The sequence below is a fragment of the Taurulus bubalis genome (genome assembly GCF_910589615.1).
Source record: "Taurulus bubalis genome assembly, chromosome: 8".
NCBI lineage: Eukaryota > Metazoa > Chordata > Actinopteri > Perciformes > Cottidae > Taurulus > Taurulus bubalis.
In genome coordinates, this window is record NC_136596.1 from 24,102,785 (window position 1) to 24,174,193 (window position 71,409).

The window sequence follows — 71,409 nt, forward strand, 5'->3', positions numbered from 1 at the left end:
GACACAAACTGTGGGACATTTTACGACTGGAAACTTCGTAAACTTGAATCTAACTAAATAACGATCACGCACAAAAAAAGAAGCACCAACAGTAATGATAACTGCTACTATTTCCACGATCGCCGTTGATATCTAAAAAGCACAAAGTTAAGTGAACGGAGTAAAATATTTTATTGGTCCATTTACTCAGTAGATGATTTGCAAACCTAAACACTCATACATTATTTGTTGATTTCTTGTGGTACATTGCTGTAATGATGGATCTTGGGTGCTCTAAACACTGTTATTTTTTTATTTCCCAATGCATGCGTGTATGTACACATACACGTGATAGCTTGCAACACAGCAGTACCCAAATGTAAACAAATTAAGAAGGCAAGTGCTTATTATGCTTAGCAAGCCCGTCTTTGCGTTTAATCCATGTGCTGCTGCCGTTAGTTCCTCCTAAACATTTCGTGACACGCCTCGCCTCTCCTTCCTTCATGAAAAATAAATGTGGAAGACGAGAGCTGCCTGCTTTCCTGCAACCAGAGGCGTTTTGGATGGAGACTCGCAGGGCTTATTGTTGGACGTTTATTCCCTTTTGAAACTATTGACCAGTGTAGGTTCAAGCAGCAACACTGCTCGAGAAAGCTTCAAGTAGTGTTTGGTGATATGACCCTACATCTAGATAATACAGATGTATGCTCTCTTTTTGTTTAACTTTCACTCAACCAACAAAGTCCCAGCAACTATGAAGAGTTTTGGCCAAGGTAGGGGCATTTAAATGAGCTTTTATTATCTCTGGTTGGGGTAAACCTTTGCTGCAAATCACTGGGAAGAACTACATTTTTGGTAATGTTTGCATTCATTTGATGAAGTTGTCCTAATTTGTCAGGTATTTAAGTTAGTGGAATAGCAAAAAACAGAACACGAAAAAAAGTGAACCTACTATGTCACTATATATATATATGTATGTATGTATATATATATATATATATATATATATATATATATATATAAAAAATGCACAAGGGCCGCAGCAACCATCATTGTCCACTCTTGGCACCATTAACCCCCTCTTGGCTCTGACCTGAGCTTCACTAACAATAGCAGCCTGCGATAAGGAGGGCAAGGTTCAGAGCTCCTGCAACTTTTACAAGGATTGTATGAAAGTAGCGAGAGCGCGAGAGAGAGAGAGCGAGAGAGAGAGCGAGAGAGAGAGAGAGAGAGAGAGAGAGAGAGAGAGAGAGAGAGAGAGAGAGAGAGAGAGAGAGAGAGAGAGAGAGAGAGAGAGAGAGAGAGAGAGAGAGAGAGAGAGAGAGAGAGAGAGAGAGAGAGAGAGAGAGAGAGGCAGAGGCAGACAGATGTGTATTTGTATCTGGGGAAAGTAGACTTTCTCATAAATGATCTACCTTACATTAATTGTGTGTTTCACACTTCTACAGAGCTTACCTGCACAAACACATGAACTCACTTGGCCACTGAGCAGTTTGGATGTCGTGCCTTGCCCACAGGCATCTCAGCAGCACACAGTGTGTAAGGAAAGAAGAGGCTGTCTGTGTGTCATTTATGCCGACTTTCCTGGCTTCGTAAGCAAGTTATCTGGAGTTTCTAACCCTTCAGCGACAGAAAGTTGACCATGCTGGCTGGCGGCATGCTGTGTGCCTCCACAGCAGCTGAATGTGTGGAAGTCTGCAGCTGCAGTATTTCCTCTGTCAGATTCCACTGCCTGTCCATATGCAGCAGCATACAAATCAACAAGGAATGCTCATTGCAGTTTCCGAAAAGGAATGGCGTGGGTTTGGCTGGATGCTGGATGCTGTGGCCTGATGGTATTTGCCGGTATTTTGAAGGAGGCAAGTCAATGGGATGTGCGAATACAGAACATTTCAGCTGGCAGCTGGCATTTCTGTTTTATTTTCTTCTTCACTGCCTCTTTTTATTATTTTATTTTCTCCACCCTTTCCTATTTCTTTTTTCCTCACCGGTGAGTCGTATCCTCTCTCTTTCTCTCTCACTCCTCCACAGTCCACTGCCCTCCTGAGGAGCTCTCTGCTCTCTGCTCTCTTCAGGCGTTTCTTCCTTCTCCGCCTGCTCCCCCCTTCAATCCCCAACTCCCTCACTGCTCCCAGGTAACCTGTGGGCATTACTCAGCACGCTCTGAGCCTCAGGACAGACAGACTGACTGACTCAGGCGCTTAACGCACCAGCTATCATTAGAGTCTCTGTTGGAAAAGGTGAGCGTTTCTTCACACAAAAATGAATGGGGTCTATTTATTCAGCCCCATGTCTGTATGTGGAGCTGCAGGGTGCACTGAAATGAATCGGTTCTCTCTGTGTGTGTCTGTGTGTGAGCACACAGGAGGGGAACATTACAGTTTGAGCTTTGTGGTTTTTATGCGCATGAAAGTTGTGTGTCAGGAATGGAAAAAGTTGGAAGCACGATGCGGTCGGAATGCTAACATACTTTTTTCCCAACCACATTGGCTTATTTGAAATATGAATATGTGTTGTCTGGTGACTGTGTGCTATACTTGTCTGTAGTTGTGTGTAATTGGCAGCTGGGTTTCCTCCTCCTTCCTCCCTGTGCTTTGTGCTAATGGTCTAACAGTGGGCCTTTGAGTGGACTTTGGGTGTTTAATTTGCACTTAGGCTTGTCCCCTCACCTACTGAACAATTTAATATACACATGCCTAAAGTCGATATAATAGGATTGTGCATCAATGTTCTTCAGTACTCTTGTACAGTAATTGTGTCTAGTATTTACAACTGTTGTGTATCAAAAACTTAGCACCAATGCTTGCCTAATAGTAGTTGATCAGATATTGCTTAATTTAAGTCATGATTTTAGTGTTTTATTTATGCAATGTTACTATGTAACTGTATATTTTGAGATGGGTTGAAACACACTTTTTTGTGTTGAAAGTATTTGGGACTTTATGTGTTTTTTTTTGTGGTAGTTTAAGTAAATATTTCTCTTATTCTCTTCCAGACCAACGTCCGCCAGAAGCCATGCTTATCTGGTCCCGTCATGGCCGTGCCAGTATGTCCATCTCCCTCCTCCGGTCCCAGCTGATGTTTGTTCTGGCCCTGGCTGTGCTTCTCTGCCCCTTGGGCCAAGTGACATGTCAGGGGGAAGGTCGGACGCAGTCCCCCACCCAGGTGCTCCAGGACCTGCTGTCCCGCTACGGAGACAACAGCACCATCTCGGTGCCCCAGCTGCGCTCGCTGCTGGCCCTCATCAGCCAGGGTCAGGGTGAAGGTGACAGCGACAGCAGCAACGTGGCCGAGTCACCTACGATAAACACACCTCCCAAATCCAACAGCTCCAAGGTGAGAAAAACACATTCTCTTATCTTGTGTTAGCACTTTGAGTTCAGGCACAAATTGAATCTATGCACGAGAACCCCCCACATTTTGGTAATACATTTTTTTTAAATGTTATATTTTAATGAGGAAACATGATTGAAAAATAGAATAACTTACTGTAGAATTAGCACGCAACTGTTTGAAACCCTCTTAATGATTCAAGCTAATTGGCTTGTAAAATCTCACATATTTTTTTAACCACATTGAGAAAACAGTTTCCAAATTGCTTTTAGAGACAAAATAAAGCCAAAGCAAGTCAATTCAACAACTGAAAGCCTGGCAGTGAGACAAACTCAGGTAAAATTGAAACACTGATATTAACAGTACAATTATAATAAGAATAAATAGTTAGTTTAGAGCCTCGACTTTGGGTCAGCCAGATGTGATGACCACTAGAGGTTCAATGCAAATGTACGACGACCTCTGCAGTCTCCACTGTTGTAAACTATGAGCTTGGTATACTTAAGTCTTTGACCATGAATCACAGCATTATTCGTTGGAGTCCAGCCGGCAGCTGTTGTCAAATTTCACTCCCCAAATCCCTTCATTTTCAAGCAATTAATTTTTCATATTAAAAAAAATGTATTACTGTTACTATCTATAGTATGCCACATGTCGTCTTCACAATCAAGAATTTCTGCCAGTATCTCCTGAACCGTGACGTGTGTTCTCATTGTTATGAGGAGGTGCAGTGTGTGCGCTGTGTCAATACTTTGCTTGGGCAGTGTCACTTGTTCCATAATTGAAGCTGTGTGTCCTTGTAGCGTCTATGACAGTGTCTTGCTCACACTGCTGTGTCCTACTGAGACACGTCTTGCTGTGTTTAAATACTTATAGAATAATAAATGAATAGATACGGTAGGGCTGTGCGGTATACCGGTTTCAAACTTCTGTACGGTATGAATTTTTCATATACCGTTGCTTAGCCGTAACAACTGTTGTCACTTCAGCAGGCAGCAACATTTATTTTTCACAGCTTAACGCTAAGGGCGTAGCGGTCGGAGTTACTTGTATTACGTTTATTGAGGCTGAGTCATGGTTTCTATCTTTATAACAACAATTAATAACCCACAACTAACACTCTTTAACAGGGTAAAACATTACGACACAACAGTTTGTGACACATAAACAATTTGTAACACTAATAATTGTACATTTATAAAATTACACCGCTGAACTGCATGCTGGGTAAAGCTCGCCCACTATCACAACAAGAAGAAATTCCGTCGCAGAAAGACACAGACCCTTCCGGTCTATCTCTTCCTGCTCACCATTCGCAACAGCTTTTCAGTTGGCCGGCGGTCTTTTTCGGCGTCAATGAATGAATGTTTTTACTTATTTAGGTTTTAAATACCGTGATACCGCCAGAATCTTACAAAATACTATGATATGAATTTTTGGCCATACTGCCAAGCCCTAAGATACGGTCTCTCTTGCTGGAGGATGCCGCGGCGGACACCGACACAGTGGGCTTAATGGAGATGATGTGCAGGTGCGGCACACTTTTGTAGTTGGGAGAAGTCCTCTCAAGATAAAGTTGAATGTTTCTTTGCCAAAAAGTCAGGCATATTTACTTTGTCTGGTTTCAGATGGGAGCATTGTGGGGTGATAGTCTTCCCTGCTGTGCTGAATATTACCACATATGTTTTGCTGTGTATCTTGCTATACCCTCTATGCACATTTCCCATTTTTGGCTATCCCATTTTGTACTTTGTTGAGTTAGCAAAAGCACCTGCTATGGTTAGTTGTTGATGTAATGTAGGCTTGTCCTTGGCTGGCTCATCTTTATAATCTGGACTAAACCTGAAATACTCCCAAAACGGGGGCAGCGGCATTCTTTATTTTATTTTACTGTCCTGAAGGCGTAACATTATCCCTATCACTCGTGTCCAATCTTTGTCAGCTCAGCTGCCTTTGCTCCACCAGTAGAGAGGAAGATTGACCTGATGTGGCATTCTGTGCACTTTAATATGTCTATTCAGTTAGTTGAAAGAATAGTGTTTGTATTTCTGATTGTATTGAAAGGTGTATACTGGGATTTCTAAAGGCCGTGGAACACCACCCCAGCCTAGTCGATACCTCAGAGCTCCCCTCAACACGCTGCAGCAGAAGGGGTAAATCCAGCTTTAGTCCTGCCTGGAAGAAGCAGGAGCCACCGGTGCCAGATAGCTGAAATATTTAGCATATTTCCCATGCTTAGTGTCGTGGATGATTGACTCGCTTGCTGATCTGCTTTTGAATAGATTTAACCTGAGTAATGATGGCAAAGTAATAAACTCTTCTGAGAAACGAGATGGAACAAAGAGGTGAAGGTCATGTAGTTCAGACGCTGGAATGTACAGGCAGCATTGTGTGTTGCTGTCTTTGCAAGGAGAAATATGAAAATACAAACAGGAAGCGCCTGTTATTGTCGAGGTGTGAGACCAGAAACTGTCACTGCTCTCCGCAGGCCTCTTGTCGGTAACATGTTCATTCACGTGTCGCCCGCATATGTTGCACACCTTTCACAGACGGCTACTCTGAACAATTTATGTTTCAATATTCTCGGCTGCCTCACTGATTCGTTTCGTAATGCTGAGAACGGGTTTATACAATAATTGACTGGAATATTTACTACATGTCTCCTGTGTCCCAATATAGGAAAGAAATAAATAAAATGGATACTGATTCTCTTGACCTTTTTCAGGTTTGATCTCTTAGATAGACAAATTTCAGAAGTTGACATTATCGTTTGTGGCCTTTTAATAGCTGTTAGGCTATATGTCAAAATCGACATGTTAGTAAACCTTTTAATGTGTTATCTATTTCAATCTTCTGGAAAATACCCTAAAATATGAAAGGATAGGTTGATAAAAGTAAAACGAGGAAGGTTTGTTAATTCCTCATTTTATGTTGATGGAAATGACCTAAATAGTATTCACTGTATTGAGGCACCTGAAGCAGATAACATGAATTAATAAAATAGTCAGGAACTGTTGTAAAGCCTAAAGCGGCGTGTTTATATGTCTTCTTTTTGTCCAACCAACAGTCCAAAATCAAAAGATATTCCACATATACGAGATAAACAGCAAATTATTACATTTGAGAAACTCGAACTAGAGTTGTTTTTTTTTGCTTGAGATATGACTTAAATGATTATTTTCTAAATACTCCAATCTACTTTTTAAAGCTTAATCTAATTCAAATGAAAGATTACTCAAATGTGAGCCTGCACATAAAGCACCCATACCTGTCACTGAATACATACCTGGCTAATTTAATTGTTTCAAGTATAATGGGAACTTCTGTTGGCCAACTGCCTGTTTTCATCTCCACAGTGCCTGCCTGCAGACACGCTGGCGGTTTACAGCATCAGCGAGCAGTCGCGGCTGGACGAGCAGGGTTTACGGGAGCTGTGCCCCACCATGCTGCAGCAGTTGGATGCTGGCACCTGCAGGGCGCAAAAAGAGGAAGAGTTGAGCGTTGAACCCTCACCCAGGCCCACAGGCGCCGAAGGTGAGCACAGATCTGTTACTGATCATTAATATAAAATGTTTAATGCTATTTGTCTATCTTGAGAACACTTAATTTCCTGTAATGAGGTTTAAAGGATACGTCTGGTGACATTTTATTTGATTGAAATCAACAAATCCAATGAAAAGACCAAAGCCAACCAATGAGATGATCCTACTAGAATTATTGTTTGTGTAGCCAAAGCGTGATCGAGCTTATTCCAAAAAGTGTCCATCATTAATTTATTAAAAACACATCGATGAGCCACACTGTCACACTTATCTCCTGCTGCCGTAAATATTCATTAGTGAGGCAGCTTCCTTCTCATCTCTTGTGATAAAATGACAAAGTTTATGAGCGAGTTTTTACATTTTCCTGGAAATGGGAGTTTACTTGGTTGCCGTTAGAGAGGATGTGGGCAAAACTGCAACTATGAATTGTGCAGTTTGCTGGAGGTTTGAAGGAAAGGGCAGATAAAATGTGACAATGAACTTTAGTCTTTGTTGCTATTTGATTATCACTTATAAGTACAAGAATTTGTGTCGGGGCAAGTAAATGTCCTTCAGGCAAGTAGATTTCTAAAAGAAGTTAGGGTGGGGAAGTTAAAGAGATGAACTAAGATATTGTTATTTTTAATCTTTTCATGGGATTTGTTAACAAGTTTCCGCAGATTTATCCTCTAACTGTCTATATTGTATGTCAGAGCAGCATTGAGTGTTGTGTACTTTTTGATATATTGATGTCATTTATGTTTTCTGTTAGTTAAACTTTGCTCTTGGCTGTTTTTTTTGTTGTTCTTTATCCTTCTAATGTATCTTTAAACTGCTTTCCTCCTTAGAGTGAATACATCGTCATTTCTGTCAAGGATTAACCATTACAAGTTGTTTTACCCAATCTTCCTTATTTGTCATCCTAATGCAAAGAGACCTTGGAAAAACATTCCTTCATCTGAGCTCCAAATGTGTGTTTTGTTGCCTAGAGACGTGATGTCCCCGAAGGAGATGAAAGACAAAAAAAGCACGCTCAGTTAGCCAAGGCTCAGATTGTGTTTCTCAGTTTGGCTTAAAAAACTAACACAATCCCCAATCCTGCCTCAGTCAGCATATCCGGGATGTAGCAGGGATCGTGTGCAGGTAAAGACAGTCCCAAAGCATCCCAGCAACAAGCGGCTCTTCTTTGCTTGGCTGCTGACTCACTGTAACTCCATGCAGACTGCCGACCTGGAAGTCCTTTTGGCATCATCCGTCCAACTTAAGCTTTGAGTTCTTATTGAGTGGAAGCCAAACTGGCGTTGCAGTATGTGGCTGGTATAAAAAGCTGGCTGGAGACAGACTTGGTCGACGTGTCGCGTGATGTTCTGCACTCGAGGCTGTAGTAATGTTGTTCGTACTTAATAAGTTTCCACAAAAAGAAAAAGAATCTGAATCTGAATGTGTGGCTTCACACATTTCAGTCCTTACTTTCAACCCAGTTTATCTCATCCATTGACAGGTGGATGAGAAATGGTTTAAAGAGCCCAGAGCTCTGGCTCTATCTCTCCCTCTCCACTGGCAAATTTGTTTTCTCTTATCATTCACTCATATGCCCTTCGCTCGCCTCACACTTGCCCTTGTAGACAGTTTATTTTGGTTTGAGAGCTGTTTTTCTTTGCAAGGGCTGTGAAGATTTGCCAGCAGCAGGGAGGGCGGATGCCATGGAAATTCATCTCTACTGCAAATCTTATTGACTTATAAATCCTGATCTTTTCTAATTAGATTTACTATCAAAAGACATCACTGTTTAAGTTGAAGTCAGACCTCCAAACCCCTTTTTTTTCAACAGTTTTAAAGATATAGATGCAGATGTAGTGTTCTCTTCTCTTAAAGATAGGACAGGCAATTTATTTTAGAAGCATTTTTGTTATTTTGTTGAAATTGTCTTGACAGCAATCAATAAATCATTAAATCAAATGCTCCGACTAAAAACAGAATAGAATCTGTGTCTGTCGCAGGACAGTAATAGTCTGCCTACCCAACTCAACCCTGCAGCAGGAGTCAGGCAGTGCACTCATGTGATTTGGGATCTACTACTACTACTACTCCTCCCTATGCTTCACAAGATATCTTCAGGATCTGTTTTCACTGCTATGCAGATGACACACAGCTCTATGTCTCTACTTCACTTAATTATACAAGGCCAGTCGACAATCTTGTAAATTGTATTTCAAATATTAGTTATTGAATGAATTCCTTCATTGAATTCGGTCAAAATTGAAATTTTGGTCATCCACTCACAGACAGAATTAGGGAGTCTAACAAAGAGGTTTCGGGCATTTTTTTAAATTTCAAGCACACAGCAGTTTGAAATACCTGAGATGCTTAAATTGTAGCTTCATTTCATGAATATATCTGCCTCTGCTTTCCACCAACCCTTGTAATCCAGTTTTTGTTTCATTTTTCAGCATGGAGAAGTTATCTCACAGCTTTGGATGGATCATAAATCTCAATTTAACCTTTCTTTCCCTTTTTAACTTTACAGGTGCTGCAGCCTCTGACAAAAAAGGCAAAAAAAACTTCAACAAATGTCAAAAAAACTTGTTTTCTTTCTCCAGGTGCCAGTTAAAGCCGTGTTGCTAACCTTTTTTGACCAGGGACCCTTAAAAGCAAAGACAAAGTCTACTTGTGATCCATAGTTTATTTTACAGTATTATACAGTATTTTATAACCAAAATGAAAATGAGAGAAAAGTCAGATTATGCTACATAAATAATGTATATTTTTCTATCTAGTTGATCATTTCACCACTTGTCCCAAAGCATAGGCTCCAAAGGCACTTCTGCTACTTTGACCACCTCAACAGACATGAAAATATGTTTTTAACCAACAGAGCTGAGTCAGTGAAATTAACATCCAACATCACGCATCTATTTGTTTCACTGAAATGCAAGAAAGTGCTACAATACATTTGTTTGCATTTTAGTTCAGCTGATGCAGATAAAATGCTGCAAGAGCACAGTTGATTTTAGGTAGCAGAATTTAGCATTGCATTTATTTGATCACAACATGACTGTATTGAACGAATAGATGTTTGATTGATGATGCGGCGCTCAAGCTGCTTTCACAGCTGAAGTACCTCACAATATTATATAGTTATATAATAGTTCTGTTTTTAACGTTCCACCTTCCTCTTCCATCCAACCTTGCCGTCACTCAAACCTCCAGTGTGGGGCTTTTCTTTCCTGAGCGTGACAGTGATCAATACCTTCTCCCTCACCGGAGTCTTCATCACTCCCCTGATGAACACGCGCTATATGAAATACGCGCTCACCTTTTTCATCGCTCTTGCCATCGGCACGCTGTACTCCACTGCCATCCTGCAGCTCCTGCCAGAGGTTTGCCATCCATCCATATTTCTATCTACAGCTTTCATTTTTTCATCTTTGCTCACAAACCCTTTTTTATGCTTTATAAAAAAACACAAAAAACAAAGTTTCTTTAGTTTGCTGTAGTGCCACATGGTGTTTTATAAAAGTAGTGCACCATTAGCCAAGGGCTCTTTTGTCTGTCCTATCTTTTGCTTCTCCTTCCTGCCTTTGTGTTTTCTCTGTGGTTTTCTCGGGCTCTAATAAGCACTCTGGAAGACTATTTGGTTTCACTCTACCTTCACTGCATCACCGATCGTCTGGCAGCGGTTTTCTGTTTGCGTGCTTCAATTTATGAAGTGTTCTTCATAGTCAAAAAAGAAAGCTAAACAGACTTGAAAATAGTGTTTTCACTCACTCTGTCGTTTTGGCTCCGTGATTTATACATTTCCGTTTGTGTAAGACAATCCTGGAGAAATGGGGCGCAGCGTCCTTCAAATTGAAATGTGACAACCTTGTTGGCAATGCTCCTGCTGCTGTTGAGCTATTTGAAGTTAATTTGCCCCCTTTCTTGTCTGTAGTAATAGCTAGTGGGTACCTTGGGGCTAGGACAGTGACACAGATGCACCTGAGTGGACTTGGACAAAAGCATATGTGTTGGTGTGCAAAAGTAAACTGTAATTTTACCCTAATTACTTCCCCTCTCTATTGAAACGCATGGGGTTCGAGGACTGCTTCACAGGACAACAAATGATTTTCTTCCAATACAAACGACTTCTGTTGACCTGTTCTGAATCAATGGACAAATAAGCTTGTTGTCTCTGGTGTCTTTTGAAATGACTTTTTCTTCTTCTCAGGTTGATTTCATTCAATTCTGACCTTTCCTTTTCAGGGAGATAACTGGTTGGTGCTTCTCATTCCTTACCTTTGTGATTAATGTGATAAAATCATTTCTCAACTAACTACTTCTGTCTTATTTATTTTTTTCTTCTTTTTTCTCTCCTTACCGCCCCTTCTGTCCTCTGCCTCCTCTTGTTGATCAGTGTGGGGTTATGGGATCCTATCGGTGACACTGATCTCGCTGTGTTCGCTGGTCGGAGCGTGCGTGGTGCCCTTCATGAAGAAAACCTTTTACAAGCGGTTGCTGCTCTACTTCATAGCCCTGGCCATTGGCACGCTCTACTCCAACGCCCTGTTTCAGCTCATCCCAGAGGTAGTGTTGATGCTGATGTGACTCTCTTAGTTGCAGTGCGAGGTTGCTACGCAGTTTCCAGGAAGAGACTGAGACGGATGAGTACCCTGTAAATTAAGAAGGGCTAATATACGCTAAGTCACATCTAGAGGAGGCTTATCTTCCGTAACCAGTGTGGCTTTAAAATCACAGCACAGCTCAAGCCCTTTGTCTCTTTTCTGTGGACTGGTGAATCGGTGTAAAGAACTGATTACGTGGCGTTAGCGATGCGCTTTCCTACACTGTGACATGAGTGTGCGCATGAAGCATGACGTTTACACATTCAGCGACCTCGCCACCCTGCTTTCATGCTACAGTTACAGAACGTAGACAAGTGACACGTGAACTGCTGGGGTCTGTTTGTTACTTTTAGCCAGACTTTAGTGGGGTTGGTTAGTGATACAAGCTGCCTACATATAGGTCACCTGCTTCTAGATCAGCCAGTAGCAAAACTTTATTTCAATAGCTGGGGTTTCAACCAGTAGACGGTGTCTACTATGCATATTTATAATACAAATGTAAAATACTTTGCACTGAAATGGCAGGAGTAGGACCTGGATCATCAAAACACCAATACATACACATTGTTTTTTAGCTGAACAGAGGGGTTCTGGGGCTTTAGTTACTCTTTAAACTACAGATTGTTGTGCACTAATTGGCAACCATCTTACCACCAGTTACAATCTGCATTTACTAAATTAAGCAACGAGCAAACTCTTCACTATAATGAGAATAAAACAAGGTTAAAATGTTGAAATGGAAAATGCATAGTAATCCTTGTCACTGCAAATTAGGGTTATTTTAGTCCAATTTCTACAGGAGACATTGACCTTGAGATGTACTTGTGTAATAGTTACCCTCATTAATCGATTCAGGTTTCTCATTTAGATTAAGTTTAGCAAGTGGGGTTACTGAAAGAGGCCGATGCTATGTTCACACTACGAGAGACTAAAGCAACAAAACGGCCGAGCGTGGTTAGCTACTTTGTCGGCAAGTCGGTGTTGAAGCTGAGGCGCTTCTTGACGTAGTTATGTTCTCATATAACTTTTGATGTAACCGAACAGAAAACATCATTGGAGAGCTGAAAATGTTGAGACCAGCTGAACTTTGATTTATAGCGCTGCAGCTTGGTGTTGCTAGCTTCTATTGAAAATGACCCGGAAAATGTTGCTTTGTCTCTTGTAGCGTGAACACAACATGAGGCGCATGTCCACAGACTGACTGAAGATCAAAGTCGGAGCTTGTTTTCCGTAACCCACAAACATGATAAATTGTTTATCATGTTTTTAAACGCTGTCTAGACGGTGCCCACACCCGTCATGGCCAGGTGTACAGCTGCTGTCTAATTCATTGCATCAGTTCACCTGAGATGAATGGTAAAGAAGAAAAAAAAATAAGCATTTGTCAGAGCTAAAGTGGTTTGATTTATGGGAGGCTTGTGTCTATTGAAGGGGAGATGATTACATACATAATTCAACCTGTCTCAGATTGGAGGCTGCTGTGAAATATCTCTGCAATATCTTTAAAAGGACGTCGGCTCCAGTTGATGTTCTCGTTCACTTGTCCATCAGCCGACCGCGACAGTGAATATAAATGTGGGAAATTGTTCCTTTTCTTCACTCTTGGCCAGAAATGAAACTTCACTTAGAGTTCAAAACAAAGCAATTCACCAACCTCTCAAAAACCTGCTACATTTCATTTAGTCAGTTGTTTAAAATAAAACCTCATTTCAAAAATACCCACGTCAAGTGAAATAATGTGATAACAGCTACTAAAAGTACTCCTCACAACCTCACACCAGCTTCTCTTTCTGCAATGGTAGGCCTTTGGTTTTGACCCCATGGTGGATTTCTACGTGTCCAAATCTGCGGTGGTGTTTGCAGGCTTTTACCTCTTCTTCTTCACCGAAAAAGTCCTCAGAGTGCTTCTCAAACAGAAAAACAGGGTGAGTACACGATATATGTGTTGTTTTATTGTTAGATACAGGTGGTGGGGGGAAATGGCAAAGATGAAACTAAAAAGGTGGTGGTTAAAACCAAACTGAATCTGCAACAGTCACATTCATTTATCCTTAAAACCACCATTTATGCAAATTAGGTATTAAATCAGTTAATGTATGAATTAGAAATGGGTTTTATGGCATTTTGTTTTATATAAAAAAGTCTTTCCTATGACAAAATGTCTTCAAATGTAATGGTAATGGTGGTAGTCTACTAGTTTAAGCTTTTTTATTATTGTTATCTCTACACATCGTTTTTTTTAAAGATGCTTTAAAAGCATCAAGACAAATGTTGTTTTCAATTGAGTCTGTGAGAGTTATAAGACAAGAAATACTTCACAAAAACTGCCATTATTTGATATATAGAGAGCTACAAGAAACTGCGCTTTAAGCTGAAGTAGACCAGCAAGGCCAGCCTCAGAGCTGGTATTTATGGCGGGTTTAAGAAGCTTGTATCCGAGGTCGACGCACAAAGACACAACACGGTATGACGAGCATGAAACCAGGACCCCGAAGCAAAGGACAAACTTCTGTTGTCTCCTTTAATCAACAAGAGTTGACTCTTAACCCACAGGTTTTACAGATAAAGGAACATTCATGCAACACCAGACCTTTCTTCTTTTTTTTTATTGGATCTGGCAAACGCTGTGCAACTCGGTTGAAGAAGAACATGTTTTCCTAATCCAGTAAATGTTGCTCGTAAAATATTCAAATTAGTGTTTACTGCAAAACTGTTTTCCAATGAAGTCTTCAATATTTCATTTTGAGGGGTTTTAATTACAATTTGCTTTTGAGCATGGAAACATTTTGGACAACCATTTTGTAAAACAATTCTAAAAACAGATTGCATCATTACATTGATATCATTTCTTTAGTGGGTCTTTTTTTAGATGTCTAAAACTTTTTCACAGTAGTGCTTTGCCTTGCTCCATATACTGTCGTAGTACACTGACTATGGAGAAGTACCTCATACTATCCCCGCTTCAAAACATCCAAACTATCCATTGTACATACCAAGCCGTGTTGTCACATTGTACATTTAGACGTTTTCTCAGATTATCTCTTGCTCTGAGCTCCACCGTGATGCACAGCCTTAATGGTTTGATCTGTGGCAGGTTTAAAACCAGTTGGACCACATAAGGCGTCGGGGGCCAGAGGCACCAGTGGTTCAAGTTCAGTGCCTCCAGGAGCTTACTTATCGGGGGTGGATCTGAACATTATGTAACACGGTTTCCTAATGTACACTGTCCTCTACACACACGCACACGCACGCACGCACACACACACACACACACACACACACACACACACACACACACACACACACACACACACACACACACACACACACACACACACACACACACACTGTAGTAGACTGATAAATGCGCCACGTGTTCTCACGTGTCCTCTTACCTTTGTTCAGCTCTGAGGCACCAGGCAAGGATACCTTCTGTTACCTTTGACCTGCTTGTGTTTCAGTTCAGACACATTAGTGCACGAACAACTGAACCATCAATTATGTCATTGTGTGTCACCATAAACCAAAAGTCTGTAGCGTATTAAATGTTTGGTACTTTGGGTTATGGATCATGATTCCGGTCGCCGGTGTGTTGCCTCTCTGGGACTTGATTTGTACGGTTGAAGATCTTCCAGATTGCCACTGGATTTATTTCCTTTTCCTTTTATGATTATTTAGTTTCATATGACTTTTCTAATTGTTTATATGTTTTTTTATGTACAGTGCAATACAACAAATTAATTGTTTAAAAATTGTAATCACTTAAGTTATTTTAATGTTTAAATCAAAGCTGGTGATCAGTGATGAGTCTTTTCAGGCTTTTGGGCCCCCTTGCATATTTTATTATTATTTATTCTGTTTTGTTAAATGCTCCTTTTTATGCGCTACTAAACAAAAGAAAAACATGACAGATTAATCAAACAACTATATAGATTTAAAGGTATTGGATATAATCATTACATGCAACTGTAATCAGACCAACATTAGGTTTACTGGCTGCGACATTTTATGTTTGCTTTTGTGTTTGTTTTCTCCTTGAATCCATGCTGAACTAACTTTTCGTTTTTAGGTTTTGACTTTCTTTCACGGCTACATTTCCTTTCCCCCCCCTTTATGTGTTGGAGTATTGTTTTTAGGGCTGTGATATTATCTGATTAGTCGGCCATGTAAAATGCAGTTTGAACAGGTTCAGTGTGCCTTTTCTTTTTGGGCTTCTTTGCCACTTGGAAACGTTCCTTCTCTACCTATTTGCATGAGAGCAGCAGTAGTGTGCGTGTCAGTTGTTCTGACATACAGATCCATAAGTCACTTTGGGGAACACACAGCAGCGTTTCAAACTTGCAGATTTTCCTCCAAATTAAATTGTGAAACCAGCTTTAGTGAAATTATAAGCTACAGATGTTCAGAGTTTTCCAGTGAGGCTGATTTCATTCACAAAAAGCAGCTGTGAATGTACAGTAAAGGGTTTGATTTCAGGACAGTTGCTCCACCTTGTGGTTACGGTGCTTTGGGTCATGTGGTCCAGCCAATATAATGAATAACTAACACATCAACCTGCTAATTGCAAACAGCTCTTTGACCCATATCTGCTCATACAATGCTGCCGTCAGCTTTTTAGTTTTACTGCCCCCAAAAAGGACAATTAACAGCTCCATATCTGTCGGTGTCAACTTTTAAATGTTTTAAAGGGTACGTGTGAGGAAAGCTTATAATCAATGTCTTTCATGAACATTTCAATAAAAAGTCACACAGAATATCAGACAAACCATTTCTGTGAGTGTTAACATGAGAACAGCTAATTGTTCATGTTCATCTATTTAAAAAAATAATATTTAGACTTGACCTATTATCTATTAAAACTGTTATTCATGGTATTTTTCTTAAATTAGTTTTGCTTTAGGCTAATTCAGTACACATGGAAAAGGTCAAATACATTTTAAAAAAACCTATAAATAAACCGTAACAAACAAACACACAACATAGTAAACACCTTTTTAAAATAATTAACCTAATATAGAATAAGGAAATTAAGTAAAAGTTAAAAACAAATTACTGACATGTTTTAGTTACACAACTGGGAATTAAGAAATGGAGCACTTGTTATTTATTAATTATTATTATTATTAATTTTACAATCGCTTTATATCATTGCAGATCAAAAAGGTCAAATATTTGTTTTAATCATTAATAAACTGAAGGCTACAACATACAAAGTGAGAGCATAACTGCCTCTCTGTTCTTCTCTCATCGAGTTACAAAAAAATCAAGGTTATTTGTAATTCTTTTGTCCGGAAGGAAATATCCAGCAATAGATATTTCATGTATATTATTTATGACTATTATATTCAGTATTGATCGTGATCGTCTGCTTCCTCTCAGGGCCACGGTCACAGCCATTTGCCCAGCAAGGATCGTTACTCGACACCCGACGGGGGCGTGGAGGAGGGCGAGAAGGAGAAGCTGCAGCAGAACGGAGAAGCCAGCAGTCTGGCTCTGGGGAAGGTGGACGAGGGGGAGGGCGAGCTGATGCTCAGTCCTGCGCAGACACCGCCGGTAAAGTTATCATTGTGGTTATTGTTTCATGATTGTTTTTTTTGGGGGGAGGTGGGGGGCTGAATTCTCTGCATTTTTATTTTCTGGAAATTTCATCGAGGAATAAAACTATCATAAAGGCACACAAAAGGTGACATTATTATTATTGTCATCATTGTAATTATTATTTGTATAATAATTGTTATCATTTTGACATAAATCTTTAAAAAAGATATGATAAAAGTGGTTCATCCATAGAATTTAAAAGGTTTAATTGTATGTTAATGTATGATTGTTCAAGAAAATCTATTCTATGGTCATTTAAGACGGTGGAACCCCTCAAAGAGGATTAATGTAAGATGATTAATTGGACAAGAAAGAAGGATAAATGTTAAGATACTGAGATAAAAAAAACTATATCATAGTTTTACCTCTTCTGGACCTCTCCTCTGGTCAAACTGATCACATTTCATCAGCGTATTAAATTTGCTGATGGAACAGCACAAATGTTTGGGACCACTGATTCTGCTTATTTCTGCAAAAATCATATAAATAAATTATAAACAGTACTTCCAGTACATTTAAAGCCTCTCAAAATGATTACAAATTAACACAGTTTAGTTTTCTTTAAGACTAACTGCCATTTCTTGTCTTGTCACCCAGAAAAAGAACATGTACTGTACAGAGCAAACAAACGCAGTGAGCATCTCTTCCCACCTCTGCAGAAGTTTGAGGTCGATGTTAGTTTAGAGACAAAATATTATGTTAATCTCAACATTCTTTTTTTGATTCCTAAATCAATACAAGATGGATTAAGCGCCGTGACGCCATCGGCACAGACTGCTTTTTTTCAATTTTCCAGAACATTTTTCTAGACGTCATAATGACAAACGTCGGGTCGAGTGGTTTTCATAAAATCAAACAGCCGTGAGCTCAGTCTGTAAATCTACCTTAACATTTTGGCTCTGCACACGTACTAACCTCTAGCGGGTGTCCCCTCGCTCCCTTCATCATCCCAGGACTCCCAGAGCCCCGACAGCGGGGGGCGGACCGCCGGCGGCTGCTATTGGCTGAAGGGGGCGACGTACTCCGACATCGGCACGCTGGCCTGGATGATCACGTTGAGCGACGGCCTGCACAACTTCATCGACGGCTTGGCCATCGGCGCCTCCTTCACTTCCTCCGTCTTCCAGGGCATCAGCACCTCCGTGGCCATCCTGTGCGAGGAGTTCCCGCACGAGCTCGGTGAGTTCAGCAGCCGATATCTCCGAAAGGCTGCTGAAAACCAACTTAATTTCCTCCTCTTAATATTCTCCCTTCTGCTTCCAGGAGACTTTGTGATCCTGCTGAACGCTGGCATGAGCATACAGCAGGCCCTGTTCTTTAACTTCCTGTCGGCGTGCTGCTGTTACCTGGGCATGGGCTTTGGCATCCTGGCCGGCAACAGCTTCTCCCCCAACTGGATCTTCGCCCTGGCCGGGGGAATGTTCCTCTACATCGCTCTGGCAGACATGGTCAGTGTCTAGGGGGGCTTCAGTTAGATTGAATGTGTGTAACTAATAACTTAAAGACACTCTCCAGCGCACCTCAGTAAAGTAGTAACATCCGAGTCTTAGGTGAGAAGGAGCTGAGAATCTGTGTGCCGACTAATTTAACTTTTCTCTGACGTTTAAAAAGTTCTTAATTTCTCCGTTGTTTTTTTTTGGTGCTTCTCAGTTCCCAGAGATGAACGAAGTGAGTCGGGAGGAAGAGGACGCCGGCGGCAGCAGCTTCGTCCTCATCTTTGCCATCCAGAACGCCGGCCTGCTGACGGGCTTCGCCATCATGCTGCTCCTCACCATCTACTCTGGACAGATCCAGCTCGGCTAGCGCCGGACACGCCGGCTTCAGGCCAGTGTGGAATTCAAACTGAGATGTTTGTGTGCCGGTTTAAACTGACGCCCAAGAGGAGGGAACCGTTTTTTCTTCTTCTTCTCCTCTTTAGCTTCCTCCCATCCTCGTTTTCGTAGGTGAGTTTGGCTGCTGTGCGGCAGGTACGCACACACCTCCTCGATCAAAAAACATTTGAGTAGCCGCTCATGTGAAGTTCCCTACATGCAGTAGATCCCGTGCCGAGCGGCAACCAGCCTTTCCCCCCCGACAGCTGCGCCCTCTGACGGTCTAGAAATATCACCTGAAGCAGCGCTTGGCCTGCAGAGACGAGTTAAAAACTTTCAAAACTTTTTCTCTATTCTCCACACTGCTGATTGGCCATTTTGGCTTCTTTTTTTTCCTTTCCTTTTCCTTCAGTGGATATCATTGAGCCTCAAGTGAGATTCCCTAGATACAGAGTATTTATATCACTAATCCTCTGTGCCCGCAGCACTTCCTCAGGAGGTGGGAAAAGCACAATCAGGTAACAGCAGCTATAATATTGACATCCTTCCTCTCCAGACTTTAACCTCCTGCCCTTTTCCTTTCCTTCATTACATACCAAAAAACTAATCGTTACGAACCTGAACTGGAATTTTAATTAACTTCAAACTGACTTCCAGCTGGACTTAATTGTTTGTGTGCCGATGTTGTATTTTTTTTATACGTGATAGACATGAACTCTGACTTATGAAGACCAAATGTGGGCAGACCATTGAGAATGGTGAAGGGCTACCAGCGACGTTCGGAGAGGGCGCAATTTGTTTCTCTTCGTCTTCCAGTCAGAAATCCCTCAAGCAGCCTGGATCAGACATAAAGGCCAGGGTTTGATTTTTGTAGTTTCATGCAGATCAAAACCCTGCGTCCACAATCCTCCATGTAGTTTACCATCTGTGCCCTTCATTGATTTATCACTGAAGAGTTTTTTTATTCCTCGTATCCTTGAGCTCAAAATCCAAATCGCTGGTCTCCGCACATCCCGCAGGCTATTTCTCCCAGAATGATCTACTCTTTTACAGCGCAGCAAAGGTTTAAGTAAGATTAATCATTTATATCTAGACACACATCTCACCTACTTTCTGTGACCTTATTTATAATAATCACACTTAATGATAGAAAAATGTTGTTATATACTGTATCTAGTTGGGTTATAACAAACCTTCTGATTCTCTCTTGAGTTGCACAATGTGGCCAAAGGTATGTGGACAAGCTTAAACGCACGTTTATTTTAATTTGTTGTGGGGTTGTTTGTCACGGTTTTCTGTCTGCTGAAATATTTCTAACCTCTTTCCCAGTTTGCAGCACAAACGGCTGCTACGTTTGGGTTCGACTGCTTAGTCCCAGTGAAGAGGAGTCAGCAACAGTTAGTTGATTTATCTATTTAGTCGATCAACGGAAAATTAAACAGCTGCTATTTTGGTAATCGGTAAAACGTTTATGTAATTTCTTTTCAGCACAAATGTAAAAAAACTCACCCTAATGTCAATATTTGCTTTTATCTGCCTGGATATAAAGTAACATAAAGCATTTTTTTTTTTTGGCTTGTTGATCGAACAAAAAAAACAACAAAAAGACTTCTGATGTGTTTTGGATGCGTTTCAACACGACGATCCTCACAGAACCGGACTCCCACGTCTGCTGCGAAGCATCTGCATACTTTTGGCCCGTGAAAAAACGGTTCATGATCTGTAATGGTGATTGTTTATTGGGGCGTTTGGTTAAGAATTGTAAATTACAATCATAGCAAAGCCATCCTTTGTGCTGCTGTCGACGCTGCAAGTCGCTCTCTGTTGATCATATTTACTGATATCAATACAGCTGTATTCCACACAGAACGCACTACATATTTTTCTGTAGATTCAAGATTAGAATTATTTTTAAAGAGCCGTAGGTGATTATTTAATAGAAATAGAAACTGGGAGCCGTGATTGGCTGTCACATTGTAGAGACCTAAATGTTCTCGTTGTTACCCGGATGGAGGCCAGCTATAAAAAACGGGTACCGTGAGGTACAGTATTACTGCTGCTTGATATTTAAGATGTATGGGAGATTATGCATTGTTGTTTGAGCCATAGAATATTTATTTTATGCTTTACACCCACGGTAAAATATTCAGTTTACATCACAAGCCATGAAAGCAGACGAAGAATCAGTCTTTTTGTTTATTGTTTATCTTTGTTTCAGTATTTTATTTTGAAGAAATGGGAGAACTTTTTGCATTGCACTTTTTAACTGTCTGTTTACGAACTGAAGTCAGAGCCTATACACTCAAATAACAGAATTGACGGTATGTTATGAAAACATAAACCTCGTAAAGTTGAGGTCGGACACAAACCAGTAAATCGGTCATGAATTCAGGAGCATACAGACAATAAGACATGAATAAAACAAAACAGAAGTGTCCCTTTTTTTTTCAGCGTCGAACAACCAACCAATGTTTGACTTTTCTGGAGATTTTGCTAATGTATTGATGTGCATTCAGAAAAGCATTGTACCTAATGTAATCTACAGGATTCCTCATCAGCCTTCTCTGTGTCATGGAAATCTTTTTTTATAAACATTCTTTTCCAAGAAAATCGTGTCAAGCGTCATTATTGTCTTGTTTAGTCTTCCTCTTTATGTTCTGTGCAAATGAGCTGTTCTCCCTTTTGTCCTCTCTGAAGGCAACGCTTCAATCAATACACAGGTGTGATATTTTATAAATGTATATAGCAGTTGTACTTTATACCAGCAGCAAGCATTTTGGTTCTTTTTCAAAGATGTGAGCGTGGTTTTTGTTTCGAGTTAAACGGGAATAAAACAATATGAAAACACAAGGTTTTTTCACCTTGTGGACTTGTTTATCCACATTTTTCTTTTTTAATCCGGCTATCTTTTTTTGCTTTAGTGGAAATTAAATGTACAGCTGTAAAAGTAAATGTATGATGCCTGTAAATATATAACTTAAACACAGAAAAGGATTTACTTATTGTTGGTGGGTTCTAAGAAAATGTCTTATGTCTCGGTATGTGATCCAATAAACAAAAGTAGAATATTTCCCTCTGAAGTGTTCCATAGTAGACATATCAAGTAGTAGAATAAGGAAATACTCAAGGAAAGTATAAGCAGTGGAAAATACAATACGGGAAGTACATTTATGCTAGTACTGTATTTAGGTACATGGTATGAGATATTTACATGTTTGATTCCTTATGAATAATAGTGTTGCAAGGTTTTTGCACAAGGATGATTTCTAAATCTGTACGTATGTACCTGAGTATTAAGTAAATGTACTTAATTACTTTCCATCACGACAAGGCAGCAGCTGGATTGGATGCAAATAAAATACTTTTCATGACAGACAAACCCAAAGTTTACAGTTCATGCCGCTACTTTAATTTGTAGTGTGCTGCGCGCTGGTGCCCACCAGGGGGCAGTAAAGACCCTGAATCACCACACATTGTCGTCACTTCCGGGTCCAACACAGGTGATTTAGAATTCCGTCTGGAAACGAAACTGTCGACAGCAGCGAAGACTTCGACGAGATGGCCTTTGAACGAGCTACAAGAGAGTCGCGTTAACAGGTGAACGGATGTATATTTAACTAACTTATTGTAATCAAAATGTCCCGGACGTTACAACCGCGCGTGTCACGAGAGGACTGGGCGCTAAGTCGCCGGCTGGTTCGCCACGTTACATTGACGTTAGCTCCTCTCATTCATTTACCTGCTGTCAGGAGTCTGTTCGTGGCTTTCAAACTGCTGTTGGCTTAGTTAACTAACCTAGCTAACTCCCTTTAGTTAACTAATGGGAGACGCCTAGTTTCTCCCTTTTGATTATATTATATGTATTGTAAATGGCAGTTGATGTACAATTCATGTGCAATTTACCGAGACTACGCAGCCAGAAGGTGCAAAGTCATTTTCCGAATAATGTACAGAATTAAATATAGTGGAATAAACTGTAAGGTGTATAAATACACTAGATAGTGTGGACAGTATGCCCATAGTACGCAGTGCAGATGTTGTAGTACATGACATGCTTCCAGTAGACATTATAGATTAAACAGCTGGAGGTATGATTTTGAATAATGGTAATGTACAGTATAGACGGCAGTTTAAATATGAATACTCCCAAAAACATGTTTGGGTATGTGAGGTTAGATTTAGAGCTGTAAGTAAGTTTAGTGAAGCGTATATTTAGATTGAATTACCTAGGTTTTCTTACACTGTCCAACAACATATGCAGTGGTAGAATGTACATTTACTAAAGTACTTTCCATTGTATGCAACTGCACTTCTACTCCACTACACCTCAGAGGGAAATATTGTACTTTTTACTCCATTACTGGACATTTGATCAAATCTATCACAGTATATATATTTTAAATCACAATAAAATACATGAAAAAAGTATCCTCAGTATTCCCATAAAGCAATTTTACTCAAATCAAAGTTTGTTGTGTTCTGGGACTGAACAGGTACTTAAAAATGTAAAACTATTAGATAAAAAAAAAAAAAGTGAATATACATCATATACCTTTGAACACCTACTAGTACGCTGAAATGACCAATATACAGAAGCAAACATGTATTTTGAATCTCTTTGTGTTGCTGTGATTCAATAGAAGAACTAGAGAGGGAGACGCGATGGCCTGCGCCCGAGTGCCACTGGATGAGCAGCAGGTGACCGAGCCGGGCTCCCTGGGGAAAGAGCAAACGCTGCCGGCACTGGTGAGTCACAGCGCCTCAGTCGGTCCGTGGCTCCAGGAATCACCTGACTTGCCTCTGGCGGAGATCCGTTTTATGAGAGTCAAATGCTGATTTTTTTTTTTTTTTCCTTCTTCACATCAGCACCCGACCAGGAAGGAGGAGCGCTGTTTCGTGCCTTACAAATCCCCGCCGGAAGACGGCTCTCCCGCCGAGGCGGAGGAGTTCCTGGAACATGCCAAATTCATCACGGAGGACCTGGATTGGCTGCTCGCGCTGCCCCACGACAAGTTCTGGTGTCAGGTGAGAGACCGTTAATGTGCAAGTATCTGTCCGAGCCACGAGGGCTGCGAGAAGAGTGTAAAAGAAACGCACTGCCGATTCAAATTGTTCTCTTTCCTCCTCCACCAGGTGGTGTTTGATGAGTCTCTGCAGAAGTGCCTGGACTCGTACCTGAACCACGCTCCTCGCGGCCTCGACCTCGCCGCCCTGCCCTCCTCTCCGCCGGTGGTCGACATGCAGCGCTCTGTCCATAGGGCGGTCTTCTTGACCTTCCTCCGGATGGCCACACACAAAGAGTCCAAGGTCGGAGCAGCATCCAGAAAAATTAACTCTAAGCGAGGGAATAATTGTCTATGAATCAGAAATACCAGTTATTGTTTGATTAGTACAATCAAATGAGTAATCATAGCATCTGCTACGACACACTGTTGAACCCGTTGCTTTGTGCTCCTCTTCCTCAGGAGAACTTCCTCACCCCGGCTGTGTTTGGAGAAATTATCTATGAGAACTTCCTGTTTGACATTCCCAAAATCCTGGATCTGTGTGTGCTCTTTGGGAAGGGCAACAGCCAACTGCTGCACAAGATGATTGGTGAGCTGTTTTTAATCATTATAGACTTATTTTGATGACTTAAATTGAACATTTTGTGACTAAAATATGGAGTGAAGATTGGTAGTTTTTAAACTGTGATGTCAGTCTTTGTTAACTTTCTCATTGATGTCCTATACATTTTAGACAACATCTTTACCCAGCAGCCATCTTACTACATCGACTTGATTGAGACGGTTCCGACTGTGTTACAGGTAAGATCATATTTAAAAACCGTAAATGAAAAGTGTAAGACACAAAGATAAAATGTTGTTTGTTTGTAAGTGTCTTTGTTTAAGACTACAGATAATTTTCCTCCTTTTTTTGCTTCTCGGCCCTCTTCAGGTGTTCGACACCATCCTGAATAAGTGTGGTCTCTTCTGTGAGGGAGCCGCCGCCATGGAGCCGATGAAGCTGAACTCACACAAACAGCCCACTGCCATGACCATGAGCCAGCAGGTCAGAGCGACGCACACCTCTACAAACATAAACATCACGCAGTACTTCACGGGACAGGCTCCTCTGGCGTCTAAATATCTTCTCTGTGAGATAAAACTTTATTGATGACCCGTCTTAAGCTCTTATTTTTAACAAAATGAGGAGGATGACTTGCTGCTTTAAGCCTTGATAAATATATCAGGCCCTCCTTAGAAACGAGGCTGATTAGTTTCTATTTGTAAAAATGTAAAAGGTGAGTATTCCTTGATTTTTAGTCCTACGATGGCAATTTCATCGTTTCTTTAGAAATCAAGTTTGTCCACAAGTTAAGAAAATCTTCAAATCCAGACCCTAAATGGGTTGAGCATTTTGTATTTGATGTCTTTATGTTCAATTTAAATACATATACATAAAATATATTCAAAGATCTGTGGAATTCTTTTTTTTTTCAGGTTTATAGTTACAAGGAAAGGTCTGAAAGTGTTTATTGTGCTGGTGAGAAAATAAAACGGTATCACTGCAACACATAAGTGCGACAGTAACAGATTGATTTTCGAGCTGTGGCAATAAACAGAATAATTAATCGGCATGTTTTTTATGATCCGGTCATATTTCGCAAAACACTTGATGCTTTTTCCTTTTTTTTTTTTCTTTTTTTTTTACATTGTGATATATTAAATATTTTGGGTTTCTGGAGTTAAAAAGGTCTTGAATCAGAGTTGATGAAAACTGGGCAGTTACATTTGGATATTCAGTGATCTGATTTACTAACGGTGACGCTCAGTAGTTTTATTTGGAATAAAACCCACTGCTTCATGTCTTTTCTGTCCCAGGATCTTGTGGATCTTGTTCTATACCTGTGTGACTCCACCACCACCATCCATGCCTTCCTGGACATCTTCCCCACCGCCTGCTCCAGCTTCCACTCCCATGGTTTCCTCAGCAGGTACACGAATGAAGTAACCTGGAAGTATTGCTGCCACACCTTCAAAATATAGCTTCTCGTGATCATGTTTTATTTTTTTTTGTGTCACCTTGCAGACTGACCTCGTTTTATGAGACCGCTGTGCCTGACCTCGAGAAGGCGGTGAGGATGAGAAACTTTGACGAAAAAGGGTGAGTTTCTGATTAATTTAATACTTAAAAAAAAGGCCAAAAGATGGAGACCCACTCGCTGAATACCTAAAGGAATGATAATCTCTCAAACTCTCCTCTAGTCTTCAGGAGGACTTGTGGAAGAGGTTGTCCCACTCCTGTCGTAAGATAGTGGAGATGGCTCACCTGCTGCTGCACCACACCTGCCTACAGCCGATCCTGGAGGGGTGAGACGTCCAGACTCTCAGCGTGCATCTTGCCCTAATTTGCATTACACACACGCAAATTAATTCTGCTGGATTTTGTTGCCTTGCAGGGGAGAAAACATGCAAACTTTTGCAGAGGAGCTCCTACAACATTTCACCTCTTTTTTAACTGAGAAAAGGTAAAAAAAAAAAAATATTACTGGTTGAGGTCACTTCCGAGGCTTAGAAGTGTTTTTTTCTTTTTAAGTGCAATGACAAAGTGCATAAAGGGCTTTGTGTTTTGTTTGTCCTCTCAGGTTCTTGTCAGACTACGATGAGCAGTTCCCCATCGCTGACGACATCAGCCTCCTCCAACAGGCCCTGCCTGTCATGTATCCTGGTCGAGCTCAAAGCAGTAACTTTGTGAAAACCGACTTTATGGTTTAAGGACCAAAATGTGCTGAAAGCATCTGAAGGTTTAAAGTACACCGACGGTTTTATAGGGACGAACATGCAACAAAAGCGTAATGAAAATCGAACTGCTTTGAAGCCCTGGATTTTTATTGTTATTTAGGTATATATTAGGTATTACTATTGTCGCTTTCACTTGTTTAATATATATACACATCTCCGACAATAATGTCTCCTAGTTTTAGTCGTTTCGTTTCCTTAACCGCCTGCTTCCCAAAGTGATGAGACCAGGACGTCCTATCTGCTCCAGGGGGTGGAGAGTGCCTGGGATAGTGTGGGGAGACGGAGGCCACACAACAAGATGCAGCATCGGGGAGCTGCTGCTGCCTCCTCATCTAGCTTTATACTTCAGAAGGCTCCGGATCCAGAAGGAGGTCTAAGGGGAGCAGAGGCCATGATGGATGTTACCCGAAAAGGAAATGATGTGAGTTCTGTGACTATTACAGCTGATTTAATGTTTTTATGAGGGTCATGTCTCCATCAGTGTGTGTGTGTGTATATGTATGTATGTGTGTATATATATATATATATATATATATATATATATATATATATATATATATATATATATATATATATATATATATATATATATATATATATATATATATACGAATGCATGGAGAAATAAATATAAAACAATACAGATAAAAGTGCAGATTCAGCAGAAATATGAAAGCCATGAATAAATGCAGCGGTGTCTTCATCTTCGGCGTCAGGGTGCCGGCTGTGGGGTGAGCGAGGCGGAGCGGGAGTCTCTGCTGACGTGTATCAAGGACCTGCTGCCGGATTTGGGCGAAGGCTTCCTGCTGGCATGCCTGCATGAGTACGACTACAGCTCCGAGCTCGTCATCAACAACATCCTGGAGGACCGCCTGACCCCCAACCTGGACAAACTGGACCGAGCCATGCCAAGGTAAAAACACACACACACTGGAGTTATTTATTTATATATATATATATATTAGTCATCATGATGCACATTTCTAAATTGCGAAAACACTAAATAAGTGGTGATTATTCTTTTTAATTCAACATCACACTCGTCATTACTTTGCAGTTAAACACATTTTAAGAACACCTTGTAGGAACTTGACTCTAGATGTTGGGGGTCAAAGGTCACTGTGGCTTCACAAAACACATTTCTGGCCTTAACTTACAAATCCAGATGCTAATTGTGAAAATTGTACGTGAATGTGTAACAGGATAAAATTATAAAGCGAGACAGTTTGGACAGACATGGAGGAAAACTGCAACATGACTGATATGCGGAGGAAGGGTTCATCTGTCAGGCGGTTATTCTAGTTGCATGTTAGATTATTTACCCCGTTAATTGTTCAACAATATTTGTTCAGACTTTACAATAGAACCGTACCAAATGGTTCAAAGCTTCATCCATAAAGTGGACGTTTGAATTCTAAACCGAAAGTCGAATGCTTCGCTGCTTTTGTCTGTTCTTTCTTTTTAAACACAGTATTTCTGCACAGTTGCAAATAAAGATAAGGTTATGCTAATATTAATTCTATGATCAGGGCTGGCGAGCCGAAATCTAACAGCACCATGAATTACATTTATGTACACAATTACTTAAATTATCTTTTTTTTTAGGGTGATAGTGTTATAAAATATGATGAGACATGAAAAGCTTCATTAAAAAATTTTAAATGTTAAAAATAAATAAAAAATTGCAGCCATACTGTACAAATCTTTAACGAGCTGATGATGCTGACATTATGGGCGAAGCCACAGTCTCTGATCCCATTCTTCTTCTTCTGTCCCTTCAGGCCAGTGAAGGAGGAGCTTCCAGATGTTCTGAACGTCAGATCCAACGTGTTCGACGACGACGAGTTTGACGTTTTCCGCAGAGACCAGGTGGACATGTCTCGCGTCTGGAAGGGCAGGAGGTGAGCGCTACGTTTATGTACCTGCACATTTTACCTGAGTCATGTGCTAAACTGCCAAGTAGGGCATTCAGATCCTCTGGACAGAGAAATACTTTATTTAAAACCATTTCCATCCTGTTCATCACCTTGTATTCAAAGACGGTGACGACCAGGTGAGCTCAGGCTGTAATCGTGTTGTGTTTTCTTCCTCCTGCAGGAAAGGGGAGAGCGCTCGAGAGACACTGAACGACAAGCAGCACATAGCGGAGCAGAAGGCTCGGTATCAGGCGTACGAGACGGTGGTGGACGAGGTCGTCATTCAGCCCGGTGACGACCTGGACGCCTACGACGACGAGTACGACGACACGTACGACATAAGCCAAGTGGGAGCCAACGACCTGGACGGAGACAGTTTACTGAGCAGAAGGTAAAGAATCGGACACCTGTTGTTGAAATGTGTTTTTGCAGTCAGGAAGCGTTTGACCTGAGATTAAGGCCCAGAAGCTAAAAGACATAACTTTTCTGTGGTTAATTATTCTATTATTTACACACATATAAAAACCTTCGTCTTGTAAAATCACATTCTCTAAATCGAAAGAATAACAGTTTTAGATATTGTTTTCTTATATATATATATATATATATATATATATATATATATATATATATATATATATATATATATATATATATATATATATATATATATTCTTAAATATAGTTATTTCCATTTATTACAAACTGCTAACTAATTATTTCACGAAAGGAGCTTGTTATTGATTATAACTACTTATAATAAACTTGACCACTTTCCAGTCCCAATAAAGTAGGTCTACTTTTATTAAAACAAAAATAATAGGGTTTCTTTTGGCTTTATATACTCACACATAGACTGCGAAAATACTTGTTAAAAAGAATACGGAAGAATATTTTTGTTATTTGTTAATCATTTTGACAGATGCTTTTTAAATTTGGAATGTGTTATACTCTTGCTGAACACTAAATATTCAGAGGATTTCTTTTCATTTTCATTTTCCCTTTGTGTGTGTGTCTGGTTTCTTTGCAGGCCTTTCACGATTCCACAGATCCTGAGAAAAGGAAACAAACCAGAATTGGAGGAGGAGGGCGAAGATGAAGAGGAGGAAGAGACACTACAGGTACTGAGATCCAGCATTACAGAGAAAACCCATTTTAAAGCTCTGAGATGAACCAATGTAGCGGTTTACTCCTCCAGGATTATTATGCATGTAGTTTTAAATTGAGACCCGTAGGCCAAAATGATTTGCTTTACATACATTCCAGCCGGCTTTGTAATCCTTTGAGTTCATGGAGTCTTTTTCAAATGAAATGTTTGGTCATTCCTTTTTTCAGGCGTTAACATGCGAGTCAATTGTGTTTCAGAACAATGTAAACCGGGACCAGTTTGTTCAGGACCCGGCTCTGCTGAGGGAGAGGGCTGACGCTAGAAGAGCTGCCATGCATCAAAAGAAAGGGTAAGAAACATCTGCTTTTAGTGTTTGAGCCCAAAGGACATTTCAGCTCTCTGGCCCAAATGATTTTCTTCATTAAGCAGCTTCAAAAGATCAGTTTATTATTAAGATGTTTTGTTGATGTCATCATCAATAAGATAGTCTAATCATAGTCATGCTATGCCCTAAAAATGTAATAAGTATGAAATAAAAAGCAATTATATGCATTAATAAAGCATAGTATAATATGTCATACTATACAATGACTATACATTTTTATGTAATTAAAAATTAAATTTCCTAGTATGTAATACTGTCATTAAAAAAGGCATGATCATAGTATATCATAAAGTCCGCTATAGTAAGTCATGATATAAAATAATGTAAATAAAAGACCATATACTGTCATAAAAAATGTAAATAAGTCACAGTATTTAAGTCATGTCAAAAAATGTTGAATTGTCATTGTACAATATATCAAAGTTAAGTCTTAACAATGTCATAGTTAAGTATGTAAAGAGAAATTATAGGCAAAAAAAAAGATTGTCTGTCAGTGATGGTATGTCATGAAAAATCACACAAGTTCTTTTCCGAGTTCAAACTCTAGTATGTCATCAAATGTGTCATTTCGTTGACTTGCCTCTCAACTCGCTCCCAGTTTCCGACCGGAGCAGCGCCCCAGTAGCGTGGTGGGCCAACCCAAAGGCCAAGGACAAAACCAGGAGACATTCCTGGACCGGCGCAAGAAGGAGGCCAACAAGAGCCGTGGGGCGAACCACAACCGCCGCAACATGGCCGACCGCAAGAGGAACAAAGGGATGATCCCCTCGTGACCTGCGTGACGGCCGGCTGCTCGAAGCGGAAACGGACCGACGGCGGGAAGGAAGGAGGCCGAGGCGTGAGTCTGACGGGAAAGAACAACCGGGGCTCGGGTGGTGGTCTGGTTTAATTTTGGTGGCCGTACTCGTCCACCCACGAAGTCACCGTCTTTGCTTGCTGGAAAAGCCACAGAAGGTTTTGAGTTGTTGATGAAAAGTTGCTTTAGTTTACAGACTTTTGTTGAGATCGGATGTTGCCAAGCAGCTCTACGTATACAAGACTCTGAACATCTGCTTTTAGGGATCGGGCCTGAAGGACGTTCGCCTCTCTGGACGAAATTATTTTCTTTTTATAGCTCATTTAAAAGGTAGTGAGTGAGAGCCAGAGACTCAAGGACAAAGAATAAGACTTTTTTTAATTTTTTTTTGCCAAGTAACAAATCAGTTTAATATTAAGATGTTACTTTGACATCATCATCATAATCAAATAGACAACATAGGAATAAAAGGAAGCAACATCCGGCTGTTTTTGTTTGTTTTTTGAAGGGACTGTGGTTTCTTCTGTAGCTGGAAGAACAATGAACCGACCTGGTGATCAAGTCTGGACATCGGCGGCCGACTGCGTTGCTCTTATGAGTAGCTTGTGTTAAAGCCGCCCGCATGTGACGTTCAAGTGCATCAAGAATATCGTCCGCACGGCTCACCCCGCTGGTGTCCAGCCTTCGTAAAATGAATCAAACTCTTAACGCTGCCGTGGTGTTTGGAAGTGAGGGGCGCCCTCGAGGCCTTTAGAGAGCCGCTGCGGGGGAAACCTCCTACATGTTGCCATGCACAGACTATTTTCTATGAAGAGAACAGATCTATCAGAGCATTTTGTAACAAACAAAAAAAGCCCCCCCTCTCCCCAAAAAGCACATGTAATTGCTTTTATGAGTTGACATTGCAAAAAAGAGAAAACATAAAATAAATACAATAACACTATGTTTTTGACATCCTTTGAGTTTGAGTCGTCACTGACAAAAATGCTTTTTTTCTTTCACAGTACAATTAGTTTGGGACTTCACAAGAGTACGGCTGCACAGTTGGTTACACTAACTGAGATTCCTACAGATTTTTCTGTTTTAAGTCTAATTTGCTTTCTTGTCTAAACGTAAATAAGAAGATATATTGATTGTACATTTATAGGAAGAGGATGTGTTAAAGTTATTACCTGTGCAGCCGTACGTCAGTCGACCACGTTGGTCACATGACGTGTGCGATGACCTTCTAAAAGGAAATGAGCAGATAAATATAATAAAAAAAGGGCCAACTCTTGAAAATGTTTCCGACCTGTTTGACATCTCTATCACAAGGTGTTTATAAACTGTAACTAATTTAGTTACTGAAATGTACACAACTAAAAGTATAAATACGGTGTGTTTGTGGTCTTCACTCTGTAGTGTGTGTATGTATGTTAACAAGTGCAAATGCTCTTTCCACCTGTAGCTCAGTTACTACTGGACTACAACTACTAAACCTCAACAACTAGCATTTAATAGCAAACTATGAGTTTGGTCACGTTTTTAACTCTGTTAATAAGTTGTTTATTGACATCATTTGGACCTAAAGTGACATTTACACTGACCAGTAGATCAACACGCCACTCCTTGAACCATAAAGCTTTGAATGTCCGCGCAGGAACATTTTGACTCTGAGTGCCGGCTCGGTTTCAGCCCATTAACACCTGAAAGTCTCCGCGCTGTTTGCAGGAACAGAGCAGACGTGTTATTGTGAAGGGTTTAAAAACAAGTGTTTAAATAAAGTGTACAGTAACATGATCCCAGGAAGAAGTACTGTTTACACACAACAGTACTTCACAGTATTGCCTGTGAGACTTTCTGCGCCCAGCAGGAGGTCGGAGGTCAAAATCTGACCCGTCCACGTGGCCGACCAGCTGCTTGCGAGGAGCTCGTGTTCGCTTCCAGCTCCCGTTTGCTGCGAGGAGGAAGCGGCGAGGTCAGAAAAAGGTCAGTGTCTGTAGGAGAAACGAGACTTTCCCAGGTACTTGTGCGGCGTCCGAGGCGAGGCGACCGTTAACTGTCTCTGCGAACGCTGCCTGGAGAGCGTGGGAGGAGAAACGCTTGAATTCAGATGAAAACGATAATTCGATTAATTTCCTCATGACTCATTCTTAGTACTTTTTAACATAATGTATGTAAAACATGACAAAAATAAAGTATTCATATAATATGCCATTATAAACATCCAGAGAGTGTTGCGTAACGCAACTCACCGAGGATGCTGCGCTTGCACAGGGGACAGGTGTGATGCAGCAGCAGCCAGGGGTCCACACAGTCTCTGTGGTACTCGTGGAGACACGGCAGCACCCGGAGACACTGAGACGACAACAACGGCTTATGTCACGTCACCGCCTATTGCATTCAACCAGGGAATTGATACAGCCAATATGTGGTAGTGTGGTCTGACCTGGTTGTTGTTGAACGGCTCCAGACAGACGGCACAGTTGTCCGTCTCCACCGGCTGGGACGGGTCACACCACGGTTTGGGCTGCCGATAAGTTTTGGTCTTCAGGGACAACATTCTGTTCAGGACATCCTGTTTGGGAAAGAGCTGAGGAACATCACATGACATGTTATCTCCACGGGGACAGGAGAGAAGTTCTCCTTGGAGAGGAGCGAACAAACAAAGATCGTGTCCCCATCATACGACTTGAACTGCTCGTGAAGCAGAAGTACATCAGAGTAAAACGGTTACTGTAAATGTTTGTACTGGACAGAAGGCTGTCAGCCAATAAAACAGCCGTAGATGAACTTGGGTACCACAATATGAAAATACACTGCTACTGATTTGTAAAAGCAGGCTGTAAAACATGTTTACTTGATTAAAGAACAACTGTATTAGTTTCAAAATAGACTTAAAGTAGTGAATGTAAAAGTACTATATTTGTAGAATGGCCCATTCAGAATAATGTATGTTGTATTATAAGTTTGTGTCAATTTAATGCCGCAGCATATAAACTGCTGGTTGACTTGTTGATTTCATATTATTAATCTGCAAAGTAACTTAATTTATAACAAATGCAGTGGAGTTTACCTCCAAGTCCTCGTTCCGCTGATGGTCCTGGTTCTGCCAGCGAGCCTGAACGATGACCCCCGTGCTGAGGATCAGAGCCACCAGGAGGACCGTGTCCCACAGCTGCTGCAGGTACTTCTACGGACACGCAGAGAAGAGCAGCAGTACTTTATCACCTTTACCGTTACGTCCTCAGTGACAGTGAGGAAATGCAGAAAATGTTGCTGCATATCAAATCAAGCGCATGCTGCAGCAGCAGCAGCCTGTGAAAAACGCCCCCGCAGCCCAGAGTACAAGATTAAGAAACTTAGTACTACAGTTAAACTACATTGATTTATATCTTGATTTTTTTAATAATGTTTCAAACCCTATCTTTTTCACTATAATAATAATACAAATAATAATAATGAATGTTTTGTCTGGTTGCCAGCTTTAGGGAAGTAAAAGTATAAAAGTAGTCGGACAAAGAGTTCCCACTGGGGAACCTTAAAGCAAACACGTAAACAACAATTGTGTTGGTTCGGGCTCCTCCACCTGGACCTGAGAGTTGGTCTCTCCCGTGCAGATGACCCCCTGCCACTCTCCGTAGGGACCTCCTCTCGCCCGGCCGCAGCTGGACCACAGCGTGAGCGTGGCTCCCTGCCCGAACACACAGCAGCATGCGCTCACTGTCAGCTCAGCCTGTCATCTGTTCACTCACCACTGGAGGGTGCTAACATCTGAAACACACGGTCAGCCGATAGATTGAGGCGCTCACCAGGTTGTCCTGCAGGATCGTCTTGTATGTGATTTTTGCTGTGGCTTGAAGGCCCCTGCAGCGAGAGAACCTGTCATTTAGTGCACATCAAGATTCTCCATCACTAAATTTACACAAATAATAACCAGAGTGGATTTTCTAAGCTTGTGTGACAGATTACAGGAAACATTGTATTAGTGCCACAAAGCATTGAAGGCATTTGGTCGTGTTGCTGTTGCCCTACATCGAGGCCGGTCTGTGAGCTTTGTGGCCAATGTGCAGAATCAGTATACCGAAAGAAAAAGTAATCAAAGTGATTAGATTAATGAACAATAATGAAATTGAATCAAGTTAGGATTACTCTGGCTTTTTTAAACAATTGTTTTACTATTAAAGTTTTTTTTGTTGGAAGTTTATGTGTACAATACATATGTATTTAGTTTTAATATAATAATATATGTATTATATTACACTATATTAAAAATATAGCATATGAATATCAATCTTCCTACAAAAAACGTTTCATCACCAGTGATCGAAGCTGTGTTACCTCTAACTATAGCTGGCCATACAAAATGAACTATTTTATCAATTCAAGCAGGAAATATCAGACCAAAGACGGACACAATTCAACGAATAATGAGGTGCAGTACACAGTTGGAGATGAAATATGGCCTTAAACTGGTTATTGTTGAATTACTAGTGTAGAATACTAGCATGCAGTACAGTGAAAGCATTGTTTGATCTGTTGACAGAAATCCTCAATTGAGGAAAGCATGAAAATGTGTATGTGAAAGTTTCTATTTCCATGTTGGCAGTAATAAATAATAACATGTTCTATACCTGAGCAGAGCTCCAATCAGCTTAGTGACATTTTCAGACGTCTGGATCACAATGATGGGCTTGGACAGCACCTGAGACAGATCCATCTACAACAGAAACAGATGTTTAGGTCATAAATACGACCTGGATTAAGTGTCTTTAAAGCTTAACATTTTGATCCAGGTTTCTTTAAAAAAAAAAATGTCCCGGCCAAATTCAATATAATCCACGATCTCTTCTCTTAAAACACTAGGATTAAATGAAGAACGAGAAGAGCTGGTGACTGAGTTTGAGAGGATTTACCTCACTGACAGTGTTTTGGTTGAGAGCCAGAATGATCAGCGCAGACGCTCCGAGGACCAGCGCTCGCTTCATCTTTAACAGAGGAGGATGCAGGTTGAGTGTGTTGTATGAATCCATATGTGAGCAAATTCTGTTCAAGAAGTGAGTTTAACTTCTTACTTTATTGACCATGGCGTCAGCGAAGGACTCCTGGTTTCCAGTGGAGGCTTTGTTGTCGTCCACCTCCAGCGGCACCACCCCGATCCACAGCTCCTGCTCCATGGCGTCGTCTTCTGCCGTTCCTCCTCCGCTCGCCTCCGTCTCCTCCTCCACCTGAACCTTAGGACGGAAACAAAGCTGAACACTTGTGCCGAAAGCTCCTCGGAAACTGTCCTTCATGTCAAAGAAAGAACCAGAAAATAATTCAAAATAACTGTATGCCTTCTGCCAACCATTATGGCAATGGTGAAATTATTAATTATTCTAATGAAAAACTACTATCTATCTATCTATCTATCTATCTATATATATATACATACACAACATGTTAAATGTCACATTCCTGTTTCCTTCTGACCGTCATGATCATACTTTCCACATGCAGAGATATAAATTGACTGTAATATCTGTACGGTTTTCATTTATGGCACGTTTGACATATGTTTGGATATCGCCTTGGTAAAACTTTGGATGAATTGATTATTGGTTTGAAAGAATAGAGGGCATAACTGCGGGCTCTGGTATCTTATGTTGGTCAAATGCATGCCATTTTGTATCTGATATTTAAAGAAATAACAACAAATACAGTATTCATGAGTTTCAGCCCTGGTGCTCTCACAATTCACAGTTTTTAGCCAAAATATGCCTCTTTTTTTTTTTTTTTTAAACCACCCAGAGCAACAATGTGACCTTCCTCTGCCCAACTCACCAGGACCAGCTCTCCCTGCAGCTCTTCCCGGTCATCGGAGCTCCTGCCGGACTCCACCACCTCCCCCTGCAGCAGAGCGCTGACCACGGGCCGCTGCTCCAGGAAAACCTCCACCAGGGCGACCTGCTCCGCCGCCACCAGCAGCCCGGGCCACCGCAGCAGGACGAGCGGCAACGTCACCCAGAGACGGCACCAGCAGCGAGCTAAAGCCATGGCCCGGACACCGACAGAGAGGAAATACAGATAAAAACTGTTACAAATACATAAACATCATAAACTGTTACTCGGCATTTTGAAAAAATAAAAAAGCTGCCAGAATTGTAGTTCTCCAGTTCGCTAGCTGGACCCCGGGTTGGACCCCTCGAAGGATGTAAACAACGGAATACAACTTCCTGTTCCAATCGGAAGCAGCGGGAGGCTCCTCATCTTGTGTGCAAACAGGTAGAGACACGTTACCTGAAATTAAATCCAATAATGTAATAAATCAAATAGAACAAAGTCGTTCTAGCTGACTGTACATCCCACTAAATTATATATAAATATGAACAATTTCCTTCGTTCATTTACAGTACATTTTTGAGCCGTTGATTTTCTACAACCAAAGACGAACATATCAAGTTGAGAGAGTAACCTACCAAACTTCCGTCTTCGATTTATAGCCATACATACCCGCTATGCATCTGTGTATATAACCCTCAGAGCGCTGTTCACATCTATTACAACGAGGAGTACTTCATGTTCATTTTTGTAGTCCGATATTTAAACCAAGCGACTGGTAGTTCTAATTTTGCACCTGCGCATTGTGACAATATGTCACCATATGTCGTCCATTTAGGAAATTTGGCCAAACTGTGAAAACACATTAGTCTTTCAAAGTAGCATTATAACAGATGGGAACAACTTAATCAACAAATAATAATAATAATAAATACAAAAAAAATACCGTTTGTTGTATATGCGCATGTGCGAGATTGTCGGATTATAACCAAAGATCGTCTAATGTCTATAGTTGGAGATGACTCACTCAATTAGCCATCTTTGCCCTAGAGAACCATTCCACGTTAAATATGATTATTTATTTTTTATGTTCAGTGATTTCATACATAACAATATACCATTACAAAAATAACAGTTTCTATCTTATTTAAAATAAGTACTTAAAAAAATTAGACCATTTGTTTAGTCTCCAGTAAGTAAAAGTGTTAAAGTGTGGAATGAAGAAACTGAACTGGTACTTCAGGACTGCTTTGGGAGTACAGACAGGCATGTTTAGAACAGCTGCTCTGAGGGATGACTCTACTGTGGACTTTGTGCCCATAAAGCACTGCAGGCCTGCAGGATTTACCACAATCAAAACCCCTGGATTAACTGTGATGTTCGGACAATGCTACGTTCCCACTCCACTGCATTTGCCTCAGGCAACGCTGAGGACTTCAAGAAGGCCAGATATGACCTGAGTAGATCCATCAGAGCTTCGAGGGCCTCAACACCATGCTTGTGAGCCCACCTGCTTCAAGTCCACCACCATCGTGCCCCTCCCAAAGAAAAACCCTCTGACCTGCCTGAATGACTATTGCCTTGTGGCACTCACCCCACTTGTGAAGAAATGTTTTGAGAGAATAGTCATGACCCACATCAAAAAGATCATTCCAGACACCGTAGACCCGCTGCAGTTTACGTATCGCCAGAACCGGTCCACTGACGATGCAGTCAACAACGTCATCCACACAAACCTCATGCCCTTAGAGGGCAAGGACACCTATGCAAGACTACTCTTTATAGACTTCACCTCAGCGTTCAATACAGTCATATCACACAAACTCTCTGAAAAACTCCTCACTCTTGGTCTCACACCTGCTCTCTGCAACTGGTGAACTTTCTCTTAGGCAGACCCCAATCAGTCAGTCATCAACCGCACATCGGACTCAAGAAGTGTGAGCACCCCCCCCCCCCCCCCCCCCCCCCCCCCCCCCCCATGTTTCCTGCTTTTTGACCCGAGTGAAGCTCCTGTCTCGTTCCTCTATCTTTGGCCGAGTCAGCCGGTTGGACTGGAGAGCGTTGCGAGTGTCGTGTTTACATTTTTTTTTTAATTCTTCCATTCCCATTTCCTGCAGGCGGCTGTCCGCGAGGATAACGAGACACTTGCAGCCCGCGAATGAGCATCAACGTCGAGGACAGAAACCCGCCTGTCTCGGTTACCGGGTCAAGTCTGTTCATTTGACTGTGAAGGAGCTGCGTCTTCACCGCAGACATGAGCGGAAGAGTCGGAGACCTCAGTCCTAAACAGACTGAAGTCCTGGAGCAGGTAGAGTGAGCTACACTAATACACTAATATAGTAATATTAATAATAACTGTGCTGCACACTGTGATATCTCTTGACCATGATGCTCTGTTGTGCAATGCCCTGTCTGGCAGCTGTTTAATGAATACGTCGCGTTATATAAGACATTATTAAGAACAACTTTGGACTTCATTCATTTCTTGATGAAGACATTTATAATATTTTGTCTGTAAAATGTCAGAAAATAAGGGGGAAAGGGCTTGTTGACAGTCCAAACCCCCCCACAAAAATATTATTTTCTATGATATAAGACAATACAAAGCATCACATTGTTCCATTTGAGGATCTGAAACCAGCAAATGTTTTAGGATTATCAAATGAAATACAGATTTATCTTTTTTGTCAAAACAGTAATGATCTTATTTATCAAATGTTGCAGCTCTAAAGCATCACCTGTTATTTTTAATGGCCCGTAAGTTATATCTAAAGCATTGGTACATTTTGTACCCATGAATAAAGAAGGCCTAATTAGTTAAAACATAATAATACACCTCTTTGTAAAGGCTCCCTCTCAAAGCAGGGCGTACTTTACTCGGAATGAAAGCAAACAATAATTAAATTATGTTATAATTTACTAGTTCTCACATTCAATGTAAGGTCTTCAGAGTTCTCATTATCTCGAATCAATAGTCTTAAAACTAAAGATATAACATACTTTACTATGATTTAATGATGTAGCTCTACATGTTAATTATTCTAATAAAAAGATGCAACAACTTATGATCAATCAAAACTAAGGCAGCAAAGGACAGCGTTCCGGAGGCGGGACTCGATTCTCGCAGACTCAAACTACATTTCAGTTTGACCTTTATTTATATTATTTTGTTTTATTTGATCAGAGACATAAATACAGCCTCATCTCAGTCTCAGTTTTCTATAAAAGAAACTGTGTTCTCAGCGTGATTCCAGTTAAAAAGGCTGTGCTTTAACAATAGGAGTTCATACTTCCTGTGTTCGTCGTTCCCCATCACTGCTTACACATGACTCATATGTTATGAACTGCGAGGTTTGCTGTGATTCATTATAAACACTGAAGTTGGTCTAACTTAAGGGGAAGTGTGTTTACTGTACGTTTACGTAACGGGAATACACGACACAGCCACAAGCTGTGTGGACGCAGATCTCCACATTATTCCTCAAAGGTCTGCTGGAGGCCTTGTGGTTCACGTGAAGGGAAATCTTAAAGCCACGATGGGGCGACAGTTTACGTTTGGCCTCTTCCTGTTTGGAATATTTGTTGGTTTTCTTTGACGGCAGCGATAGTAAACTGAATATCTGTTGAGCTTTTGACTGCTGTAAGCAATGTAAGCATGTCAAATTTAACAAGTTAAATGATGAATCAAATATAAAAACTGGCAGATTATTTTTGCAGCCCTGATGCTCCAGTTTCCCAAAAAATCAAATGTTTCACAAGCATCCGTTGTTGAACTTTGCCCAGCATTGACATTAAAGTGTGTAAAATAATTAGTCACAAAAGTCACAAGTTTCAGCAGCTTTAGAACAGAAAACCACACAAATCTGAAATGAGTAAGAGACTTCAAACAAATAAAAGTACTGTATTTTTATTTTTAACTCTAGGGTCATAACAAAGATAAAAGATTAGGGCAAACATTTCCATAAAGTCTCTTCCTAGTATCCAATCCTCACACCGATCATCCCTCTCTTCTGCTCTCCTTCCTCTGGCTACAGTTTCGAGAGAGGATACAAGACATTCTTCCTCAACTTCCTGCACAGCATGACCACTTCCTGTTACGCTGGCTCAGAGGTGAGTTAAAACATGAAACACCTGCTGCTTTCCCTTAACCACTGTTTGTACTCACAACAACAACAACAACAAAAAGCAAAACCTTTCCCACAATCGATTTTCTTTATACTACAAACGCCTGATTATTTGCTTCTATAGTCATTTGCAGAAATTCACAGGGACAAACCGTCTGTGTCTGTTGCAAAAAGCAGAAGCTGCAGTGGTTTATTACACAAAGGGACGTGATGCAACACATGTAAACACTTTGTTTTCAGAGGTTGAGAAAGAGGCTCGCGTCGGTTTTGATGCCCAAACACAACAGAAAAATCAAGCGGCTGATTATTCAAGTTAACAAGTCGGGAGGATGTCTTTTTTTTTTTTTTTTTTATGTGAAAAAGCACTGGATTCCATTTAAGTCTTTAATTAAACAAATTTAAAACAGTATTTTATCTTGTCCGCCGTAATGCTATAAAAGGCCATGAGTTGTCGTAAACTAAAAGTGTGATTGTGCTGCAGGAGGTTGTTCAATCCTTATATAATTTTCTTGGCAGAGTTTTAGTCGGCACCATCAGACCTGCAGCAACACATTTCTTCCAGCTCAATAGCTTAAAAGCTTGTTGTATTATAATTTTTAATTGGTTAATCCATTTTGTAATCCTCTGTTGGTTATTTTGGTCTAGGTCGCATTCATTTAATTCATTATAAAAATAAGACTTATTGGTCTAAACAGACGGGAAGCCCTGCAAATATGTGACACGATAAGAAATAATTCAACCCTTCTGGTTTTTCATCATACTTTCATATTTTGGCCAGTATGACCAATAAAACAGATTTTAATTTGCATTCTATTTGGTCTTTAAAAAAAGTCTGAAGTTTAACCTGGTGAAGCCCTGGGTAAGTTCCTGCGTTCAGACTCTGGAGGAAATGGGGGAGCCGGTGATTAAAGGAGGCGTTGCTCTGATTAGTTCTGCAGCAGAGGTCTGGCACTCGGAGTTTCAGGCTAATCCCGAGCTAATCGCATTAAAGATGCACCACGGCGGACCTCGCCCCGTCTGCCGGGAGACACTCTGCTGCAAAGTTCCAGGAAAGTTTTCCTCCAAAATAAGTTTCATAAGAAGAGTTCAGGGCGGCAGTGAAGACTGAGCAGTTGTTATATAAAACTGTAAATCATAGCTTGTTTTATGAAGAAAAAAAAATGCTGTATTTGGATGTATTGAACACCATAAGTAATATACAAGTGAAATATATGGTTTGGTTCATGAGAAAATTCAAATGTCACAAATGTGCCTCAATGCAAATTTTGGAGACCTCGTCTGAATGTTCTCTCTAGCTTTGTTCTGCTTCACTTTATCAAAGTCAACCTCTGCAGAGAGAATGTTCACATAATGTGCTATGATTTGGGTTAGAGTTGGACCTTACAGCTGCATCATTTACTCTTAACCAGTAACATATAGACTGATATTGACACATCTGAACAAAATCTCACATGTGTAGCCTTTTATTATAACCAACATTATGAATAGTGGTTGCAGAGATGCACCCTTTTTAGTTTGGGTACGCAATCTTCGAGGAAAGGGCCTAAAAATAAGGTGGTTTCCAAAAGGTTCAAACGAAGCCGCACTAAACGGCGTCACAGCTCCGAACGCGGACAACGAGGCGTCTGTTGGGCAAACGTACCCTCTAAAAGAGATTCAAGTTATTTCCCCATTTGGTGAAAAAGGAATCCCATTCAAGAATGTCATGCGACGATTGCCAAATGTACTTAATTGATTTAAAGCTGATGATGTAGAGCCTGAGGTGGCACAGTGAGCACCAGTGATCAGAACAAATGTTTCAACTCTGCATTGCATCCACCTCGTGATTCTAGAAGTATTTATACATAGAAATAGCGTCTTTTATAATCAATGTGGTAGGAAGTTAACACTTAGCGTTTCCAAATGCTATCATTGTCAATCGTTTGGCAATAAACAAACTACACCTCAGTGGCATGAGCGCGATTACACACAACGACATATTTAATGTCGTAAAACAGAACATTAAACTCTCTTAGGCTTGTGTTAACGACCTACCTTAGATTAGATTAGAAAGCTTTATTATATCATAGATATATTATATCATCGGCATCTAACCAACACATTTAAAAAGACCATTGACTTTAAGACAAGGGAACCTGAAGTGCAAAAACATATTTACTAATTGCTGGTTTCTAGGGCTCATTCCTGCAGCACTCTGTAAGGAACCGATCTAAACATTGTGTAACCAACATTTACTTGAGTTAAAGCAGAAAACATATCTTTTGCCGCTTTACAGAATCCACCAGGTAAGGCACACCTTGGTTTGTTTTACCTGGACTCAGCTGCTTTTTGTCTATTGAAATAGTATCTTTTTAAAACAGCGAACGTCAAAGGTTAAAGAACTGATTTCAGGTGCATTTGTTTGCCAGGAAATCAGGAATGTGGACGGTGTATAATGTATCAAAGTTTACGCCCTGAGGAACACAGGGCGTCGCTGTTAGTGTTCCTGCGTCACGTTTTTATATTTCCTGTGATATTGTAACTGTGTGATTGATCTATTTAGAACCGGTTTCTGTACACTGTAGTGTACTAAAGACTAAATCCTCCTTTCTTCTTAACCTCTACTCCAACTGGGTGTGGACAGTATTTTACTCTAGGCGCTCATCCCAAAGAGGCACTAATTCAGTCTGTACTTGAGCACTTTAGGATGAAGTCTTATAGACTGAAGTTCACTTTTTTTCCCCAGTGTTCAGTGAGACATACTTTTTATTTTTCATCCGGTGGTTTGAGACTACTGTTAATTTGTTTTTTAATCATGCTCACATGCATGCATTTTGACTTCATCTCCACCATAGACTGTATGAGATTTGGACGTAGTTTCCGTGACGTCACACGTAGGTTTCCAAAGAGCCGTCGTGAAGCTCAAACGTTGGGCGGCTCCGGCTGTCGCCATCTTGGCCGTGACAAACTCCCGGCTAATCATTTATAAAAAAACGGGCAAAGTGGAGGGTTGTTGGTGGAGCTGAGGCAGCTCGCCACCTGTCACTCAAAGTGGCTACACCCTTAATTATGCCTAACTTTAAACCATAATTAGTTTTACCGGGTCAGTTCTATAAAAATGGACCCCTTGCACAGTTGTCATGAATGGGGATATTAGCTACAGAGACCAAAACCCTTTTTTAAACCAGGCTGTAAATTATTATTCTGTAAAGTTTAACATCTTAACACGAGGGACTTTGGGGCTTTGATGTTTCTTTTTTTCCATTTGAGCGACTGCAGTTTTTGGCTTTGTTTCTCAGCTGCTTGGAGTCTCGACGCTGTGAGGACATATTGTGCCTTTTGCCTTCCTTTGACTTTCAACATATATTCTCTCCTGACGTACAGGACATGTAGGAACTTGTAGGAGCTACCTGAAGAGCACAGCAACTGCTATGTGTACTGCCTTGACATACAGCCTTGCCCACATGCTGTCTTAATCTTTCTATCAGGTTTAAAAACCTACAGAAAGACTGTCAGGGTGATGATTTAAAAGACGACGACATGGTTGCAAAGTGCACCTTCCCTGCATGTTTTATTACACCTGGACCAGTGGTGTGTGAGGTCAAATGCTGACTGGTTTGCTCTCGCAGCTTAAGATAACGTTGTGCTGATCATAAACAATCTTCGCATCGATGGTTATCTTTGAAGGAACATTGGTCCTGAAATCACTTAAAGATATGTCTGTTCTACAGCTAACACAATTACACAAAACCTCATTATAAAAAAGCATGCATTCATATGTTAAGGAACTCTATTCATCCAGAACCGTGTGTATTATTAGTCGTTAAATCGTTGAGGTGACACAACACTTGCTACTGACTCAAAATAATACACAGAATCTGCTCTGTGCTTTTGTAACTGTGTCCTAGTTAAGGTGCCCGACTGAAGCTTTAGTTGCAGCGTAATCCCCTGCTGGAGTAAATTGTAAGTCTCACTTCACAGCAACAGTGCTGTCATGCTTTTCCGCCAGAGATAATCACCTTAGATGGAGCACTAAGACGACGAGCTGTTTGTCCACGCTGTTCTGGATCAGTCACACCGACACAGAGGTTTTAGTATGTTACAGTAGAGGAGCTCTTTCACCAGTTTATGCCCGGAGGGCTTCACTTTCTTTTCTTTGTATAATAGAATAGAAAATACTTTGCATAAGGCATTGTTTTTTTTCACACTCCAACTAGTGCCTCAATGTACAAAACATTAAATTAACGTCACCTACAAAAGCTTTCTTTAGTGTTTGGTTAATCTAATACCGCGTTCCGTAAAACTCTAAACACGAACATTTTGTACGTCCTCCTAGTAAAAGTACAATGGACCTCCACTCAAAGTCAGAGTTCCTACTTGTTGTGAACTCGGTGCAGATCCATCGACCCCGACTTCACAAAGAAACAGTTATTAGACATCACGCAACAAGGGAAGTGCACGTTGTGAATGCTAAACCATCTACTTAAAGGCAGCGTTAGCAACGGTTGCAAAGAAATAAAAAGATGATGACCGGCAAAAAAAAGCTGAACTCAAGTTCAAGTTCAATTCAAGTCCACAAAGGTTTTATTGTGGTTGAATTCATGATATTATAAATTGTAGAATATACCAATATTATAGTGGATCCCACTCTAACGGTTCTTCCCTGCATTTTGTTTAGAGACCCGTGATCCATAAATGTTAAATGATATCTGTATTTTCTCTTTCCTTTCTCTTTTTCAGCCAGAAACTTCAACATCCAGAAGTCGGAGGCTATGCTGCGAAAGGTAACACGTGCAGCTTCTCCGTGTTTCATGTCCCTGCATGTGTGTCGCTCTCTGGTCGTAATTTGATACAAATCATGTACTGAATCAAAAAAGCCGAGGTGCAACCGCTGCACTTCCTCTTTTCAGCGACTAATGTGTGTTGTGTGTGAAAGGGCAATTAGTACCACGCAGACTCATCAGCTCAGGAGTGGCTGCAGATTAGAAAGGAGACGTGTGGTAACGGTTCGCTGTGGAGTCACCGCTGCTTGAGGAGATAAGATGAAAGATAAAAGGGATCATAATAAACAGAGGAACATTTACAGCCGCATGAATGGTGTAACGCTGCAGTAACCGGTTTGTGTCCACTAGGTGGCAGAAGAACAAACACAAACCCTGATATATTGCCGTTTTATAAAGTTGTTCTGGTTTGTAAAGGCTGCCTACTTCCACAATTCAACAGCAGCATTTGTTTTAGGCCAAACTACAACTTAAAAATAAACTGGAATGACTCAAGCAAATTTCTAATAAATTGCACTGGATGTAAATTGAACTTCTCAGTTCGAACACTCGGTGTCGCCGCCATTACGAACAACTTCTCGACTCGATTGATTGCTAGTCGATGAAAACATTTACCCCGGTTGATCAGGTAAAAATGGAGGAAATGTAAAAGACGGAAGAGAGCCAGCAAAAAAGTATTTCCCCCCCACAGAAGTCAAGGGGAAGTGTGATTTATTAATTTGTATGTAATCTGTTGCGGTGATAAAAACAAGTATAATAATAATATAATAGAAGACACTAAAGTAACCATCAGGACCACATTGTACTGTTACATGTTGCAGAATGTTTTAAAGCTCAGGGAACTAATACCACTGACTGCCTTTAAATCTCGAATGAAAGAAATAGAGGCAGGTTCCCAAAAATGTAAATGTTTCTTAAATTAACTCTACGTCACTGTCTCTTAGCTCTTAGCTTTAACTTGTCTTGTTCTGTGTTTTCTGTCTATAACTACGTGTTTTTATGCTGCTGCCTGTCTTGGCCAGGTCTCCCTCGAAAAAGAGATTTTTAATCTCAATGGGACTTCCTGGTTAAATAAAGGTTTAATAAAACATGGGGGTCTGGTCTAGAATCCAGGATTTTCTTTCAGTATAACTGGTTGATAGTGTTGCAGAGTCACTCGTCACGGATTTAAATGACTGAATACATGTAATGAATTCCTTACAGTTACTTATGAAAACAATATCTGAATGTATTATGTTCAGTAAAATGCTTATATGTAGAAAAACAATCCATAAATAATTAAAGGAGGATTCTTGGTTTCAGGTCATTATACAATAATTCAAACATAGTTCTGAATATTATATTACATGTTTTGCCAATAAACCCCACACACTGGTCCCTTTAAAGGAGATGCTTGTGTGTTTGCTCAATGGGGTCATGGATTTGCAAGATTGCCGGAGGTTCTGGGTAATTTTATCTGAAGTTAAACAACTTTTTTTGCTTCTTGCGCCACCGAGCGACTGTCAAAGGAACAAACAGGGCGCCATCTCGACCACTTATAATTTGCCACTTCCTATTACTAGGTCTCAACAATCAGGTGTTTGAGAGGAAACCCTTCATTTTCCTAATGATCTCTTCAATAAATATGACTGTTTAATAACAGCACGGTAGAAGCTTCTGCCCCATTAGTTCAAATAATCTTCTTAAATCCATCCGCAAGACAAACCAGTAAATGTACATATTAAAGTGTCAGGTGATCCTATCTGAAACTTCCCTTTCCTTTGTTGGTCGGTGTGTTTGCGGTTGTAAGTATGCGCCGGTGTGTAAGTGTGCACCGTGGTGTTTACACAGCGGTACGCGACTGATCCGCTTCCTGCTGACGGGGCAGCTTTTACATCGTCTACTGTCTGAAACCTCCTAAGCCACTTAAATTGCCACATTGTGCCACAGTACAAGGCGTCTATGACCCAGAAAGTGTTTTACTTATTGTATATTATTAATACAAACGATTAGTGATTTTGCTGAACATGCGCTAATTTATTTTCTTCCAGCATTTGGAGTTCAGGAAACAGATAAAAGTAGACGTGATACTCACCGACTGGCGTCCACCAGAGGTAAGAAACATTATGAACCACAACTACAGAGGGTTTGGTGCACTTGACAGTTTAAGTTTTTTGTTTATTTGATGGCTTTCTCCACAAATAGTTGCACAAAGGCACCACAGAGATGTGCTCATAAGACCAAAATGGCAGATAAGTCAACGAATTGATTAGGATTCAATTTGAGGAAATATATATATATATATATATATATATATAATTTTTTTCTCAGAAAATATTGCCACCAAATATTTCAGTAACGAAACCATTTGAAATGACCGCCGTCTGCAGGTGATAGAGAAGTATCTGTCGGGAGGGATGTGTGGTTACGACCGCGAGGGCAGCCCCATCTGGTACGACATCATCGGGCCCGTGGATCCCAAAGGCCTCTTCCTGTCCGCCTCCAAGCAGGACTTCATCAAGTCCAAGATCCGGGACTGTGAGGCCCTGCAGAAGGAATGCAACCTCCAGTCTCAGAGGGTAAGAGGCCGCAGGCCATGGGACGGAGACCAGTCTCTGGCTGAGGTGTAGTGTGTTCATAGAAGTGGGGTTTAAAAAAAGGACGAAAAAGAACCATCCTCACAAAAGTAGGATTACTTTTTTTTGATCTTTATAATTGTAATTGTGCCTCTCAAAATGATCCAAAGGGAACAGGTTGAGAAGGAAACACCGCTCAGCTTCTGGGCGTGTCCCAAGTGAACGCCGCCTCTTGTTAAACGGCTACAAGCCCAAACGTGTTGGAAACCACGGCGTGGTGTTTATCTTCCTTTAGCAAACACGTGACCTTCTCGTGTTTTTGTTCTTTGAGCAGCGGTTCTAGTTTTCCACTGATAAAAATAAGATGTAACTTCTGAAGTCCTTTTTAGTTTGGAACGGCGCATAATGAGACAAATTCTAAGATTAGGAAGCACTACACAACTTTATATTAATATGTTCTATTTCCATTGATACGCGACAATTTAATTGTTTATTTTTCCAGTTTAATACTACATTTAGGCTGTAGTAACACTATAATAGTTATTTACTATTTACTGCTTACATTTTCTTTCAAAAAGGTTGCATTTCCCTCCCATTGATTTCAAATTGCTTACTTAAATTATAATCTCTTGATTTATTTAGTTTCTGTTGGTTTGTTTTTATGTACTACATTTAGTCTCCATCAGATGTCACATGGATGTATCCCTCTGTTTCATTACATTGCATTACTTTATAATCATCAGTTCTCAGAAGGAGCCTCGTAGTAAACGCCATAATAAAACCAGTCAATAATTAATGGCCAACCTGTTCAACTAATTGAGCACAATGTTTTTATATTTGACATTTTATTGAATCGTCCCACAGATTACATTTCCGTGTCTTTCTGTCACCAGCTTGAGAGGAACGTGGAGGCTATCACCATGATCTACGACGTAGAAGGTCTGGGTCTCAAGCATTTATGGAAGCCTGCTATAGAAACCTATGGAGAGGTAAAAACACACACACACACACACACACACACACACACACACACACACACACACACACACACACACACACACACACACACATATGGACATGCACCACCTAATAAGAGAAGCAAATACAGTACGTGTTCCTCTGTGTGACCAGATCCTCCAGATGTTTGAAGAAAACTACCCAGAAGGCCTGAAAAGGCTGTTTGTCATCAAAGGTACATCTGTCCTTCCTGTGTGTGTCTGTAATTGTCATTTTATCGATCGTGTATCTTGCTTGTGAAGAGCCAGATTCAGATATTGCATAAATATATACATATATATATGTGTGTATGTGTTCTCCTGCAGCACCCAAACTCTTCCCTGTGGCCTACAACCTCGTCAAGCACTTCCTGAGTGAGAACACGAGACAGAAGATCTACATCCTCGGGGGTGAGGCATCTTATTTTACAGACTCTCTCACCCGATCGAAACACTTTGCCCTCCCTCCTCTCTGACGAAATGACCCGTTGTTGTCGCTGCAGCTAACTGGCAGGAGGTATTACTGAAGTACATTGACGCAGAGGAGCTGCCGATGATATACGGGGGCAAACTGACGGACCCTGATGGAGATCCTCGCTGTCGGACCAAGGTGAGTCAGGGAATCCGAACCCGGACCGCACACCCACGGGTGCTGGTTTGTTTTGGTACCAATAGGTGGGCTGGTGAGGAGTTGGAGGAGACAAGTATCTGGTGCAGATGCTGCATAATTACTTTTAAAATACTATTAATACTTGGATATTCACTTACAGACACATTCATGAGTTCTATATCCTATTAGATGTATTGTAAGTTACCTAAAGGACTAGTTTATGAAGATAAGATATGAAAGACATTCACATAAATAAACAGTTATATGCCTCCAGATGTTGAATACATGAAGTTAAAATCAGGCGAAGTTCTGGTTGTTGTTATCTGGTTTTGAAGAACCTTGTTTTTCAGTCAAACTGAATGAACTGCACTGGATACAAGTCTGATTCCAACAGCAAATATAAATATGTAAATATGTATATATCATAGACTCGTGATTCCTGCCTCTCTAGCCTCTTCTCACTGGTTTGCATCCTGTGCTCATGTAGTTTGGCAGCTTTCAGCTTTGCTTTAGAGAGAAGAGGCTGTCTCACTGCTAATATGCATGCTGTGCACACGTTGTGGGTTTACATTTGACTGGCAAACCATGTGTCATGCGAGTTCCCACTCCCTTGTCACGGCCAAGCATAAAATATAAAAGGAATAATTTGCCTAAGAAGGAATAATTCACCGTCACACTCAGGCTACAAACGCGAATGAGACGTTCTCTATAAAATGTTAATGCTGCCAGCTCAGAATGTGGCTGGGATCCTGTAAACGGGCAGTTTGGTCACAGCAGGTCAACAACAAAGGGCTATTTTGGGCCGGCCGAATGAGTCAATACACATGATGGATGCAGTTTCTCTCTGCCAGAGGTATACATACAGTATATTAGAAGGAACTGATGCAAAAAGGATGCACTTTGTGGGCCGAACAGATGGTTCCCCGTGTGAAAGATGACGACAGGCAACATTTGCAGACGCTTCACAGGAAATTGCAGATGAGAAATTACTTATTAAACAGCCGCTTCATCCCCGCTGCGTTCCCCGCCTCGCTGCGTAGAAATGGCAAAAGCTCCAAGCACGAGAGACGCTGTCGAACCTGGCCGTGTAGTCGCGAGCAACGCTTGCAGAGAGCAGCAGCTTCACTAGTTGCATTCGTAGATAATAACTCTAGAGGAGGAAAAAATAAACTGACCTTGCGTTTGTTTCTGTAGATAAAAAATTGGGCCCAGGAAAGATGAGGAACAGGAAGAGAGAAATTAATTTCGGCTCCATTCAAGATTCAAGGAATAATTGCTGATTGATGCTCGGCCTCAAAGTTTTCACTTTTTTTAATATATATATTTATAGTTTAGCTACCTGTGTGTCCTTGACGTTGTAATGTATTGTTTCGGTCAGGTCGTAGGAACAGAGTAATCTTACTAAAAGAGTAGTTCGACATTTTGGGAAATGCGCTGAATCGCTTTCTTGCAGAGAGTTAGACGAGAAGATTGAGGCCACTCTCGTGTCTGTGCTTACGCCAGCAGCCGTAGCTTAGCATAAAGAGGGGGGTAGCATTGAAGTCAATCCAGGAAGTAGTCCAGCATGTCACATTTCTACACTTTGGTTTGTTGGTATTGAACTGAGCTGTTTTCCCGTGTTTCCAGTCGTAATGCTAAGCTAAATTGTGTAATTTCCCAAAATGTTGAATTATTCCCCTCAGAATTGGACATCATTTATGGGCCTGAAGGAATGTACTTCCACCATACAATTTTATTTGGAAATTGTGTGCAAAGATAGCTTTTTGGTGAAGTTCAAAGAGCCATTTATCATCAGCCTGTGCATTTGTTTTCTTCATCTTTAGGTTTCATTATTGCCCGTTTTATAGCAAACCTTTTCTGAGCTGTTAAAGTGGAACTTTGGTGTTTTTCTACCTTATTTCCCCATGTTTGGGTCTCTGTGACTAATGGGGGCAACAGTTGTTGAAATTACGAACTAAAATACAGTCCAGGTTAAAAAATATCAAAGTTTCCCTTTGATATCATAAGAGGATCCGGCTTGCTTTAAATTGCAGTGAACTGTGCAGCAGGAAAAAAATACTTTTGACATCAAATCTTTGTGATCTGCTTGCTTTAATCTCGTAATTACGAGAAAAGATCTCGTAATTACGAGATCAGGATGTCGTAATTACGAGAAAAGGGGTCTATATTTTTTTTATCCAGTGAATGCAATGCGCTTCCGTACCTGATGTGTGTTTTTTGTTCTTTTAGCAATGCCTTTCTTTCTGCATCTTTTCTTTTTGTGGGTAAACAGTTTCCCAATAACGGTTCTTTTGAGTTGACATTGCTGTAATTCTTTTAGAGAAGTGATTTCACTTAGACTTCCCTTATAATTAATGCTCAAGACAGATCTGGAACAACAACTCTGTGGTCTGTAATATATGTAACGTCATTCCCCCTGCTGGTGGCTTCCTGTACTGCTCTGTGCAGCACTGGGAACACGGTGGTTTGGTTTCATATTCATGTGAATAAACTTTGGAAGAGTGAGACACTTTTTTATGTGTGTGCAAAAGTTGTAAAATGACAAGCATTCAGACAAAGTCGCAGTAAGTGATGGCTTCCTCTTTTTCCTCCCCTCTCCTTCACCAAGACTTTCAACATTTCATATAACTAACTCTTTGACGCCCGTATATCTCTAACTGTCTTCATGCCCGGTCTCGGCTGCAGATCCACCACGTCGGCCCGGTTCCCCCCTCCTACTACGTGCGGGACCACGTGAAGGTGGACTACGAGCAGTGCATGACCGTCAGCCGGGGCTCCTCCCAACAGATGGACTACGAGATCCTGTTCCCGGGATGCGTTCTCAGGTCAGATGGATGCAACGCGCCATGATCTAGTGCTTTTTTAAGTGCTTTCAAATGTTGAACATGACACCAAACACTGTCACAGGGTTTTTGTCTTTTGCAAACAAATGAAATTCAACGAGTTCCACCCTAGGGCCCCCGAGTAAGGGGACCTTAGAGTTCTACAGCTCATATGACCACGATATGAATACCAGACGCTATTGTCCTTGATCTCTAACGAATCTGCAACTCTTTGCCTTTTAAAAAAGAAAAAAAAGCATATTCAGAAGGAAGCATATTCAGTCCAAAAACCGTGAAATTGAAAAATGACATACTTTGAGCTGATCCTTGGTCGCACCATAACAAACAGCATATGTAAATGACCGTCTCCTTCCGCATCTGCCGTCTGACACATTTTCAGAAGAGTCTGAGGACCAATGAGATCGCAGGATCTCGGAACGCCCCAAAAAAGCAACAAAAAAACCTCCTGGTCTCGCTTCGCAATTTGGAGACACAAATACTGGTCAGAAAATGATCTAGATCAGGGATTCCCAAAGTGTGGTGCACCCTGGGGGTGCGCGAGCTGCCTCTAGGGGGTGCGCGAGAGGAAAAATGTAATGGTGGTCTAATGGTGTAATAATTAATATTAAACATCATTAAAAAAAATTAAGTAGGATTTTTTAATTATAAAAATTCCCTTTGTAAGATTTAAATTTAAAATTAAAAACGTACAATTTAATAAATAGATGCACTTCCGGTCCGGCCGCCAGACTGTCTTTTACGTACACACTAGCTAGCCTAGCTTGTGCACCTAACGTCATTTCATTCATTCAGCAACATCCATGAAAACATGTTAAACTGGCTGAAATCGGGGAAGCTGTCAGGTGGGACATCTGAAGCTATCAGTAATAAAAGAGGAGAGGGACAGAGAAAGAGGGAGGAACCGGAGGGAGAGAAACGGAGAGGTGCGTTGGGGAGAGACCGGGAGCACAGAGACCCATCGTGGAGTCAAGGTGAAAAAAGAGGAGACGAGAGGGAGCATCAGACTGGGAAAAAAAAGAGGAAATATGATGACAATTATCTGGGTCTGGGCTTCACTTGGATTGGCAATGCAGATTGCCCAAAGCCACAGTGCGTGTTGTGCAGTGAGGTTCTGGCTAACAGCTGTCTGAAGCCTCTTATTTGCGCCGCCACCTGAACACCAAGCATGCCAGTGCAAGTCAGAAGCCCCTTACATTTTTTAGATCAAAATTGGAAGAGTCACAAAACAGCCAAAAACAACTGCAGTCTCATTCATGTGTTGGGTCTACACAAAACGCACTACGGGCTTCATATCTGCTCAGTTACCGAATAGCAAGGAAGGGCCTACCTCACACAATCGGCGAAGACGTGTGCTTGCCAGCTGCTAAAGAGATGCTGGAATGTATGATTGGAGAGAAAGAAGCTAAAATGTTAGACATGATCCCGGTGTCCAACAACACTGTCTCGCGCCGCATCGATGCTTTGTCCGAAGACATCCTGGCAACGTTAGTCGGTCGCGTGAAGAAGAGTGAGTTTTACTCTCTGCAGGCAGACTTGACAGGCTGAGCCACCTGCGCTGCATGTGAACATCCTCATATGGACTCCTCCTTTATTATTTATATCTGTTTCTGAGCCTATGCATGTGCCACTCTTTGTTCTTTACGTGGCTTACTGTGTTTAAGTAAATAAATGTGAAATGCAATCTGCCTCTGAGCCTGTGCGTGTGTCCTCGCCATCCTTATTGCTCTTTTGTCGGGATGTAGAAGGGGGTGCGTGGCCTAAAAAGTTTGGGAACCGCTGATCTAGATTGATTTATTAGACTCCCATAGACCCGTACGGTTATGTGCCTCTTCTCACAAGGGGTAAGGTACTTTATCAATTTAAATGAATTAAATCAGAGATGTGGATGAGGAGATAGCACAGTTTTAGTTTTGAAAAAACACAATTCTCATTTTCGGGAGAAGATAAAAAAGAGCTGCGGGTTTATAAGCCTTTATTAATCCAGGCGACCTTTTCTCTCTCCCATGTCGGCAGGTGGCAGTTTTCCACTGAGAGTGCAGACATCGGTTTTGGGGTGTTTCTGAAGGCTAAAAAGGGCGAGTGGAAGAAAGCATCTCAGATGCATGAAGTTGTGCTCAGCCAGCGTTACAACTCCCACTTAGTGCCGGAGGACGGCTCGCTGACCTGTGAACGCCCGGGAGTCTGTGAGTAACCCGACGCTCGGCACACGGGCTTTATGACGTGTCGTTATTAGATTAGAGTCAAGTTAAATACATATTTTGTTCCGTGTTGTCTTCCCCAGATGTCCTGAGATTTGACAACACTTACAGCATCTTCCAGGCCAAAAGAATCAGCTTCACCGTCGAGGTCCTGCTGCCGGACCACCTGCAGTCCCCGCAGACCAACGGGGGGGGCGCCAAAAGCAACGAGCAGGCAGCGGGCCACAGCCCATCATAACCGAGGAGGAGACGTAATGACGTAACGTTTAGCGCGAAGCACAGCCGAGACACTTGAGTTGAACAGAAAGCGCGACACGCTGCCAACACACACAAAGTATTAAACCCACTTAAGATACAAAAAAGAATCCATCACAAAATAATTAAGGTTGACAAACACATCATGTAGAGATTGGGAAGATATTGTTTGACAATAACTACTGATTGATTATAAACTTGAAAATGATGTGACCAAAAGAGTGTGAGCATTTTGGACATCTCTCGGCACCGGCGGGTGCAATGTTTGGGTGTCCGCAAACTTCTGGCCACATGTTGTAGCTTCACGTATAATAAATATTATTATGTTTTGCCAGGAGACGTGAGATAGTGAGAAGCAACTTTACCTCAAGAGCTAGTTTTCTCACCAACAACCTACATTAGCAACCAGGAGCGCAACACGACTGTTGCATTGTGGGCAATGTAGGCATGAGGTGTTGACAGGAAAGGAGAATGCAAAGAACCAAAAAAACATATATTTGTCAATGAGGGAGGGCATTGCCTTTTAAAATCCTCACCTATGTGTCGAGCAGTGTTAGATTCACATGATGTTCTCAAGTAGCCACCAAGTGAAGTACGACGTGGATAACATGTATATATTATATTATGTGTAATAAAAGGCAACCACCCCGACAACAAGTAGCACAAGAGAGACATATTCATTCATTTTCCTTGAACACAGATAAACATTTTAGATAGATGTTTATTTAATTTTTTCAATCAGGAGTTTAATATGCATTTAAGTTAGTTTCTATAAAACTTATTGTTTGTTGCTATTTTTGAGAATTATCCAGAAAATGTCCAGTTTTCTGCCTTTTGTGTTTTATTAAAATTAATAGAAATTCAAGGTCACACGCTGAACATTTTATTTAAAATAATGCATTCACATGGAAGCTTATTTAATAATTGGTTAGGCGTTTCGAAATTAAGTTTTTTATTTGTATTATTATTATTATTAACATTCATTGCTCATTGGATGTGATTGATTGTCTCTTTTCAGATTTGCGAACAACATTCCTCAAGATATGTATTTCTTTGATGCTAATTTATTTCATAAATTATAAATATTAAAGTCAAAAACACTGTATATCAGATTCATCAGATATACACAGTATTACATAATATTAATGTCGACTTGTTTGCAGTGAATGTTAATGAAAATATTTTCCTCTCACCAGACGATAACTGAATGTAAATTATATCAGAATGGAGGATTATTCACATTATTTTCATATTTATATTTATAACAGTGCTGAAGGACTTTTGCAACCACCTGGTAAATCCTAAGGAAAGATAATAAGCTTCGGGCCTTACTGTGCAAACTGTGTTGATGAATACCTTTCCTCATATGATAAAGGTACTATAAACTCAAAATAATTGTAATAGAAGTGAATAAAGGTGTTGACAATTTGCTGAATGTGTTTGTTTTTATAATTATTTCCCCCTTAGGAAACAGTAAGTGAACTTAACGTTCACTATCGCCTCCCTTTGGGTCGTCTTGTTTGTAATGCAACTAAACAGGTTGAGGGGGAAAAGCCTGCCAAACTGCAGTGTGAGCCTTTTTGAGGGGAGGATTAGAGTTACTTCAGGTTAAAGGGTTTATCACCCCATTAAAAAGTAGACGTTAAGGGACACATTTGTAAATTATGAGAACAATATTATTATGTAGTTTTTAATTTAGCCCTTTCAAATTGGGGAATTAATTAATTATATAGGCAGTTCCAGGACAACAGGGGTCTTCACAGTGGGACGTCTCCCTCCTAGAGGCACAAGAGTGCTTCACGTGTATAATCTGCATTTAATAATTCATATTACAATCACATTGTCTGCATCACCGAGACATAAACGGAAATCTTAAACCAGAACCTTCACTCCACATTTGGTAGAAATCTGAATGTGGAGTTACATTCAATTTAGTAGAAAAACAAAGTACTCACTAACTGTTGCTATCAGTTAAATATTATTATTAATATTAAGAAAAGATAATATTATAATAAACATTGTTTTAGAATATTTATTATGTATTAAATATTATTTATATATTCATCTAATAAATATGTATTCATATTATAGAATATTATTATTCAGGTGTGTTTCTAGATCACGTGATGATCTAGAAACACACCTGTTCTGCCATAAAGGATCCTGAAAGTCGCTTCCTGACCAGGTGACGTCACACAAGCGGGAAGCGAACCAGCGGCGTCTCTAGCACGGCGCCATTTTGTGTCTGGAGAAACACGACACGTTAAATGTGGTTATTTTAACCAGAGGTTTGGTTTGTAACAACTTCCCGAGGTTTGATGTCAAGAGTTTAATAAAAGATAAATCTACATCTGAATCAATGCAATGAACAAAGCTTGACTTTGACTCCTTTGTTCAGATGGGATGGATTCTGTTGTCGGCCCTGCGGTAGCACGCGTAGTCGTTAGCCGCCAACATGGGTGAGCACCGCGGCCCCTCGGAGCGGTCGGCAGCGGTTCTGGGTTCTGATGTGTGCGTTTCCCCCTCCTCCCTCGGTGGACTGCGGTTCTCTAAAAGCCAGCAGCACATGAAAGGTTAAAAGGTTACAAGCCGCTCCCCAACAGGAAACAGTCCACAGACCCATTTGGATCACGTACACACACATGGTTGATTATCTCTTTCATAAGAATTTTAATCAGGACTTTTTACTTTTTTTACGTTGTGGTATTGATACTTTTACTTCAGTAGATGTGTTTTCTTTATTTCACATTTCTTTGTATGTTAAATAAAGTAAATTGACTTCCTCACCATGACTTTGGAGGCAGCTCTCGTTCGGAACTTGGACTTCGATGATTTCGGTGACGGCGCTGATATTAAGGCACATAAGATTTAATCTTGAGAACAGACCAACGTTCGTCCTTTGATTCTTTCTCTCTTTCGTCTGTCTGTCTCTCTCCTCCATTTTCTCTCTTCTTGTCTCCTCCTCCTCCGGCTCCCGTCTGTCCTCGTCTTGGACACATCGAGGTCTCTCACCGATCTGCTCCTCAAACAGAAGTCGTATGTCTCCTGCAGAAAGAGGCCTGTGGAGCTCCAGCTCACTGGGTTCAGAAGAGAGGATCTCTGCAGGTGGCTGACGTCTCACCTGGACATGGGACCATATGGACTTTTCATGTTATGAATATTCTGGCCAAAATAATGATATTATCCCGACAATCATCTCACATAAACACACAGCTATTACTGTACGTTACATTTAAGAAACACATAATTTTACTGCACGGGACACATTTTCATTTAGTGAACATCCTTTTTTGGTGAGAAACAAACAATCTTTAAAAAGGTAAGTATAAGTCTTCATGCATTAAGCCCCGCATGGACCTATATAGGTCCTTTTTTAAAATTTTAATTAAACTATGTAAAACATTACAATAATCATGAACAAATATATTGATGCTACACATCAAATTAAACAAGAGAACCTGGGCTACAATAATTAGTCAGCCATTTCAACACAACTCAAACACCAACTAAAATAATTATTAAAATAAAATAGTTATAATTTTGTCAGCCTACTCTGCATGTTTCCGGAACTAGCAGCCCGTAGCTTGGTGCTATCAGAAAAAGACAAATAGCAAAAAGCAAGACAATTCCACACAGATTCCAAATCCATTCACCAAATCCCTCTGCTGCAAAGCATCACCGAGATACGAACCAAAGAACACAGCAACATAAATCGCTGAGTCAGCACATTTTGAAACTTTATTTTTTTTTGTTGAAAAAATGCATTTCCCCCAGTAAATCCACACTGATACAAGTTTCTTTAACACCATAAGTCATATGAAAGTGAAATATAAGGTTTGCTACATGAAAAAATTCAAATGTCACAGATGCGCGAAAATATGCGCAAATGTGCCGAAATGCAAATTTTGGAAACCTCGCCTGAATTCTCTCTGTACTTTACCCAATCTGACTTTGTTCTGCTTCACTTTTTCAACTGAAAACATTGCAGAGAGACTGTTCACATATTGTGCTATGATTTGGGAGAGCCTCAGGGCTTCTTCTTCTTCTTCTTAGTGAAGCATCATTTCAAGGAGATAATCATCCTGAAAGTGCTTTTTTCTATAGGCGGACCTGGAACTTCTATTTGTTCTGTGTTTCAATCTGTATTTACTCTTAGCCAGAAACATATATACTAATATTTACACATCTGACCAGAAGCTCACAAGGGTTGCCTTTATTGTAACACCAAAGTTATTCAAATAGCCCTTGTGGTTGCAGAGATACACCCTTTTTAGTTTGGGTATGCTATTTTCGAGCTAAATCCTAAAAAATGCCTTGGTGCTTAACGGGGCTTAAAAGGTTAAAGAATACAAATACTGGGATTATGTTCTTTCTTGAATGATAAATAAAACAATGTAAAGACTCACCGCTCCTCTCCTCTGATTGGACGCTTTCGGGGAGTTAAAAGGCTCCATGTCCTCAGACTCCACATTTCCTGAAGCCTCATAACTTAAAGTGCGCTTTCGTCCAAAAATGTATCTCAACATTCTGATTGATTGATTCAGATTTGGAATGTAAGTAATAATTTAAAAACAATGATGTACTTGAAAAGTAAAAGTAGTTTGAGCTCTGCTGCGAAGAGTCTTACTTCTCCAAAGTCGTGTGTGGAAATGAGGCTGTAACTCTGTAACATTCGAGATTTAAAGACCAACATCTGATGATGCAACACTGAACAGAACATCAGTGTTTTAGGTCGTCTGTCAGTTGTATTGTTTTTTTTAAATAAATACAAGGAATGGTGGAAATGTACACACACACATACTGAACTTAAGTACAAATGTAAGGTACTTAGTGTGCATTACTTGAGTATTTTCTTCTCACTCCACTAGCTGCATTTTAGAATTTCTTTAACTTTTTTACCCCATATGCTCTTTATTGCTGTTGCGTTTGACACTTTTCAGAATTGACTGTCTCATAAAATCAGTTTTTATTCTGTTGTATCCTGTCATGGTGCAGTGAGCGCCCCACGACTCACGAGCCAGTCTTTAACACTTCACTCAACGCCAGACTGAACACAATCTCCCTGGTCTTTGTTGCTAAAACTGGGTGGAAACAATACAAAAATAAAAAAATACCTGTGTGATGGAATTCATCCTTTTTAATATCCTTGGGAGAAACTCTTAAACGCCTTTAAGTATTTATTGAACAGATACTTGAATGGATATAACTCGTTATTTCATGCTTCCTTTGCAAGCGTACTCCTCCTCTGTCGAAGCACCAAGGCCAAGGTCCCAGCCTCGGCATGCGCTGCTGTCTCCAGAGAGGAGGGTGAAGTGGGTCATCAGGGTGAGAGAACAACAAGTCAGGCATGAGATACATCTGATGAGATACATTGGTTATTTGGTTTGAGGAGTCTTGGGAGGTCAGGCTGAGCCGGCTCTCATGCACACGATGTTCAGAGTTAATTGATACAAGTTTCTAAAAAGAACAACGTGATACATTTCCACAACAAATACAAAGTCTTTAAACGTCTAGACGTAGAGAAGCTTCCGATGAATGTGAACTCTAAATGAGCTTTTTTTCAACCTTGTCTCTAATTACTACATTATATATTAAACTAATTCACAGCTTTAAATAAAGTGCATACGCAGCGAGGTGCAGACCAGTGTGTGACTTAGAAATTACTTTTATGTTTCTACAACGACAGAATTATGTGCAGACAAACTTATTATGTTCACAGGCAACGTTTTGGTTTATTGAGTTCTTGAAGCGCTTCATTTATTTGCTGCAACACTTTGGAAGGGTGGTGTTTACGGTCAGGTGTTGATAATCATGTTATGTTTCATGATTCGAGTCACTGCAGACATTTCCTGAAACAAATTGAGAAGCAGAACTGAGTGAAGTTTAATGACGCTGTTGTCAAGGTCAGATATTCTGTTACAAGGTCAGATATTTAGGTGGAAGACAAATTAAATATGTGAACATTTGACTGATTTGTTCATCACCAACTTGCCATATTACGTCCGCATTGTGTTAATATAGAGGTCGGCATTTTGCTTATTTAATATGTGTTTGATGTTGGGATTCAGAAAAGGACAAAAGTCAAACTGAGGGAGTACATCTCTTATCGAGCCGATCAAAGCTGTTAAAGCAGAACAATGTGATAATGTCACTAGAAACGCCTGAACCTTTGCTACTAGGGCAGTGGTTCTCAAACTGTGGGGCGCGACCCTCTAGTGGGGCGCGAAGGTATTACATGATCTCCATGAGGTCTTTTCTGCTGTTGTCTCTCTCAAAACAGAATATAGATCTAAGCTCAACATTGAGCATGAATTGAGGGCCGTATAAAATCAACAACGCCGTTTTAAAAATATTTGTAGAGGAAAGCAGCTCACTGCAGCCACTAATACTGATACAACGTGATGGCTCACACATCTGCACTCATTTTGTTTTGCACAGGTTGGACGTTATTGTTAGTTCCTGAAAATATAGTCAGTGCAAAACAGATTATTTGCAGCCACAATAGGTCATTTTTTTGCTAAATAATAGTTATTTTTTGCACAGATTGAGGAGTCACAAAAAGTTGGACTATTTTGTTACAAATTTGTTGCGGCGGTGGGGCCCGAACATTTTTCTTCCTCCAAAGTGGGGCGTGACAGAAAAAGTTTAAGAACCACTATACTAGGGCAAATTCAAATGTTTCCTGTGAAAAAGGTGGATTATAAGTTTATTTTAGGAGATTTCTTTTGACTTTTTATGCAGTGAAGTCTGTAGATCATTGCTGGTCTGAGGTCTGTTCTGTTCATTAAAAACCACTAATGAGAGACTTGTATATCCAGACAAAGGACCCAACCCGCTGCATTGATTCATAAATATTTTATATACAAAATATTGTTACAAGTATATTCAACATATGTCACATTAGAATAAATAAAATAACTACTTTACATACATTTGATCAATCTTCATATTTCACAGTACATACATGAAAAAGATCACAATCCTAGTACTTTTGTGTACAGTAGATACATGCTCTGGTCGGAGGCTAAGTACAAACTTACGGTTAGTTTTGAACAGCTGTGGCCACTGTAAAGAAAACACTTACACTGCAGACAAGTGATTCAGTTTAATGCAGCAGAACCGAGGGAAAAAACTCTAAACTATCTTTGTCTAAATTCTACCGAGTTTGGAGCCAAAGTGCAGCTAGTTTTGGCAAACGTGCAGTGAGAACTGGGACATCTACAATGGCCACATCCGCATCTAGCAACACACAAACATACGCTAAGAGAGCTCGCTGAACACTTGTGTTCCTTGGCACGTGGTAAACAGACAATAAGTGTGGGTCAAACCCAGTTACACTTCAGTGGAGTCGGACAACCCGCCTGCGTGTTTTACACAGTCTGTAGAGCGAATAATGCAAAAACACCAATCCGATATTCATAAACACATGATTGGTACATTATGCAACTGTGCATGCATGGCAAGACTGAAAGACTTTTTGTTCTCATCCAATTTAAAACAAAAAAATAAATATATATATATATATTTCGGTCTATTTTATGGTCCTATCCCTGAAAAAAAAGGTTGTGTTAACTTTTTGGTCGTGTCCATTCAGAGCGGGTCAACATGTAAACACAGACCACAGTCACAGTTTTGACACTTGGCGAAAACCTAAGAGCTAAAATGAAAAACCTCTGACCCTGCGTCTGTTCTCAGTGCAGAGAAGCTGATACTTCAAACTACTATACCCATAATGCTTTGCTTCATGTAAAAAATAAAATAATCATCTACTTCTTACGTCACATGTCAGTGTTGTAGAAGCCAGCCATGTTTTTTGAGTCTCTCTGAATCCCACTGAGCACAGTTCTTTTTTAAGGCAACGTAACTCATAAGAACTGACTGCAGATACATTTAAATTAATATCTCAGTGGTTTATCACTAAAAGGCGACACACATTAAAAGCATCGTGACACACTTTTTTTTTTTTTATGAAAGTTAATCAGAATACGCCCATCCGAGAAGATTTCCGAGAGCAAACTCTGCAGCTTTATAACATTCACTCTGGTTTGACGTTCTAACTTTTTGTAAGCTGCATCTGGTGCTACGGGTATCGGAAAGGCTTGAATAAAGGATGCAACACCTGAAGCGGCCATTCAAATGCAACATGAGGAGCACATGATCCTTTAAAAAAAAAGAAAAGGAACTGTTTTACTTTTGTTCTTTTGCTCAAGTCCCAAAATAAAACACGTCTCAGCAGTAACCATTAACTACCTGCTGAACTGGGGACAGTGTTTGATAGCAGAGTCGACAGTGGCACCGATGTCTGTTAGCAGTCCAAAAAGAACCTTGGAGAGCTTCCATCAGCTCACTCTCACTCTCAGGTCATGCTTATTTATGATAAACAGTCCGGATTAACCGCTCACGTCCATTCGGTTTTCATTCCAGGGAATATACGTTTGGTAAAAAGCTGCTCTGATGGCCGACAGATGGCAGATTTAGTTTGCTACAGACGACCCCAAATAGCTCGTCATCACCATCAGAAGATGACGAAGAGCTCAAGAGTTTTCTTTCCAGTGAACTGAAGTTACTTGTCCCCCTCTGAGCCGGTGGTTTGAACCCTTTTAGTCGCTTGATAGTTAAGATATTGGTCCTGGTAGTGTCTCACCCTTTTTTTTCAATATTTTGAGATCACCATAACTATAAAAAACAAAAGGCTTGCTCGTGTCTGCTGCGTCTTTTGAAGGCTCTCCTCCCCGGCGGAGGCTTTAGAGCCCCGTGTTCTCGGAGGATGAAGATGATCCAAGTCAGTGTCACATTTTATTTCCAACAAAATCTCCGATCTGGGAGTCTCGGCGTCTCCGCTCATCTGCCCTCCTCCACGGGACGAGTCTCAGACTTCAGCTTGACGACCTCCTTGGCCACCTCGTCGGCGGGCCGCTGGGACAGGATGCGCATCAGCGTCAGGCCCGTCTCGTCGGTTTGAACGCGCGGCCCGAGCGGACACCAGCACACGCAGCTCTTGCGGTCGGCGACGTCGCGCAGCTGAACCACGGTCATGCCGACCACGCGGTCCGCCCGGCCGAAGCAGTAGTCCTTCACCGTCACCTGCAGCTCGTAGCAGTCTGGGGATTCCTTACCCAGGACACTACGGGACAGAGAGGGAGGAGATCAAAAGTCAGCCTCTCATCTCACAAATCACATTTTAAGCTGTTCAGATCTCAGACTCACAACTGGAAGGCCTCGTTGAACTTCGCCGACCAGCTGTTGTTCTTGGACTTGGTGGTGAACTTGCGCTTCTTGTCGCCCAGGAAGGGCCCGACCATGGAGATGTCGACGAACGGCCGGAACATTCCCGACGTCTGCCACTTCATGTCGTTCACTGCGATGACTGGATGGATGGAGATGTGGGAAAACACATCCTTATTTAAAATACCCTATGAGTGATTTTGCTTGTTTACTATAAAACCAATCACTCGGCATTCCTGCTGACCGGTCAGTGAACGAGCAAAACCCAGAAACTGACTGATAGCTTAGTCTGGATAAATACAACACAATAGGTCTTTCCCAAAGAGGAATCTGGTTAAAAGAGAGTGAATCAATCTGAATGTTTGTTGAGCTTCAAAGGAAAAATGTATCTTGAGATGATTTTTTGTTGTTGTTCCAAGTTGTCGGTGATAAATCTCGAGCTTGGGGTGTTAGCTGCTAATATCTGGTATAAACAATTCGTAGCTAACGAGCTAAAACATGCAAAACCACCAGTCTGGTCCCCTTAATTCAAAAGGGGTTTGTTTTGGGACAACATGTAGCTGATTGTGTGTTTGTGTATTTTGAACCTCACCTCTGACGCTGACTTTGCGTTCCTTCCCGAGCATCATGTCGATCTGCAGGATGGCCTCTCCGATGGGCTTCTCTATCCCCGGGCCTGCAGATCACAAACCGCCACGTTGGTGGAGAACAACATCTTTTTATTCTTATCGAGCGGAGCTGTGAGATAAGAAAGCTACTGCAACCGGCTTTCTTATCTTACCGCTCCGCTTTGGGCAAACTGAAAAAAAAGAAGTCCTTTCATCACATTAGAGACACACGTATCTGGTACTTTTAAAGCTTATTTTACAGCATAATTAAAAAAGCCTACCAACAAAGCCGTGAGGTATGATCCATACTAGCTTTACAATGTAATCTTATCGCAGTCGAACACCTGGGGACATGAGAACCATTCTGCAACTTTGTGTCTTGTTGGTTACTTGAGAAATGCCATGTATGCAAAAGTACTGAGAAAGTTTTAGTTTAACCTGCAATATGTGGGTGTTCCTCCAGATTTCACTGAAGTGTATTTGTCTAAAGGGAACCCTGCAAAGAAGCTCAATGGCGCCAAGAACCCGCCCTCTGTTTCAGAGTGGAGGGGACTTACCTCTGTCAGGGCGAATCTTCTCACTGCCAGTGATTCTGATGCCCATCCCATCATGCACTGAGAGGACAAGTAAGAGAAACGAGGTTAAGGAAACTTTTTTATTTGGTATTAACAACCCTGGAAAGCCTGTGTGTGCGTGCGTGCGTGCGTGCGTGTGCATGTGTGTGTGTGTCTACCATTACCTTGGGAGCGCTGAGTGGTGACAAAGGTCTTGATGAGAGCGTCGGTGCTCTGCGAGTAGAGGGAGAGGGCGTAACGAAGCGAAGCCAGTTCAGGACTTTTCTCCACGAACGCCTTCTTCAGCCCGTTTCCTCCGGCGTGGAAGTATTGCTGGAAGAGAACAAGAGAGCCGGCACGGTGGAGGTGAGAAACGAATCCTTCAGAGGGACAGGGAGCAGGATTTGGTGGCATCTACCGGTATGGTTGCAGATTGCATGAACTATGAACTACGGTGGCCTTCAGATTATGTAAAACTTAAATGGCTCTCTGCAAAGCCGGTGTTTGGTTTGTCCACTCTGGGCTACTGTAGAAAAATGGCGGTGCAACATGGTGGGCTCATATGAAGATATATAACGAAAAACACAACGATTCTCCGTTTTAGGTCATTATACACGGATGGAAACAATATTATATTCCATTTCTGTGAATAGATCTCTGCCAAAAAGAAAAACTACACACTGTTCCTTTAAGATAGAAAGACAGATGAAAGTGTATTTTACTTTATTATTCCAAAGTGGAAATTGCAGTGCTTCAGTAATTAAATGTAGTAAAACGACTAATTAATTACCTAGAAACTAAATAAAAAACTACAAGCATGAACCACACTCCAAATTGTAGTATGTAGTAGGTATTCCAGAGAAATTATGTATAATACAGGAATACATTTACTGACAGAACACAATGTTATACTGTATGTTCAATATGTTTAAAAAAAAATATTATGACTTTATACTAGACTTTCTTTTCTCTTCTCTCCAGTAAATCTATATTTGATTCCACTGAATAATTATATGTGTGTGTGTGTGTGTGTGTGTGTGTGTGTGTGTGTGTGTGTGTGTGTATGTGTGTGTGTGTGTGTGTGTGTGTGTGTGTGTTTCTATCTCATTAAAGGAGTGTTTCAAATCTGGTGGCCACATTTAAAAAGTAGAATATTTTTAATTTTGACAAAAACAACTGTGAGAAGTCTAAGTTTGTCTTGGCTTCAAAGACATGAGCGAAAACACATTACTTAGCTTTTGGTCTTGCATCTTTAATAACGACAAAGAATGTGTAAAAGTCTTGTATTGTATTTCCGTGTAGACGCAGCGGACGTCTTCATTGTTGCTGCTCCCACCAACCTTGATCGTCTCCAGCCCGGCGTCCATGATGATGCACTGTTTGGGCGTCAGCGTTTTGGCTTCACCGCCTCCCTGCAGCCGCCAGAGATCAGACATGAGACAAACGTTCCTCGTGAGATGAATGCAGACAGAACAGAACTGGGGGAAACCAGCTCTTTGTCATTTAGCACAGTGTTGATGTTTAGTGTCGCTTGTTTGTGCTGAAAAACTTTAACATCACCAAAAAAAATAAAGAACACATTTCAATAACTCAATAACTTAAATCCCTTCCCATCACTTTCTTCCATTGTCTCTCTCATAATTCCTTCATTCATTCATCCTCTCTCTCCCTTCACACTCTCACGTTGACTCACTCTCACTCTTCAAACCCACCCCTCCCTTATTCACAGAGTAAATGGAGAAGTATAGAAGTCTTGAAGAGGGAGATTGGGAGAGTAGATAAATACAAAGAAATTAAAATAAATAAATGAAAAAAAGAACACTAAAGAATTATGTATTTAGGTCTCAACTCACTGTGGGACCTCCCTGAAAAATAAAATAAAGCTCTTCAGCCAACGTTGGGGGCTTCTGGTCTAGAAACACTGATTTTCTTGCATTTTAACTAGTTGATTCCCATTTACTATTATTTGGACAGTGCCTCATTGTATTTGTCAGCCACCCGTCCTGCAGTAGCAGAGAGAGTGAAGGGGCCGAGCGGTTGTTTAGTTGAATGTGTTCGTCTAATCGGCCTGAATCATTGATTGCTTGTGTATTGATGAATCCATGGCGCTGTCCGTGGTGCTGAAGCAACAGATGGTTTATAACTGAGTCTTGTCCTCAGAGTTCTGCATTTGTGTAATAAGAAATAAAAATCCAAAAGAATCGTCCATGAGGCTGAATACCAGGTCCTTTCCCCCCCTGTTGAAATGAACAAAACAAACGGCCCTTTTCTACGGCCTGCCTGTGTGTTACCTTGAGATTCGACAGTCCTTTAGCTGCTGTTAGGAGCTGGGCACCCTGCAGCGAGAGAGAGAGAAAGAGAGAGAGAGAGAGAGAGAGAGAGAGAGAGAGAGAGAGATTATATTGTGATATTTGTATACACCCTGATGTTGCATCATTTCAACACTAGGTGGCAGCAGAATACAGCTGCTGATCTCAACTATTCGACATAATCCAACAGTACACATATATTTGTGTATTTATAACAAATACACAGATTCATCTGCAGCTTTACTACGATACCTTCCACTCATACTCAGTTTGCAGACAGTTTGAGACTTTAATGTTTAGTAGTTAAAATAAGCCTCGCTACTTTAGAGCATTTAGAGAAACTTGTTTGCTGCAGGCACTTCATTCAGGAGCTTTTGCAGGACACAAAAAAACGACAACAATAGCAACAACATGAAAGTGAGTGAAGTCGGTCACGTTGTGCGTTATTAACCGTTCATGTTTGGCAGTCGATTTTCAAAGCAATTGACGCACGAAAAAGAGTGGTTAAAATGGCTGGCAATAATAAGCATAAGAGTGTGTGTGATTTGTACCGAATGAGCAATTAACATGCCAAAATATATTCCTCCAATGATTGTGTGTTTTTCAATCTGCTTCACCGTCCTCTGATTACTCTCCTCAGTGTGTTCGGCTCGACAGAAGAACAGAAACAAGGGATATGGATTACTCATCATGCAACTGTTTTTCTCCATTATCGTATTCTTCTATCTTTGTGAGGACCATTTTTAGACCTCATGATTGACAGTTTTGCAGTAGAGGACGGGTTTTGACGAGGAAAAAGACAAGGAGTACAAAAGACAATATTTCTGGTTCCGCTTTATCGATTTGATTCCTTTTTTCTTTTTTTTGACAATACGGCAAAGCTCTCTTTTGGTTACGTTGAGGTTCAGTTTCGGGCTGTTCTTACCAGGCTGTCGTTGCTCTGAGGCAGGACGATGGTCTTCTCCAGGCTGCTCAGGACGATCTTCCACAGATCCTTCAGGATCCTCTTCAGTACCGTCTTCTCACAGATGTCAGCAAAGACACTGAGACTGGATCACAACACACACACATTATTGAAGAGGTCAGTTCTCGAATAAGACACTTTCTTTGTTTTTCATCAGTGCTGTGTGAAATAGTTGACATCATGACGAAACGACAATAGACAAGCAGAATAAAGATAATTACGTCTTTTCTAAAAATGCAGCTAAACCAGTTAGAGGGATACATAAGTGAAGTGTTCACTGGAGAAATGATCTAGCTTGGATGTTTGATGTGTGTGTTTGAGAAGTAAACCTGTGTCGGGAAAACGTCTTTCAAAACTTTTGTTTACAATACACCTTCTCTTGAATATAAATAAATTCGGTCTAAATCGTTTCTCGTTATATTTGTTGAAACTCTCATTAAACCCTGACAGCAGTCAATGAATCAAATGCTCTGACAAAAATACGAAAATAAAATCCAGTCCCCGTCTAATAATTTTCACTCATTATACATTTGTTTTGGATGGTTCCCTACAGGTGAGTGCCCAGTAAAGTCAAACACTTATTGAACCAAATATTTCATTTTCGACTGATTTTAAGTGTTTAGATAAATAAGGGGAAGGCAACAACAATGACACCAGTGGTTTCATGAGCAACACTAATTTATATTGAAAGACAGTCGTATGCCAGAAGCTTACAACAGGAAGCGACTGTGTGTGTGTGTGTGTGTGTGTGTGTGTGTGTGTGTGTGTGTGTGTGTGTGTGTGTGTGTATGTGTGTGTGTGTCGTGTCATGCTTTCGCGTACTTCCCATCCAGGAACTCCATGAGGGGCCTCAGCATGTTGTCAGCGTCGGCCTCGGCAGTGTTGTGGTTGGGCGGGCCTTTGATCTGGTAGAGGATCTCAGCCATCTGACGCATGCAGGAGTTAATACGAGTCTGGAAACTGGAGGGAGAAGAAGAGGAGGAGGAAGAGGATGAGGAAGAGGAGGAGAAGACCGAGGCAAACTTAGACAATAAAGCTTCTGCAGGGCTGCCTATTGAGTACACTGTGTGTGTGTGTGTGTGTGTGTGTGTGTGTGTGTGTGTGTGTGTGTGTGTGTGTGTGTGTGTGTGTGTGTTACCTCTTGGCAAACACGATGGTGAAGTTGTCCAGGAAGGAGTTGAGCTTCACCTGCAGCTCATTGAGGATGTCAGCTGCCTCGATATCCAGCTACAAGGAGAAAGGCGATAACAGGTTATTTAAAGCGCTCACCATTAGTTATATTTATAAGTTATAACTATGTATATACATTATAATTTTTTCATTGTTCTTGCTCTGTCTATCTCACTTTAAAAAACAGACTGACCCCTGGTCTAGCGGCAGCAGCTTGAATACAACTCAGGTATCGTCTCTATTTATGGTCCGAGGTCAAGTGACACATGTACGGCACACTTGTACAACTGTACTTACGGTAAAATAACCTTGAATAACCTCTCGTTCGCGAAGTCTATCTTTGTACTGTGAGTTGAAAACTTTCCAACAAATTCGCTTTGAAGTATACCAAAACTTCTTTTATTGCATTTTTCGGATGCTTGAGCAGAACTGTGCACACAGTTTGCAGCGAACTAAATATGTATGAGGCCGATATGAATGGTGGTTGAAAAGGCCAAGGTGGTACAGCTCATGTGCATAATTTCTGGAATGGGATTTTGAGTGTGCAGACGAGACGAGTCAAGAGTTTGTGACACCAGATTCAGTGACTTAATGGATGGGCGTTTATTTGATGTATAAACCAGAAAGAAATGCTGACGGAGATGCACATTGCTAAAGATCGTGACTAAACAAGATTTCAGCTTTGGAGAGTTAGTAGATATAATGGGAGAAAAAGATGAGGAGCTCATTCACACCCAATTCAACAGCGCTTTAAGCTATAAAGAGCACATCACTTCCTGAAGCTGAAAAATATAAGACATGTTTTCCTCCATTAAGTGGAGCTCATTTGACAGCAGGGGGCTGTCACTCTTCCCTCTGTTAAGAGACGTCTTGAGAGTAGAAAGCTGAAATGGGTTAATGTCATAAACCTGGTGGAAAAGAAAAAGTGAAGCTGATGTTCAAAGAAGAAATGAGGAGGAAGTCGCTTTTCAGCACTCAACAGTCCATATTTAAGTGAGATGTCTGCGTCGACAAAGGACAAGCAGTTCTAGAGGGAAAAAATAAAAAAACAGGAAACCTCAACTTGATTTTTATCCAGACCTTTCTGCAAATTTGACAGGTGACAAAGTCAAAGAGCCGCTGTAATAATACTTGACTTTAAGCTAAGAGGTCAGACTCATATTCAGAGATATATTAGGCATTTGATGTCCTGCTCAAGTGATTTAAGGCGCCTTTGTGGCTCCATTTGAATGGCTTGATTGTGCTGTTAAAACCTACGTGCTGCAGGAACCATTGTTCCTGCGCCCTGCCCCAATGCCCTGTGGGTAATTCAGGGGAGATGACGATTTAGCTTGAAATTAAAGTTAAACTTCTTGGTGGTTTTCGACAAAACACTTGAGTGCAGATTTGTTAGTATCTTGTCATCGTTTCAGCCAAGTGATCAATTCTTCTTCATGGTTTTGAACCATTCAGATGTAAATGAATGCAAAGTGCTGCGCAACCAGAACCAGATGGAGTCCAAAGATCTCATATTGTCATTGCATGCCTTGAAAACAGGCACTCAAAGAGGGAAAACGCATATACAACTAGAAGGGCAGTCAGAGAGAGCAGACCTCTGGGGAGGCCACG

The 71,409-nt window shown here is 40.9% G+C and overlaps 5 protein-coding genes across 7 annotated transcripts in view; 3 read left to right on the forward strand and 2 right to left on the reverse strand.

The window, feature by feature from the left end:
- Positions 1-2,994: 2,994 nt before the first annotated feature.
- slc39a14 (solute carrier family 39 member 14) lies at positions 2,995-18,835 on the forward strand (the record flags this gene model as incomplete). The annotated part of the gene is made up of 8 exons (XM_079221849.1): positions 2,995-3,315; positions 6,669-6,846; positions 11,227-11,396; positions 13,237-13,359; positions 16,814-16,987; positions 17,986-18,211; positions 18,296-18,480; positions 18,683-18,835. The coding sequence occupies 8 exons, from the start codon at positions 2,995-2,997 to the stop codon at positions 18,833-18,835; spliced, it is 1,530 nt and encodes a 509-aa protein (XP_079077975.1).
- Positions 18,836-23,759: 4,924 nt separating this feature from the next.
- On the forward strand, positions 23,760-31,690 carry ascc2 (activating signal cointegrator 1 complex subunit 2). The gene is made up of 17 exons (XM_079222511.1): positions 23,760-23,868; positions 23,977-24,150; positions 24,309-24,438; positions 24,583-24,650; positions 24,781-24,894; positions 25,707-25,819; positions 25,915-25,989; positions 26,091-26,195; positions 26,285-26,353; positions 26,471-26,545; positions 26,844-27,048; positions 27,344-27,540; positions 28,409-28,528; positions 28,725-28,934; positions 29,574-29,664; positions 29,909-30,000; positions 30,635-31,690. Exons 2-17 carry the CDS (start codon positions 24,082-24,084, stop codon positions 30,807-30,809), a joined length of 1,908 nt encoding a protein of 635 aa, XP_079078637.1. The 5' UTR covers positions 23,760-23,868; positions 23,977-24,081; the 3' UTR covers positions 30,810-31,690.
- rnf215 (ring finger protein 215) lies at positions 31,190-36,912 on the reverse strand. Of its 3 annotated transcripts, none has more exons than XM_079222512.1 (10): positions 36,635-36,912; positions 35,887-36,045; positions 35,728-35,799; positions 35,446-35,531; positions 34,624-34,678; positions 34,401-34,505; positions 33,888-34,004; positions 33,261-33,404; positions 33,067-33,169; positions 31,190-32,885 (listed from the first exon to the last, which is right to left on the reverse strand). In XM_079222512.1, exons 1-10 carry the CDS (start codon positions 36,845-36,847, stop codon positions 32,791-32,793), a joined length of 1,149 nt encoding a protein of 382 aa, XP_079078638.1. In that variant the 5' UTR covers positions 36,848-36,912; the 3' UTR covers positions 31,190-32,790. The 3 variants fall into 3 exon arrangements, with proteins under 3 accessions (XP_079078638.1, XP_079078639.1, XP_079078640.1); XM_079222513.1 differs by having other exon boundaries at positions 31,190-32,889; XM_079222514.1 differs by lacking the exon at positions 34,401-34,505.
- Positions 36,913-38,885: 1,973 nt separating this feature from the next.
- LOC306740063 (SEC14-like protein 2) lies at positions 38,886-56,389 on the forward strand (the record flags this gene model as incomplete). Its single annotated transcript, XM_079222170.1, has 12 exons — positions 38,886-38,939; positions 40,666-40,741; positions 45,475-45,518; positions 47,546-47,608; positions 47,885-48,073; positions 48,964-49,059; positions 49,202-49,262; positions 49,393-49,476; positions 49,569-49,675; positions 52,361-52,500; positions 54,532-54,701; positions 54,800-56,389. 12 exons carry the CDS (start codon positions 38,886-38,888, stop codon positions 54,952-54,954), a joined length of 1,239 nt encoding a protein of 412 aa, XP_079078296.1. The 3' UTR covers positions 54,955-56,389.
- Positions 56,390-63,812: 7,423 nt separating this feature from the next.
- Positions 63,813-71,409, reverse strand: part of LOC306740732 (protein unc-13 homolog B-like) — a gene marked incomplete at both ends in the record, with an annotated part of 155,256 nt that continues 147,659 nt past the window's right edge. Inside the window, 10 exons of the mRNA XM_079222962.1 lie at positions 63,813-64,095; positions 64,179-64,338; positions 64,789-64,872; positions 65,362-65,418; positions 65,544-65,691; positions 66,699-66,770; positions 67,650-67,694; positions 68,593-68,716; positions 69,454-69,591; positions 69,770-69,858. Of these exons, the coding sequence (XP_079079088.1) occupies positions 63,813-64,095; positions 64,179-64,338; positions 64,789-64,872; positions 65,362-65,418; positions 65,544-65,691; positions 66,699-66,770; positions 67,650-67,694; positions 68,593-68,716; positions 69,454-69,591; positions 69,770-69,858 (1,200 nt within the window). The remainder of the gene's footprint in view (positions 64,096-64,178; positions 64,339-64,788; positions 64,873-65,361; positions 65,419-65,543; positions 65,692-66,698; positions 66,771-67,649; positions 67,695-68,592; positions 68,717-69,453; positions 69,592-69,769; positions 69,859-71,409) is intronic.

Coding starts and splice junctions, on each gene's coding strand:
- ascc2 (XM_079222511.1), top strand. CDS start 24,082: ATGCAGCGCTCTGTCCATAGGGCGGTCTTCTTGACCTTCCTCCGGATG. Junction 26,196..26,284: donor CTACAGCCGATCCTGGAGGG/GTGAGACGTCCA, acceptor GTTGCCTTGCAG/GGGAGAAAACATGCAAACTT. Junction 26,354..26,470: donor TCTTTTTTAACTGAGAAAAG/GTAAAAAAAAAA, acceptor TTGTCCTCTCAG/GTTCTTGTCAGACTACGATG.
- rnf215 (XM_079222512.1), bottom strand. CDS start 36,847: ATGGCTTTAGCTCGCTGCTGGTGCCGTCTCTGGGTGACGTTGCCGCTC. Junction 35,532..35,727: donor ACCAAAACACTGTCAGTGAG/GTAAATCCTCTC, acceptor TTTCTGTTGTAG/ATGGATCTGTCTCAGGTGCT. Junction 33,170..33,260: donor AGCCGTTCAACAACAACCAG/GTCAGACCACAC, acceptor TTGTCGTCTCAG/TGTCTCCGGGTGCTGCCGTG.